The following is a 71438-nucleotide window of genomic DNA, read 5'->3' as shown; positions in this document are numbered from 1 at the left end:
TGCACTCGCCAGTGACAGAGGAGACGGTGAATTCATAAGTACGTCCACACACAGTGTTAGTGAAGAAGCACGATGTGTCACTAGTCATGCATTCCATCCTCTGATTTGCTGAGTCCACCGCCCTAGCCACGTAAAAGGCCGTGTGATTGGTCGGAGCCCAGGAGAAGATGATGACATTGCTGCTGCACTCACGGAACAGATCCAGACTAGAGGGAGGGCAGGGAACTGCCAAAGAGAGAAATAAAGAGTTTGGTCAATGTGAGAAGGAGGGAGAAAAAGTGAAGGAAGAAAAAGTTTGAAAAAGAGACAGAGAGAACAAGTAGGTGTACATAATTCACAAGGGTGTGAAAGAAGGGGGGAATGACAGGAAGAAGCAGAGAGAAAGAGACGAGAATGAGAAAGAAGAAAGACCCTGAAGTGCCTTTGAAGCTTGTGATTATATCTTTCTGGCTGTTTTTCAATGTATTGTGGGTAAAGTTCTCCCTGCTCTAGATATGACCAAAAACATGTAACATAGACCACAGAGCTCAATAGAGCTGGATATTCTCCCGGGATTGTTTCCTTACTCAGAAAGAGCAGGGTGTGGACCTTCTCACCCTCTCTCTGAGAAAAATACATTAAATGCCAGAAAACAGACGTAAAAAGGTATTCCCTGATGACAAGCGGTGACCTGGGATATTTCACGAAAATGCCTTTTACAAAGGAGTGGACACACAGTTTTTGAAGTGAACACTGTAAACAAACAAACAGAACAAAAAAGGCTCAAATACAGAACTCCAAAAACACCTTAAATATTGAGGGGGGGGTTGTTGTTGTCGTTGTGTCCTTTAAATGTCATCCCTTGCCTTAGCATTGGGAAAATGTATCTATATATATTTTTGAGTTATCATTGTTTCTGGGCACCTATTTGGAATGCCATTTTTCTTTGTTGTTTTGAGAAATATTATAAACCAAATGTTTGCCAGGTATTATTGGCTCTTTTGTGTCTCAGCCCATGTAATGTATACAGCCCTTTCCTAGAACATTTCACATGTCCACACCTAAAATCTAACCCTGATTTTTTGTTTTGCAAGACAAACCTGAACACCATCAAAATAGGTCAGCGAGAGGGTGAAAGAGAGAGAATGAAAGAATAAGACAGAGAGAGAGAGAGAGGGGGAAGATAGGTAGATAAAGATAGGGAGAGAGAGAGAGAGAGAGAGAGAGAGAGAGAGAGAGAGAGAGAGAGAGAGAAAGAGAGAAAGAGGGAGAGGGGGAGAGGTTGAGGGAGAGAGAGATAGAGGGAAAGAGTCATCACTCTTGTGGTAAATAAATTTCCAGAATCAATACTGTCCCAAGGGGTGTGCTTTTGAAAGTTGGGCAACTGTTAAGCTCAAGGTGGTAAGTGTGATATTTACAGAAACAGAGAGAGAGATTAAGAGGCCAAGAGGGGAAGTGTGCCTGTCTTTTGGTCTCTCCTGGCAACAGGTACCGCTTCCCTGAGCACTCACCTGTCTCAAAGTTTGCGGTTCCATTAGCGGTGCTCTCACAGTTTTCTGAGATGGCAGTGACATGGACAGTGTAGCTCTGGCCACAGCGCAAACCTGTGAGTTGGCACTGTGTACCAGTGGAGGTGCACGACAGCACAGTGCCGTTGTTACCACCACTGCCCACTGCCACCGCCCGATAAGAGTTGGCCCCAAAAACAATCCCCCAAGACACTATAGCAGAGCCACTGTGGCAGCTGTATTCAACTGAGACGGATGTCACAGGACTCAGAGCTGAAGAGAAAAAAAAAATGAGAGAGAGCATAAATATGTAGCTCACACAGCTGGTAACACAGTTTAGCCTCCGGTAGAAGTATTTAAGGTTGTCACTGTCTTTTTATTAGTTTGACTTTTTTCTGGTTTTGATTAGCAATATATGTGACAAGATGTTAGTCTTCTCATTTTTAAGACATTTTTCACTTAACAAATACAATGTTAATTCATCTGATAACAGAATGTAAATGACAAAATTACCACAACAACTATACTTAAAAGCTGAACATGTAAGGCATAATACTTGCATTCAGCTTCATACAAAAATGAGGCTGAAAAAAAAGCTCACTGTTTGTGGTGTAGTTCAGCTGCCTCGGTTCTCCTGGTTCCAAGAGGGAGTTGACTGAGGACACCGAGATTTGATATGAGGAACACGGCAAGATGTCTTGCACGTCCAGAGAGGTAGTTGAGACGTTTCGTGAGAATGGCGCTGCCGTAGAATTGTAGACGTCTCTGATGGTGACTACATACAGGAGAACTCTGTCCACAGGCTGCCATGTAACACGCGCAGAGCGACGACCTGTTTGCTGCGCAGATACGACCTCTGGTGGTTGTACCACTATCGAGGATAGGAAAAATGTCAATTAACGGTCTTTACAATAAACCTCTCGTATCTTACGATCATGTACACTGTTCTGTTCATGCTGTGAATTGGTTTTCTCCATCAAAATGACTGAACGTATCTCTGTGCGTAAAAGTTCACTCACATGTGGAGATGGTCCGCACTCTGCTTCTGCCTCCCAGCCCAGCAACATTGGATGCATAAACATAACAGTCGTAGGCTGTCGCCGGCTGAAGTCTCTCAACTACTCCACTTAGGCCGGTAAAAGTCAAATTGTACCGTTCCGTTGTAGAATTCACCACCAAAAAGTATCGGTCACACGCTTCCACTCTCGACCATTCTAATCTGATGGCTGTACTTGATAATGCTCTTGAATAGGTTATTTGAGATGTGCCTGGGACTAAAGATGAACAAAAGAAGCAGACGGATAGTTATTATATCTATCCAGAATTTATTGATGCCGTGTGAACGAGATACTAGCTATATCAAATGTTTTTCGCTGACAATAGGTAGCCTGTTCTCTTGCTATGGTTGGTGCCAAGGCTTTGGTTTCCATTTTTACATCTTTTAAAAACTATGAAAAGTTAGCAAAGATATTTGTTACATGCACTGACCCTCAACTTAAGAGCGTTTCGGTGGAAAAATTACCTGTGCTTGATATTTTGGTATCCAAACACATCACGTAGTAGAACTGAAAAACTTTAACTGTTACGCTGTATGCAGTCCCAGGTCTCAACCCGTGGACAACTCTTTGCGTGCTAGAAGCTGGTAGTGAGACCACCACAGGCGCAATATCTGTGGCGTTGATGACCCGCAGGTCCAAAAAATAATTTGTGGCTCCAACAAAACTGGTCCATGTCACTGACAGTGACGATGCATCCGGGGATGTTATGGACGTGATTGTGCATGCTGTAACGGAAAGTCAAGTGCAACCAACATATTACTTACAGTTAAACTGATAGGCAAAGCCACCGCAGCGGTAGCTTAATACCCTTTGAAGATAATTTTAAAATTTTATGTATCCTCAGGCTTTCTGACCATATGACCATTTGATATTGTATTTGTTTGTTTCAGCCAATCTATTTACTAGATAAAAATGTATCAAATATTAACCCATTAGCTATAAACTGAAGACACAGGATTGCAGTTTTCACACACTGAAGAAGAAAAAAATCTAACGACATTTGACACTGAAATGGGTATACAGACAGGTGTAGAGGGATTTTTTTTTTTTTTTAAAAAAAAGAATCTTCTCATCTAAAGCACAGATTCCATACTGTACCCATCTGAGGGCTTACCTTGTGCCTGAATATACTGTATCTACAAAAGACAGAAGTAACATAAAAGTGAAATATAAAAATTGAACATATGAATATAGAGCTAGGCAGATTTAAATAAGCAAATCACACACTATATGTTAAACACTCTATAATAAGAATCATATTTACCTGGGTTAGAGAGACCAATGTTAATAACCCTAATGCTCCCAACAATTCCATCTTTGACAATGACTAGAGGCTTTCAATTTGTTGTATACAAGGCAGTCAAATACAAAAGGTGTTCTGGATTCTTTTGAGCTATAGCGCAGGTACACCTGTTGTGTGGGAACCAATCAGTAGGCTAGGCCCCAAATGGGGACAACTGTCCTCCTTATTGCCTCAGGCACTGCTTATCATAGGTAGATAGAAGTGGGAGAGAGAGGCAGGGAGGGAGGGATGAGTGGAGAGAGAGAGAGAGAGAAGGGGGCAGGGGCATCGAGAATATTTTAATAGATATGTGGAAATTCATGTCTGTCAGTGAGAGTGCTTGACCTCTCTATATTTGTGTCATTTTGTGTAATCTAGCTCCTCAGCGTATTTAACCTCTTTATTTCAAGTGATGTTACTTAGATGCGTGTTGTCATGGATGAGTTTATGGCTATGGGAACTGAGATGAACAGAACTTTGGAACGGAAGATGAATTTTGCCTTTTAATAACAAATACAGTTGTGTGAATTTAAACATTTAGGAATTATCTGAATGACTTTCTTTTTTGCTCTGTGTTTATAGTGAGCGGTGGTAAAAACGTTTGAAAAGACTCTGAATTGTACCATCTTTGTGGTCACCAAGCATTGCCTCACGTCATTTGAAACTGAGTGGACCCTTGGCTGTAACAGATTAAGATTTGTTTTCCAATCTTCTCAGAATCTTTTCTCATGGAGAAAGACAAACCAGTTTCATTTGTGTGTAATGTCGATCACAAACAATAAACTAGTGATGTAAGCAACGCTACAACCTCCACACCTCAGACTGAGTTTTGATCCTCAAACTTCTTCTTGCATAGCCCAGTCCATTCAACACTACTGCAATTTCCTTAAGACTAGCACTTCAAATTCAGCTTAACATTTCATCTAAGAGAACTGGTTAGTTGATAAGAGGACTCAGTACTGCAATCATATGATCTTGCATGAAATAAATATGAAAGGTCTTTGGCATATTACCAGGTGGGGGAGGTTGGGAAACAATTCTGGGTTGGGAAGTGGGTTGGGAAACAATTCTTTTATTTTAAATATGGAGTTTTAATGGAGAGAAGAAAAGTTTTTTATGTCTTTATGTATATATATTATTGATCTTATTTAAAACATGTTCTCATTGAGAACATCTTGTCGAAACGGGGATTTACCTGTCATGTAAACAGTTGACACGTAAGATACTTTGTCCTTGCTACAAGTATTATGTGTGTTACCTACTTGACGTAAGCGGCAAGCTTCTGACAAAGTTAGATTTGTATCTGATCTTGTAGTTTCCTGTCTCTTGTTTGTTCAGAAGAAGACAGAAAGGGTAGAACCTCACACAGATTTGTCAGATAGATTGCCAATTTCCAGTTTGACCTAAAATGAAGAAACAAACACATACACACCCAAACCCTTCTTTGTACTGTGAAGTCCATTGTGTTTTTGATATTAACTGAGAGAAATTAAGGTAGTGAAAAAGAAAAAGAAACAAATAAAAAAATCCTTCCCTGACCATTAACCTTCACGTCCAGAGTTGCAACAGTTTGGTTGAAATGTGTGCTTATTAACGCATATTTGTCCTTGTTTTTCCATATTCTTTTCTTTTTTTTTCATTCACGTAACAAAGGCTGGGAACAGTAGGCTCAACCTGTGACAGAGAGATAATGATTCGGGAGGGGCCACAGAATACAGGTACCAATGAACCTAAAGGAATCTGTGCGTGTGCTGGAAATTGGGACTTGTCGCAAACAGATACATCTCACAATGTATGTCAGTCCTGGACATGAGGTTTTTCACAGGTTTTCCTAATTAAGCTGGGGGTGTTTTTTTTATTATTATTATTTTGTATGTTAGGTGTTTCTAGAGCACATCTTTTTTGTCTTTGGTTGATAATTTCAGAAATAATTGATCATTTGATAATCAGTGGACAGATTTCAGTACAGGCTGCTTCTTTCATTTCTAAAGATTTCTTTTATCCTCGAAGAATAAAAGGATATCAACTCCTCATTCCTGACTGTGCTTATTAGAGAAGGAAGAACTCTCCCTGAAAATGGATATGACTCCCGACCTACATAAGCTCCAGCTTAAACAATAGACAGTTTTTATGCATCATGAAAAAGGACAAGTGATTTTAACACACACGCACACACCACACCCTGTTCTTTTTTCCCCTCTACTTCAGAGGCAGTCATTTGCTAGTTACAGGTTTACTCCCCAAACGTCTTGCCTATCACTACACTGGTTCCCAATAGATGCAGTCTAATTGTTTGTTTTCCTGCTAATTTGTCGAAGTCAGTTTTCAGCCACAACCTTCACAAAACTGTTATGTAATGGTGTACAGGATAGGATTTGATATCAGATGAATATAAACTTTTTGGGGGAGGCGGGGCATAAATCAGTGTTATGCGATCAGACATAAAAGCATTTTACATAAAAAAGAAAGAAAAGCAACATGAAGACAAAGATTTTTTGCAAGTTGAGCGAGAGAGCAACCATTTCACACGACTTACGAGTATACATTATTTTGCAGTCTGTTCAGTGAAAAAGATAAATAGTGACTTTTCCGAACAGACTTAATTAATTTATTTTATTTTTATGGCTTGCCTGTGTAGAATTTTTTAAATCATGTTCATTTGCAAATGAATGTGAAATGAATTGTCTGAAAATATATTAAGTAGTTGCAAATTGACTATTGAGCTATATCAAAAGTTATTGCCTGTAGACATGTGTCATGAGTAATATTTGAGAGACAATTTCTGATGAAAAGTTATTTTTCAAAAAACTTTACACCTTAAAATATGTGGTACATTCCACAATGATTAGGGCTGCTAATTGTGTTTAGGTTCAAACAACAATCCCAAAACAAAAAGTGTGTATGTAATGGCTATCAGAACATGGTTACTATGACTAATTCTCCTACTAATACTGCTATTAAATAGTAATAATAATAATTGTTCTTATTGCAAAGTGCTTTACAATAAATGCCTTAAACACATGACTTCAAAGGAATAAAAAAAATCAGCTGAATGTATGAAGACCCTCATTAAATATAATTATCAAGATATAATTATCAATTAATAATAAAACAATCCAGTCATAAGTATACAATGAATAGTTATAATTAGAAACAGTCACAGTCTAATTAAAAGCCAAGGGGAAACCTATGTATTTAACTATTAGTAAATGTATTTTAACAACAATGCAACAGTGGAAGAAGAAGAAGAAGAAATAATAATAATAATAATAATAATAATAATAATAACAAAGTCAGACCATTGACAATAAGTTATAAAACCAAAAATTGATCACCTGTGTTGGGCATTTGTGTTTTGTTTTTTTTTTGGTAAAAATAATTTTAAAAAAGGGCACAGAGATGAATGAGGCTCTCACACAAGATGTTACTGTGGCTAAGGAAAATAACTTCTTGGACAAAAATATACCCAGGCTGTATGTCATAGATAACAAGCACCTTTGACCCACACCCGAGAAGAACAAGTGTTACATGTGTAGATTACCATCTGTATATGTGCGAAGGTAGATTTTATGGATGTGTAGGTACAAGGACAAATAGATATGTATGGAGATATGTGTGAGGATATGTGAATTTACGTGTGTGTGTGTGTGTGTCTCTGACTCTAATACTACCATAAACATTCTACTTGGCCCCACTCATAATTATAATCATTGAGAATCCTAAGGATTACTACTGATTAAAAATAATATGCAAGCAGCTCACTCATTGAACCTCTATACAGATAATGGGTGGCCAGTCCATTACCTGTCTACGTCCTTAGAGTGAGGAGGTCTAACAGCTTCAGTCTGCACACCATGCAAATGGTGGAAGAAAGTGTCATATTCAGAAAGGTATTGAAGACACTCTAGTAAGCCTTTAATTTGGCTGCTGTTGCGTCATACTAATAATCTGAATACCACACCAGAAAAGTCTCCAAGTGAGTCACAGGAACAGCGTAGTTCCCAAAAATCAACATTAGGACATATAACACAACAGGAGCCATAGGCCACAACCCCCCTGAGAGATTACTAAGCCAACCATTGTTGTTATCAGTCACAGGCTGGAACTTGAAACTCATAGAAGAGATGTCATACATGACTTTTGTGAGATTTCTGGCATGGTTAGCAATGTCAATGCAACATTTTTGGACCTGGAACCGAACATTTACCGCCTTGGGCAGACAGGAGATCCAAAGCCATGTGATTTTGTAAGATCATCATACAACCAAGATAGCAGAGTTACACAGATGTTCCCTAGAGCAGCAACAGTGTCATTAGCAAGCTTCTGTGTACTTCATGCAACAACATACATGCAGCATGTTACGTGATTTGTTCAATATGACCTCAAAGTAATTATCTTTTGAATTATCTGTAAGTGCTAAAGACCAACAAAAAACACTGTAATGTGCCTCATGATGAATGATGAAAGACTGATGAATGATGAATTAATCTTCTTGTCTTCCGACTGGTGTGACCAGCAGCGAAGGCTTGCCAGAGAGAGGCTACTAGCACTTCACCTGGTAGCGATGAATCTTGTCTCATCTAATTGGCAGTATATGGACCAGAAGTGAATCAAGAGAACGCCACTACAGAACAATGTCCAGCTCCAGGGTGAGTTCTGGTCCACGGGCTATGTATCTTACAGGATAGACGACCTGTTTTCAGATCTACGCCTAACCAATACATGTACTGAGTGATAAAGGTTAAGAACTGGAGCTTGGTTTACAAGAGCGCTGGTTTCCTAATAGCCACTCGTCAGATGTGGTCAGAAGATGCTGGTGAATCAAAGGTCTGGAAAACACAGGGGCAAAAACAAACATACAATAAGACAGATATATAACATGGATTAAGGATTAGGATAAAGCCTCCATAGTGGGAGCTAATCAGAGTGTAGGTGGAATCTAGAATAGCATTGCTCGCTGTCTTCACCATGGGGTGGCCCCTGAGCTTCTAAACAGCTAAGTTCTTCCCACTGGCTCCCAGACTCTGACCGTCTTAAATTAGCTTACAGTGTGAGGCATGAATCCATCGTTTCTTGCCCTGAACTTTAACTGCTGATGGTGTGACTAGCGATGTAATGATGTTATAAAAATGTAATAAAAACTCATAATGTAATAATATGCCTATAATGTATTAAAGATGTTGATCGCATAATGTAACATCTTTTTGCGCATTATGTAATATGTTGTTACGTTATATGCCAGTTACTACATTATAAAATAATAGTTGTTATAGTGAATTATGCAATAATTTGCACGCATCGCATAGTAAAATGCCCAAATCATTCTCTAAATGACCATTTCCAAATGTATTAATGACCATTTCTAAATGTATTTCAAGTGTTGATAGTAAACCTTTCACTAGCTGTTCAGATGATAAAACAAAATTATTTCTATCAAACTATAGCAATTACACTTTTACACACTCACTTAAATTGCCCCATTAAAGTCTGAAGTTTCTACAGCTAAATGTGACTTTTATGAAAAATTATGAGAAAATTCCAACTTTTCAAATACAATCTCTTTTCCGCAATAGTAGAAAAAGTGAGACTGTGAAAGACAGCAGTAGCTAGGTTATTACTATAAAGAGGAATATATTACCTGGTTACCTGTTTAAATACTGGTAATAATCAGAATTGTCAGTGCCATGTAACAACTTATAACATATTACATAATGTGCAAAAAGATGTTACATTATGCAAGCAACATTTTTATTACATTCTGGGAATATTATTACATTATGAGCTTTTATTATATTTTTTTATTACATTATGTGCTGTTATTACATTATGCGCAGTTATTACATTATGAGTTGCTACACCCCACTCTGGTGGCTCTCCCACTGCCTCCCTAACTTGAGTGTCTGCTGCAGAAACAGCTTTGGTGAGGTCGCAACAGCACTGAAGCAGGGAGTTGAAGAGGAAATCTTGTGTCCCCAGCAAATTCATAGGTCGCCCTGTCATAATTCAGTAGTGGTAGAGTCTGTCTTAATGACAGTGTGAACATCCCTTCAACTCCGTCACCCAAAGCTATATTCTGACTGCAAGGTAATGTCTAGGTGTTTGGAATGACAGTTACTTGACAGAATCCACAGTCCAGGGTCCGACTTTAACTTTCACGTAAAGGCCATCTGTCCACTGTAGACAGAGGTCACAGGGAGGGGTGACTTACAAGTTTCCCTGGAATGGAGAGTTGACACTCCCCAGGAGCAGTTGTTGAATTTCTGGAGTTAACTGCGAAAACTGGTTGACAAGGCTCACAGGTTGGTTGCTTTGTCCTCGAGTAGTGGAGGACACCTCTGCTGCTCTTTCTGTTTCCTCTGGCATTCTCTAGTCCAGTGACCTGTCTTCTCACAGTAGTTGCACTTTCCTTTTCTTTTGCCTGATTTCCTAGCTGGCATGGTCTGGTCAACCCACCCAAGTGATTTAACACTAGTGCTTGTAGCCAGAGCTTCAGTGCAGCTGCGCTCTCTAATACACCAGTATGCATCATCAGCACGTCAAACGGTGTGGGTTCAGTGCATAGCTTGGTCATGGCTGGCTAGGCGGTCAACAGCTGGACCAGCAATGGTGGGTTGGTTGACGTATGTATGCAACGGTGCCGCCATATCCAGAGTAACTGAATCCCAAAAAGAGTTGGAATGAAAGAACAGACAATAATAATAATAATAATAATAATAATAATAATAATATCCTGTTCATCCATCACAACTCTTTCCTTTGGTTAGTGGTTGTTCTTCTGGGTGGGTGTTAGTTCTTCTGTAGTTCTTACCAGTCCTCTAGGAGATCCAGGATCTTGTGAAGGATGAATCCACTTTACACTTCCACTGGAAGTTTATTATTACTATTATTGCTATCAGTTGTGAGACAGACAATCTGAGGGACCCCTGAAAGATCTTCCAAGAACCTGACACCTTTACTGTATATATGTTTGGTAATAGATAATGTGTGTGAACCATAGCCTCTGTGAAAAGAATGTATTTATAAGTGTTGTCCCACTACAGGGGCATTTCTACATCCTTGCCTGCAGGTGCTCACTTTAATAAATAACTTTTACAACACAAGAGCCTACATAACTAGGGGAGCCCATTATAGGTTTCATGTTTATCTCTTCACGAACTACTGTCCGTTCACCACAATTTGAACATTGTCAGATATAACCCTGAAGCTTTGTACGTAAACTGATTATTTAAACATCTGTGGTGAGTCAGTTCATGCAGAGTCATGCTGGCAAAATGCCTCCTCAGGACCTTCAGAAACAATGGTTATGTAACTAACTCCAGTTTCAGCAGCACACCTCTCCCAAATTGGTTATTATGTGACAATCAAACAGTACTGGGCGGAGACCCTTTGAAAGGGCAGGAAAAGAACAAGTCCGATGGGACACCTCAAGTTGCTTGTAGTCGATATGTGATGTTCTCGTCTTCCCTCACCAATGACAAACCAAGACAGCTATTGTAAACACATGGTTTTGTCACAAATGTCAAGAGTAAGAGGCACAGCTCCAAAGTGAAAGGCATTGGTGATTCAGTAAAAAACAGAGAGTAGCCATGTGAAAACTGTATGTCATATGTCATGCAACAGCACTACCTGATTTTATGTCTAGCAAGTTCTGTGCAATGAGCCATCATAGTGTTTACAACTTGTCAGCAAATTCAGAGGGTTCCAATAGGCATTTTGTATTTCACATTTTATATTTTTCTCCTCAGACTGAATAATGACACATCTCAATTTGGAAAGGTAAACGTATATAGTTTCCATTTTACAAGATATATAAGAAAAACATTTCAATTACTGTTGTGTGGGACACTAAGGCTGTTAAGCTACACCTGGAGATGAGCCAGCGATTCTCTCTCTATGTCTCTGTGTCTCTGTGTGTGTCTCTCTCTCTCTCTCTCTCTCTCTCTCTCTCTCACACACACACACACACACAAATACACACACACACACGTCAGAGAAGTACACTGCTCATAAGTATTTTTTTTTTTTACAAGTGAGTTTGAATGCGGCAAAAAAGGAAAACCTGGAGCAGGGAGTGTGATGCTGGGAGTGTCTTTTATTGAAAGGGGTGTGCAAATTCACACACATCCCAAACAACATCCAGGGGAAATAAAACACAACTTGTAATGTATGGAATTCAAACAGGTACACAAAAGATCCCCTTCTCCTTCAAATACATTTCCAAATGCACTTAATTTCCCTTAGAGGCACCAAACATGGGGAACATCTATCTGATATAACTTAATCAATTGGTTATTCTTTTAATTTTTTCTTCATTTAAAAATGGGCCACAGATAATAAGTAATTACTTTTTCTGATTTTCTGTATCTGCCGAATTGCTGTTGTAAAATTTATATATGAAAAGATGGATCATCATTGGTTCTTATTTACCTCAACAAGCCGAGTGTCTTTGTGCTAGTTTAGACACATTTTATATTCACAGGGGTAAAAGGTTATGATCTCATCTAGATTATATTTCAAAACACGACAGATTTATTAGTTCATATAATATTTTGGACCAAAGATATTCCCAGAGGTTTGATAAAATATTAATTTGGCCAACACAGTATAGACAAAAACACGATGTCTGAAATATTTGTGTGGTTTTGGAAAAATCCCTCTGGGACCATGGGTGTGAGATGGGGAGAAGGTCCTTAATACTTGAATATGGCAAAAATTAAATATTGGATTTTCAAAATATATTTAAACGTATTGAATGGTCAACAAACTTCTAATGTCATTCAAGGAAGAAATGCCAGTTTCATTAACTGTATGACTTTTACCTGAAATAAAATGCACAGCAATTTTTTTCTTTTGTTAAATTAATTTGAAAAATGAAAATAAACACTAAGAAGTGGAGACATTATCTGTCCTCACCAGAGTAAATGTAGTCATTGAGAACACTCAAAACAACACCAGGCTGTATCAGTGTACATATTAATGGAAATAATTCAGAGACAAACTCCAGGAAATTTGATGTGGGAAAATATCATCTCTCAGGTTGGCTGTGTAGATGTAATAATCATCACTGAGATAAAATTATTATGTTTAAAATTTCAGAGATTTCAGAGACGCATGATTATGACTAAATCTCAACGATCAAGAACCACATAAATGATTCAGCACTTAATAATTAAAATTTCACCTCAGATTCACTTATACTCTTCCCTGTCAGTACTATTTCTTTTTCAATACTTTTTTCTAGTTTACGCCACAAATTAGGTTGTTCAGTACTCACAAAAAGATTTTGACCAAAATCTATGGAAAGTCAAATATTTTTCTTAATGTCAATAAATTTTATAAAGCTGAAATCTTCTGGGTTTTGAGAAAAAGACAAGAAAAGGGGGAAAAAAAGAGTTAGTCCTGCCATCACACTGCTACATGAAAATACAATTATGGTTTTATAGCATTAAACAGAACTTAATAACCTTAAATCATTTAATGCATAAATCATTCAGTTGCAATAATATATTAATTATTGTTGTTTGGAATATTGGTACACTGAAATTGTTCCATAGGACAAATGAAATGATCAAAAGAGTGACCCTTACGACCTCTTAAGTCTACATGGAAGTTGCTATAAAACATCATGTGTAATTTTCTTAGGGGGGAGTGTCTTTGGAGTCGAAGGAAGGGAATGCATGACTCTGTTCCTCTGCTAGACATCAACGGAAACTGTAAGGGAATAATTCAGCGCAAATATCAGTTTATTGACATAAACAGTCCAATGCCAATTTACTAGCGTAGCCACAGAGAACTCTTTTCTGTCACTAGGGGGCATTGAAGAGCACTACAAACAACACCAGCGATCACGAGAAAACTTCATCCCAGCCCTTGAATTAGTGGCCGCGCAACCTGGAAGAAGTGCTAAGATATTCAGAAAGAGGCCTGTGCTGCTAAAAATGGCAGAGCACTTTAAGGTCACTCTCTACAAACATTTTAAAGTGTACTTTAATGTTATTGAACTGTACACTATTTTACACAGACACCACAAATGCAAACAGTGTTAACCCTCTGGCAAACTGTTCTTCCTCTTAGGCAACATCAAGCTAGCCTAAAAAAAAAAAAAAAAAAAAAAAACGTGCACAGGCTTTGACTCGGTGCTTTCGCCAGATTAAGTGTCTGTTGGCATTGCTGCGTCGGCGCCTTTTCTTTCCGAACATAGAAATATGATTCAATCACAGCCGTTGACACAAAAGGATTAACGCGATTTATGGTTTCCTTGATGCGATACGATACACTTACTCACAAAAGCTTACCAAAAAATCATTAACCTCTTACACGGTCAATGCACGAGAGGATCACACTGGGTGTATTTTGTGGTGCTTTAAACCCTCCTCTTTAATTGTGTTTTTGTATTCTTACGTTACAGAATATTCATTATCAGAAGAACGTACCATTTGTTAGTCCACACTTCTTCTCCCTCGATAGATGACTGAAAAAAGAAAAGAACATTAGACGCATGCTGCAGCCAAAAGTCAGAAAGAACTGAATATAATAGTCCTTCAGATTCAAGCACAGACTCTGATAGCTAAATTATTTCTTGGAAGACGCTGTCAGTTGTATGGGGGGTTAAGATATAATATGTTGTGACAACTGGTACATCTCATATATCTTATAAATTACTAAGTGTCAACCCATTCCATTGTTTGTACTGTTTCTTAAAATGACTAAAATCAGTCTGTGGCACACATTATTCTAAGACTTAACCTAATATAATACCTTACAACCACTGTCATGTTGTGTGATGAGGAATAATATTGAACTTCATTGGAAACATTTTTAACGTTAAATTTGCTACAACATACCCATTCCAACGTTGTTGCCTGCACAGGAAACTAAGATGGAACAAAACACGGAAACAAAAAAATAATTTTCGTTTAGTTTATTAATGGTATGTAGCAGAACATGGTGCCTATTTAATTGATCTGTCAACACCAGAACCCACATCTTCAAAATAATGATTTACTAGATGCAGGCAGCCTGTATTTAGAATGTTAGAGTTCCGTCAACTGAGACCACTAAAGTCTGAAAATTAGTTCTGGAATTCTCTAGTCAGTGTGTTTTGAAACCTGTTACAATAATCCTTTGAAGAAAAAAAAAAGGTGTGCTATAGCATGTGTTAACACTCATCATACCTGAGTACATCCTCCTTGGACAAAACTGGATCTTAGTCCCATCACGACCGATGGGTGAGACCACCACGGTGTACACGTCTCCACACACTATCTCTGACACGTCACATGTGTTAGCACCAGGAGGTGGGCTACATGTGTAGTTTGACACGCTACCATAAACGTCCGCCGTGTGGTTTAGCAGGGAGCCGGAGGACCTCCAGTGCACCCGTAATGTGTTATTGGACATCCTGTATAACCTCACACCAGAGGGACAGCACTCACCTGAGCAGAAGAGAGGAGAGGAGAGACAGATCAAACAGGAGAAAGGTGATAAGAAGACATCATTAGAAGCAGTCAATAGTTTAATAATTGACATATAAGGGTATTTTGAAATTAACTGTGAGTGTCTGTGAGACAGCTTACTGGAAGAAAAGCCGTGATAGGTGCACTCAGACTTGTGCCCTGTTCGGCTTATGGCCTCCAGTGAGACGGTGTAGTTGGTGCCACAGGTGATACATCCCATTAGGCAGTGTGTGTCTAGGGTGTGGCACCGGGCGTCTCCTCGTGGTGATGACAGAGAAGTGACGTAGGACTGGGCCCCTCGAGCTGCTGACCATGTTACATTGCTCATGGCCTGAGTCACCTGACTAACAGTTAAGCTGGCCGGACAGCAGGGGCCTGTGGAGACAATAAGAGGGAGGGGTAAGGGGGGGTGGCTATGTCAAGATCCCCCATGGGTCTATAGGCTCAGTGTTACCTCTTACTGATTACTTGAATTTTAAATGGATGTATATCTCTTACACTGGTTAACAACAGTGCTTGAAATATGTATGGATATTCATATAATTATGATAAATAATCAATTAATATATCTTGTTTCTGGCATATATGAACCATTCACTTCATACATACATTTAATAAGCATTCAGTACATCAGTACATATATATATTTTATATATATATGTGTGTGTGTGTGTGTGTGTGTATATAAAATGGTTTCAACTTAGCATAACTTTACAAATGCACAAAAATAAATAAAATTGCTAGGACAACTGTACCTGTTTCCAAGGGAACGGTGTAACTGGGCATGCTCAGGCCTGCTGCCGTGGAAGCGATGGCACTGACCTCGTACACAGAGCCACAGGGCAGGCTGTGCACCTCACAGGATGTTCCACTTGACTGACAGCTGTGGCTGGTGCCTGCACCTATGAGGTTGGCTGTGTAGTTAGCAGCTGTGTTAGCCGAACTCCAGGTGATAGTGACACTGGAGGATGAGTTGTTCTGAGTAATACTCAATATCTCAGGCATACAGGGAGCTGTGGGAGAGACAAAGTATGTCAGAGAGAGAGTGGCTCTACCAGTTTCTGCCGAATGAATGTACCTGTATGTGTGTGAGTGTGTGTGCACATGTGTGTGTGTGTGTGTTACCAGTTTCGTGGGTTTGTGGTTGGCAGGCTCGGTTGCAGCCACGCAGTTCATTACATGGAGTAACCACCACACTGTAGCGGCTATTGCAGGTGAGGCCAGAAAGCGCACACACAGGAGCCGTGTCATTACACAAGATCACCTCTGATTCGTCCACTGCCCTTGTTTCGTATACCTCTGCCCCCCGTACTGATGACCACCCAATCTCTAGCGTCTCCGTGGAAACCAATGAGATTGAAACATCGTCTGGACAGCAAGGGACTGTTCAAGAAGAAAAAACAATGAGTATTCACTGTCATGTCACAAGTTTCTAGGTCTGGCCAACAACAGCAGGTCCTCACTCAATTGGTGTTCTCATAAATTCTACGCATCACCAACAGAATGCACAAGAGGGCGCTCCAGTCACTACCTCATTGCCATCCATATGACAGATTAGTTGCTTTTCTCTCTCACTGCATTTCTCTCTCACTTCATTCTTTGAGGTTTAAAACCAAACTACTGGCTCTCAAATGTATGTAACGTACAAGGAATGTATGAAGAGTTGAACATGTGTGTGTGTGTGTGTGTGTGTGTGTGTGTGTGTGTATGCTGCTGAGTGTGTGTGCATGTTGTGTCGGTTTGTCATTTGTTTGATGCTTGTCTGACTTACGGGTGGTGTAGTTAAGCACTGTCCCCGGGGGGCTGGCCCCGGCCTGGTTGTAGGCGAACACTGTCATGAGGAAGGTGTAGCCACAGCGGCAGTGGAAACTACAGTCTGTGTCAGTGGAGTTACACATCTCCTCAGTGCCATCGTCCCTCTTCACAAAGGCGGTGTAGCGCTCGGCCCAAGGCACGGCATTCCAGGACACCGAGCAGTTCCCTGGAACTGCCTCCTCCATCCACAAAGGTGATGGAGGGCAGGGGACTGGAGGATGAAGACAGAGTGAGCGTCTACAGTTATATTTCATTTGTTTTCATCAGTTCACTGTGTTTGTCTAAATCTGGATATTTGCCTCTCCACAAAGCACTAAAGAAAAAAAAAATGCATGCATATGATTAATTAATCAGCAACATCTAACATTCATTCTAAAGGGAAAACGTGTTTGAAGAATTGACCTAGTAACCAGACAACTATGGGTTCAAACCCCAAACATCACAGTTCACACTTAATGTGTCCCTAACATGACACTTAATCCCAAGGTTTAAACCAGAGGTGCATGACCTCTAAGACAGGTAATAGTAATTGTAAGTCAGTCCAGTCGAAAGCATCAACTAAATGAACAAATATTGTAACAATGTGGTGCAGACACCGTGAAGTTGGGCAGATGGTCACTTCTGTATGCACCAGCATGGAGCACTTACAGCTGATAAAGTCCAGCGGGTCAGAGGGATAGCTGGGCCCAGCCTGGTTGACGGCGGTGACACTGACGGAGAATCTCTCCCCACACTGAAGAGTGGTCATGACACAGGGGCTGGAGGAGGAGGAGCAGTTGAGGCCCCTGGAGCTCACAGCCAGGTATTGCTCTGCCCCCTGAGCCACCGCCCATGATACGGACAGACCTGCCTCTTGACTGTATGTCACCGTCAGCTCAATGGACTGAGGAGTGGGAGGACCTGTGGAAACACACACACACACACACACACGCACACACACACACACACACACACACACACACACACGCACACACACACACAATTATACACAGATAGTGACAGGTGAAACAGACTAATCAACATCATTGACCATTTACTTTATTTTTCTTACCATTTGAATAACAGGCTCTCTCTAAATCCTCTCACTTTCAATCACTCACTCCCTGAATTTTTATTTCTCGGTCACTCTTCTCCCTGTGATGATTTCATTTTGACACCGTTTCAGCTGAGATGACTCTTTTCACTGCGTCTCTATGTTGTCATGGTTTGTATCAGATTATTATCAGTTACTGTGTTTAGAGGTTTAGTCACAGTGTCTTTGATTTTTCAGGCCAGAAAGCTGTGAAGTTCGCGTTGCGTTTTTGTTATCTCAGAACAATGGGCCATTTTGATCAAATTTGGTGTGTTTCAAATTCTCTAAGTGAAGGTGTCACTGATTACTTTTAGTCATGTGAGATGGTGTTAATTTCTGAACTCCCAGGACCTCTTTGCTGGGGGGATTTTTTAGAGCCTAAAAATAATGAACTGAGCATTTTCAAAAGTTGATGATACTTTTTTCAGTGTGTGTTAATAAAGGGAAGTTCTGGCCTGTATACATTGTATGGGGTTTTCCTCTATGTCTTAAGGATACTTTTACAGAAGTGATGCATGCAACTATGAAAGGTTCCCACACTTCACTTGCACGTACCATAATGGGTTTTTATGACTGACTAGAACACTATGAGCCAGATTTTAATAGGTAATTCAATATGAATTGATTTTAATGGCATAAAAAGCCTGTCTTGCATTCTCTCTCAGTTCATTCGTGGACAAGCTGAAATTTCCAGTGGAGCTGATTTTTAATCCAAAGTATTTCTAGTTTATCATACACTCAATTTTAGTCATTCAAAGGGTCAAACTGTATTTGGTTCCCTGACATCAAGGCCTTTTCTGAAGTATCAGTTATTTTGATGTATGAAGATTAATAGTTGGGGTCCAGGTCTGACAGAGCCAATATAACATGTACAGGGTCCGCAAGTAATTTTGGAAACTCATAGGGTGAATTTGGGTGCTGCAGACTGTTGCCATGCTGCTGATTAATCTCTCTCTCTCTCTCCCCCCTCTTACGTGTGACTTGGCAGATGGTGAAGTCATCTCCAGGGTTGCTCTCAGGGTCCCAGGCTTTGGCTGTGATGCAGTAGTTGGTCCCAGCCTCCAGGTCCTGGAAGCTGATGGAGGTGTCGGTGGTGTTGAGGCGGTGCTGGCTGTCTGATCCCTCTCTGATGATGCTGAGGGTGTAGAGGACAGCGTGGTCCACAGGAGCCCAGTCCAGCACGATAGTGTCGTTGTTGGGGGAGGTGGCGGTAAGCTGAGGGGCTGAAACCACTGTGGAAGATGACATGAGGACAACATAGAGGAGGTTTGAACTGTGTTAATATCAGAGATGGTTTCAGTTCAACTGTCTGTCAGACATTTCAGGGACTGTTGAGCATTGTTGCATCGAAGACGAGAGTGCGGGTGAAGCATCAGTGTAAATCAATGAGTGTGTGTGTTCATGTACCTTTATACAGTTTTGTGTGTGTGACTGTGCTGTACCTTGCGTAGCTGGAGTACGTGACTGCACAGTAGCTTGTGTCCACATGCTATTTAATCTGTCAGTGTGGGCACATTTGTTCCTGGCATCCAGTGCCTTTTTGATCCAGTTGACATATCAATGGTATTAATTTGAACGTCGGGTGTGATAAAATTTCATGGTGAGACAGGGTTTAGTTGATTGAAGGGATGCTCTCTATTGTGACGAATGAGATCATCTTTTTTTTTTTAGTGATTTCAAGGGAGAAACAAAACATGCAGCGACTGACAATAAGCCGAAACCGCTGAGGGCTTTGTCTAACTTGATCAGGTAATGCGACCCTCTTCCCTGTTTGTTTCACATTACCCCCTGCGGATGGCAGCCTAGTTCTCAAGCTTACCTTCTCGCATTGTGTTTACAATATGAGGTTGGCTACGGTTACCACAGATACACACTAACCCATCCCTGAAGGATGAACGTCTCCCAAAACAGATGCAAAAAAAGAGAAATCAACACTTTTAGCATTTCTGATCAGAAATCAGTATCAGTATCATTCTTATAATGGCTTAAGCCAGGAAAAGGGTTGGGAAAATTGATCCTGCCACACCAAATGGTGGCTGATTGAGAATGGAGAATTTCAAAGAAAAAACACCAGAGCCAAACTTTGCTCAGATCCAGGCCTGAGGTCAGGTATGTAGCGCTTCTTGAGCCCTCTCTCTTTTGTTAGTCAGTGAGAAGATCAAGTAACATGTGTGCCTTCGACTTTAGAGAATGGCTGACAGTGTCCCCTCATGAATGGCGCATTTCTTTAGCTTTGCTGGTTTTGGGAGGTTGGCTTTGGGTATTTTTTTTCTCTCTCTGTGGGACAGGAAGAGGAGAGGACAATACCTGTCTTTGCTTGCACTGGGAGGGAAGCTTGACTCCTGCCTCCGGCGTTGACGGACATGACGTTTAGGGTGTACTCTGTGTATGGTTGGAGACCCTCGATTGTTCCCGGAGAGCCAGGAACTGTGGTCTCGGAGAAGAAGGAGCCATCGGCAGTTACTGCACGTAAGATGTAGGAGGTGGCACCCTGGACCTCAGTGAACTCCACAGTCATGTTCTGGCTCTGTTTGGATGTGGCTGCCTCAATGATAGGCACCTCAGGTGCTGGAAAACATTTAAAAGGTTAAACTCCTAACAAAACAATTGCACAAGAAACTTAACTCAACGAGTGTTTCCAGTGTTACAGTTTCTAATAAAAAACTACCATTCTCACTCAGTTACCGAAGACTGAAGAATTAATTCAGTTGGGAAACTAGTGGAACACAATTTTCAAGAAAAATTGTGGGAGAAGCAGTCTGTACTCAAAAATACAACCTCAGGGCTAATGTCATCTCAGAGTTACAAGATACTCTCCCTGAGTTCATTTAACACTGGTATATTTGTTGTGTGGAGTTTAGCATTATATGGATTTCCTTGGCAGTGTAATAAAATCTTAGCATCATAACATCTCCATACAACACCTACATTGCTTTACCTTCAAGCCATTCAATGAAACATAAAACCTCTGATCACATCATCTTGTTTTGCATGGAAAGCACCTACATGTTTCTCCCTCCACATCCGTCTGGCTCAAGACATTCATGGAGTCATCCATAGCCTCCACTTGGATGGTGTAGGGGGTATTAGTGGACAGGGAGCCGACAGTGCCCATGATGTTGTTCCCGCTGAAGTGGGTGAAGACAGATGGCTCAAGCGAGTTTCTCGGCGTGGCTGTGACCTTGTACGAGCTGGCGCCTGCATATCTGCTCCACTGAACCGTGATGGTCTTTGATGTTACTGTGTAGATGCTCACCGTTATGGTGCTACCTGAATGGAGAGGTGGAGCGTTGTGAAGGTATTCGGAGGAAAGACTATGATCTCTTTCAGAAAGGAAAACTATAGACCCCTATGTGGTCATAATTACTGTACTCAATAGGAAGTGAACTTTTCAAAGAGTTTGTGAGAAGAAACTATATTACACTCAAAAGAAAAAGGAAATTTTTACCTTGAGCTTCGGTCTGAAAATTGAACACAGAATACAAGAATTATCAGGGAGCTGACAATATCATGTAGGATATTTTTGGCACATCAGTTAAATACAGTCAGACTGCGTAAAGCACACATTAATTACTGAGTGAATGATTAATAAAAAACTCATTCATGTTTTAATTCATCAGTTATTAATTATGTAAGGCAAATATATAAAAGCTAATACATTCTAAATTTTAAAAATCAAGAGTTTGGAATAACACAGAATTCTATAAGAATTTTGAAGGGAAAAAATACAGTTTTTAGCTCATTAATTCTTTCATCCATTCATTCATACCTGAGAGCAGATGCCAAGTAGAGCAAAATATATCAACCACTTCAAATCTTTAAGCCTCATTTTCTTGTACAGCTTCCAAATATGTGTTCTTCCAAATAAAACTTACACTATTTTTGTCTTCTGTCAGATGTGGAGCACATCCACAATATACATTTAACTTCTCTTCATCACTTTTCCACTGTGTTAACTGAAATAGCCACAGCTGGCCACACCCCTCTAAAGTCAGTTGTCCTATCAGAAGCTTAGTTTAAGATACCTGCAGGCAGGTGCTTTTGTAAATTCAGATAGAAAGGAGAAGTCCAACACAACGATGTGGGATCAAGTTAACATAGCTGTGAGGTAATACTGAGAAAATGGACAAGATTTAGAATACATATGCTGCAGATTCAAATGCTGAAAATGCTTTCAAGCTGTAAGCAAGTTTTTATTTTGGTTTTATTTCGGGATTTATTCAGTGTAGATCTGTCACGTAGTTTATCTTGAATGCTTGCATATTCATATTAGTGAATATTACAGAAAATATACAATCCACAACTGAAATGTATTTGATAACCAAACATATTTTTGTTTCAAAATGTATTACATTACTCAAAATTGTATCCCTGATACAAAAGCAAACAACAACATAAAAAGATTATGTGACACCACCTGAATAGCTTTTTGCACCACCATCGGCTGGCACAATAGATTTTAAACTGAATATTGTGTCTAGATAAATCCAGCCTTTTAATGCAACCATCTTTAGCTGTTGATCCATTTTTGTACAGTAAATATGAAAATGGGAGCGTGAAATAATTTACCACTGTAAGGACTGAAAACACTTATATAAAATATTTTATTTGACTCTATTTTAAGGGTAGTACAAAGTGAATATATAAGCACCCAAATTACCAAGCTTAGTCAGTACAGAGTCCATTCTGTGTGGAATACTGGGCAACATGCTCTGGATTTTATACAATATTGTCCTTTTTCTCTTCTTTGTTTGGTGCTGGACTCTTAAATATACGCAATTATGGATTTAGTGTTAACTGAGGAGTTGCAATGCCTGTTGGCATGTGTGTAGTAGGGAATCCTCTTGAAATATTAATCAGTAGAGAGCAAATGACTGTAATGTGTGAAATCTTGTTTTAACAGTTCTTAAATGGATTCTCTGTAGGGTTATGACATGTACACATGCACTACATTAGAAATGATGAAGTAGATGTATCTAATAGAAAAGAAAAATAACATTTCACAAAATATCTCGCATAGGTTATTCATTTTGTTGTCATTACTGAGGACACCCTCGTCAAAAAAAAGGGGGGGGGGGGCATCATCATGTTCCAGCTATAGCACATGCAATATTGAAAATCAACTAAATGAACTACAAGGATAACATTTAACCCAAAGCTCTGAGAAGCCCTTCCACGACGGCTTTAGACGTCGTTTAGTTTACTGTTAAAATGTGTGTTTGCAATATTCTGCAGTACGATCATAATCACCTCGGATAATCTGAATTACGAGATTAAATGATCTCAACTCTATTTTCAAACTTGCACTTTATAGATATGAAACGTACTAGTTACTGCAAACCAGTTGTGAAGAAAAAGTGAATATTTTTTTGGATCCAAAAGGACACATGAAAGTAAATTTTTTTTTAACTATTTCACTCGTCACATTACAGTCCACGCGACTAAACTAGAGACCTAAACAACGACAGTTCATGCACAGAGAAAGGAAGTTGCTTATGTACCCCAACGCCCATGAGTTTATGTCCTGTGACGTATTTCATGATCCGCAAGTAGCACAAAAAAAACGAACAAGATGGCAACTGGACTAGACCACGGGTTGAAAAAACTAGTTTGGCAAAGTAAGTTCATTCAAACTTAGAACGTCTTTTTTAAAAGTATGTTTATCCCGAGATGTCAACATTTAACCATGCAAATTTATGACTGAATTGTCCTACCATGAAGCCCTGTCAATAAAGAGCTTTCTCTGATATTCGTAGACACGGAAGTTTACAAATTCCGCTTGTACTGTAGGCTGACGTTATAAGCAACAGACAAGAAGAATCTTGATGTTTCAAACATGTTTAAGTACTAAACTGTTGTTAATACAGATGCAGTTGTTTATTTTGCCATGTTTAGTTAACTAACATATTCGGTTATCCTGACCTTGCGAACGTGTTTTCTGAACCACACATTTCACACAGGTTAGCCTATAAGCTAGGTAAATTCCTTTAGCTTAGTGAAGTCAGTTTAGTCACATTGATTAGATAGCACGAATGTGAATGTTCCGTCCTGAGAGCAGACGACCCTGTGTGTGTTAAGTTCATGAAACAGAAAACTGTGAGATTATATATTAGTTTGAATTTACCAGTCTTCTGAGTCCAAATGCCTTTTAATACAGTATGAAACTTTTTATGCTAGCTAGCCAATCTGTTCGGTTGAGTTAATGGAAACCAGTGAATCATAACGAGAGTGCACTGATCATCACAGTTATTGATGAGTAATCTGTTGACGTTAATAACATCAACCATAACCTTTTTGTGTCGTGCATTACGTAATTGCAATAGTTGTGAAAGTTTGGCGCTGAAAGTTTGTTAATTCATAAGGCTACACGTGATTTTTACTGTTTGGAGAACTTTAACGGGATGTTGTAAATTTACAAACTCTTACAGAATAAGTTACAGCGCGCAAACAGCATTGAAATGAGGTTTTTGGATATTGATAAGAATGAATTGTATAAAAATTTTCCCTTATTAATGTCAGGAGTCTAACGGTCTCTTATCCGATGCCACAGGAATCAAGGACACTATCATTGCAGACACCAGAAAGTCAGAAGTATGGAAGGTTGGTTTGAGTTTTTAAAGTTCATAACCACATTTGTAATGAAATGTTTTCTTGCTTTGTGTTCCCATTCACATTTTGATGTCTTGGGGAGCCATTTAGGAATGTGCGGGATCTAGCATACTTCCAAGGTCAAAGCAGTTTCATCTGTTTCAACAAGGTTTTCGACTCTGTTGTTTACCAAACGCAGCTCTTTGGTACTGATTGATATCAGTGTCAAAACTGGACAGTTTACCTCAGTTCAGTTGCTGTATCTTTCCATTATAGAGAAGCATGACCTCTTTACATGCATTTTAATAGCTCTGTATGTGACCTGACCTGTATCAATGCAATTTATTTTTTTCTGTCTTAGATAATGATGTTGGACCCATTCACTACCCGACTCCTCTCCTCCTGTTGCAAAATGTCCGACCTCATGTCAGAGGGGATCACAAGTAAGTGGCATACACAAAGCATGAGGGGAAATAAACCATTTAAACCTTACCAGAAATGTCTTACAGCTTAAAAGAAAGAAAGAAACAAACATCATTAGGCACAGTCATTAGGAAAGTGACAGGACAGACACTCTCTTTATTATATGAGCAATTTGATCTCCTCCACATCTGTGTAATGGATTGAATGCAATGTAGTGTGTGAATTACACTGCCAAGTGTCATAGCCTTATGACTGTACTGTGTTGTGGAGTTGAGAGAGTGGATGATTAGTATTGAGGAGACAGTTGTGTGAAATGCAGGTGATGAATGTTGTAAAGGACAACTGCGTAAGTGTAATTGCAGTCACTTTGCTGCTAGACTGTGTCCTCTGGCACATTTAGCCATGGATCAGTTTGTTTTCCATACAAACACCTGAAATCCTGTATCTCTCACAGTTGTGGAAGACCTTTACAAAAGCCGGGAACCGGTCCCTGAAATGAAGGCAATCTACTTCATGACCCCTACAGATAAGGTAGAAGCCCAATGTGCATACACAGAGTTTGCCCATCTGGAGTGTAATTCACAAATGTGTTAGTAATAAAACATGTATTAGGCAGGAAAGACTCAGTCCACAGCACACACATTGAAGTACTCCCATTTTGTCCTTCACAGTGTGTTGATGCCTTTATTGGTGACTTCAAGCAGAAACCCAAGTACAAATCGGCATATGTTTATTTCACTGACTGTAAGTACATGAATTTTACTCTGACAGAGTTGTTTGTGTTAAGTTGATAAAATCCATTTTGAATTTTTGTCTCCTAAACAAGAAATGAAAGCATAGATCAGTGAATCCAGTCACGAAAATAGTGAGATAAATAACCATTAAAAATTAAATGATTAATTCTAGACTTTAACTCTGTTGCGTTTTCTTTCTGCTCTCTCTCTCTCTCTCTCTTTATTTGTAGACTGTCCCGATGATTTGTTTAACAAAATGAAGATGTTTTGTGCAAAGCACATCAAAGTTTGTAAGGAAATCAACATTTCCTTCCTGCCACAAGAGGCCCAGGTGATGCAGTGTTTTTGTCCTGTTTTCTGTAATATGCTGGTACAGGCTGTTTCTCTACTACACAGACAGGAGAACTTTTCATGTCATGCCTCACTTAATGCAGTTTGAATACAGTGGATATGAAATTTAAATAGTTTTCATTCTGAGGTGACTTTCAGACCTTTGTTTTGCTGCACTGATGGAAGAAACTGGAGAGGAATAATCTTTATTGTTCACAATCATAGCTGTAGATACCAGACCTGTCATTCCACAAGATACATATGATGAATATGTATTTTAAGTCAGCGTTTTGGATTATGTTACATTATGTGGTGTTTCAGTTGATCTCAGTTTAGTCGGGGCTCTGCAACTATCTCGCAATTCGTTTGCCCTTTGCACATGTAACCTGCTGTGCGTTTTTGGGCTTCATGGTGGTTTGGTGGTCGGCACTGTTGCCTCACAGCAAGGAGGGTTCGAATCCCGGCCGCCCCAGGTCCTTTTTGTGTGGAGTTTGCATGTTCTCCCCGTGCCTGTGTGGGTTTCCTCTGGGTGCTCCAGTTTCCTCCCACCACAAAGACATATGACCTGGCAAAAAAAGAACTGGAGATGGTCCTCGGGCGCTGCCGGTGGCGGCTGCCCACTGCTCCTAGCTCATATTGTGTGCATCACTGCTCTAGTGTGTGTGTGTGTGTGCCCACTGGTGTTAGGATGGGTTAAATGTAGAGGCTGCATTTTACTGCGCATTGCTCAGTGTGTATGTGACAAATAAAGTACGTCTTCGTCTATTAAACTTAAAAGATATTGTTGATCAAGAACTCCGGATGCCACTAGTTCTCTGCCCATGAAACTTTGAGGAGCAGTGCATTTCGTCAAAATCTCTAAATGCTTGATCGAAGAGTCTTAGAGGAGGGAAAGGCCAAGCAGAGGAGTGGTCCCCAAACTTTAACATTGTCCCTGATGAAATGCTGTCTTGTTTTGTCTCAAATCCAGTGATTTACACAGAAAACCCAGGATAATATAACACCCTCAGGTTTTTGTTGTAAAACAAGAGGCTATTCCCACTGAAGAAAAGAGTGTCTATTTGCTGACCTAGGGGGTTTCTGGCCTGAAAAGAAAAGCAGGACAAAGATGCTTATCTGTGGTCACAGGATGTTAGTACAAGTGGATGAGGGCTCAGTGGGATGTAGCCTGTTTCTCAGCCTCTCAGTCCTCTTGGGGTCAAGAAACCTCTTTTCCCAAGAGCAGCTGGTCAAGTGGACAGCTGCATTGAAATGCCATACAATACACAAGAAAGCGTATTGTCAAAAGTTATGAGAAAACGCTGTTAGAGGAGTTATGACATAAACCTGTTGTACAGTTCATTTAGCATATGCGTAACTTGAAAATCCGCTAAACGGATAAAACCATTTAGATTTAGGATACTCACAATATTTCAGGACCAAGGGGCAAGAATGTTAAAAGCTTCAGTTTTAACCCTCAATGTCTTAAATGAGATCAGGGTCTGAACACAACATTGACAATTCAGTGACTGGATTGTTAACTTGCTGGTTTGTGACTGGACCCCACCAAGGTTCTGATAGGGTATACAGCGATGTCTGAGGGGTTTACAAGCAGTGATGAATCTTACAACTTTGAGCAGCTGTGTCAGTGAGTCATTTCTAGTAAGTTCAGGACTGCTAACTCTCTGACTACAGTGTACGAACATCTAAAGGCCGTGTGTTCTGCCAGTATCTGCTCTTGTGTGGCCACCTGGGTGTGTTTTAGCAAGTTTAGCTTTGATATTGTACAAGGCCTAGTAGTGTTGGTAAAGCATGAATGTATTAGGCATGTTTTTCTTTCTCTTCACAGTCAGCCAGATATCTGCACTTCAAACGGCTATGATAGGATGGAATTATGTCACATTTAGTGAGGTCTTTCGTGTAGGATGATGTTGCTGTCTGCACTGTACATTTTGTTTCTGGCTGTTAAGTTATCTACCTGTGCTGTATGGTAATCAGACAGGAGTTATCTACCTGTGCTGTATGGTAATCAGACAGGAGTTATCTACCTGTGCTGTATGGTAATCAGACAGGAGTTATCTACCTGTGCTGTATGGTAATCCCAAATGCATGACAGCGTTATTAACTATAGCACACACCTATCAGCATTGTCTCCTGTCTCATCTTAGCATAGCTGTGCATGTGTTAAATGTGTTCATTATGTAAGTTACTTTGGGTGAAAACATCTGCCAAATGAATAAATGTAATGTAATATAGCTAAATGTGCCTGCCATCTGTCAAAGTGGAGTAGATACTGTGTGACAATTGTTGGACTGATGGAGATGAACAAATGGAGGACAACTGCAACAAGTCACAACAAATTAAAATGAATCCTATAGTGAAGCCGTTATATTGTTCTTTGAATGTACTGTGTTGTTTTGTAAAATGGTACATATAGCCACGATTGTGAATGTCATTACATTACTGTGGGTCCAACTACTGATACACAGATGGAGGTTTATCCTTACGTTCATCCACTTTTTTTTCTGTACTTTATCCCTTTTCTGTTAGATAGTGATGATTCTCTGTCTGAAAATGTGTCTTAATGCTCCAGTGTTTGCCCTGTTCAGGTGTTCACCTGTGACTGTCCAAGGGCTTTCTGGAACATCTATAGCCCTCAGAGTCAGGAGAAAGGCAAAACTCTGGAAACACTGGCAGATCAGATTGTCACTTTATGCGCCACACTAGACGAATACCCTGGAGTCAGATACAAGAAGTAAGTGAGAACTTGTGCTTAGTTTACACACACACACACACGCACGCACACATACACAAGCACAAACACAAACACATTTAATTTGTGTTCTTACACATATGTATACAAATTCAGTAGGCATAGTCATCAACTGAAGTACTCACTCACAGAGGGACACATGCATTATATTGTGCCATGGTTCTGTTGTCAGTCTTCAGTTCAAAACTTGATGTAGCTATAGCGTAAAACTTGGATCATAAAATGTGAACACTTCCAGTGAGATTTCAGAAACTGATGTATGAATTAATGTGTTATTGGTTTGCTCTTCTGTACCCTCACTTATGTGTATTTTGTGGTCAGAGATTCAGGGCTGGATAATGCAAAGGTACTGGCTGAATTAGTGGACAAAAAATTGGAAAACCACTACTCGCTGGATGAAAACTGCAAGAAAAAAGTGAGATTTCTTTTTCTCTCTCTCTCTCTCTCTCTTTCTCCCCCCCCACCTCTCTCTCTCTCTCTCTCTCACCCTCTCCCTCACCCTCATCCTGTGGCTGAGCTTTGATTGTGTACCCAAAGCGAGCAGAGTCCATGTCACTCTCTGCAGTATACCTGGTCTTGTGAAATCAGACTGAGTCTGTGAGTTTGAGACTCACTTGATTCACTTTAAAGAGTAATCGTGTACTCAGTATATTTGCATAAAGAAATTGGTGAATATTTACATTGATTATGTCAGATTTTATAGTTTGCATTGATTTAAATGTGAAGTTTTGACATAAAAGCTCTTCCAGCACATATCCAAATACTAATTTTGCACCCAAGCAGAGGTAATAAGAATGATATATCCACTTATATCTGTCAGAATCCAAAACTGAACAGCATATGGGATTTTAGGCCAAAATGTGAGTTTGACATTTGGACTGAGGGGACAGATATTTGATGGAAGTAGACATTCTGCTCTGATCAAGATGTTTGTGATTTCTTTGCTTGTTGGGTCACTCTTCAACTAATTGACTGTTCATTCATACCATTCCTATCACTTATTAAGCTGTGGAATATTAGGTATATCTGTTCATGTCTGTTACAAATTTAATGATATCTAATGGGTACCCTCAGTCTCTCTGACTTTGCCATGACCTTGCTGTGAATTCTCCAGTCAAAGACACAGGCTCAGTTACTTATTGTGGACAGAGGCTTCGACCCCGTGACACCCATCCTGCATGAGCTGACCTACCAGGCCATGGCCTATGACCTTATACCCATCAAGAACGACACATACAAGTAAACACTTTATTTATTTATTTATTTATTTATACTTTCAGTTTGGAATGTCAGTCGTATTTAGCCGATGTAATACTCAAAAAACTTTTTTTTTTCCTGGACAATGGTTTAATACAGTTATTGCACTTAAAAAGCTAATACGGAAAGTCCAATTTTTGATTGCGATATCGCTCTTATGGCAAAGAAAATCCTCTGATATTTTTGGTCATAATTTATTTTTCACAATTTATTGGCATGAATGGTGTTAAAATGCAGAAATGCGCTTGAACTGTCTGTTGCAGGTACAAGTCGAAGGATGGCTCAGAGAAAGAGGCTCTGCTGAATGAGGATGATGAGCTGTGGGTCAAATTACGCCACATGCACATCGCTGAGGTTTCTGAGTGAGTATTCAAACACACTTCCCTCTGGTCTTCTCCTCATCCTCATCTCCCCGACAACCTGCAGCCACATGTGGTGGAGCATTGTCATGTTTGATTTGTAACATGCTCATTCAGGGAATATTTGAGTAATTGTAGACATGCTGACTAAACAAATCTTTCAATTGCAGGCAAATCCCTAAACTGGTGAAGGAGATTTCTGCCAGGAAACAGGCGGACTCAAAGGTGTCGGGCGATTTTTCCTGGTGTTCCCTTTCAATTTTATAGTATAACCTGCCTGCCTCCTCCCTTGCTGATAATGTCCGTGATCTGTTTTCTCCCATTGACAGATTACAATAAGTGGCTTAGCCCAGCTCATGAAGAAGATGCCTTCCATCCGTAAGCAGGTCGCCCAGGTACTTAACATCTGACACCAGCTTACAGTCAGGCATGCCTGGGAGGCACAGTGTCTTAACACAGCCTTGCCGTGCTAAACCCAAGCAAACTATGGAGTTATCTGCTTACTGTGCCATGATAGCCTTACATATTAAACACTTTCTAACCTATATATGCTCCCACTTGGAGAAATCTTGCGGAGATACAACATCTCATTTCACAGCTATGCAGATGACACACAAATATAGGTGGCTTTTTCACCTGACGTCTACAGCCCAGTAGACACACTCTGTAATTGCTTGGAACAAAGAAATAACTGGATGTGCCAGAATTTTCTCCAACTAAATAAAGAAAAAAACAGAAGTAATTATATTTGGCAGTAAAGAGAAACACTCGGAAGGGGCCACTCAGCGTGAAGCTAGGGCCCTAAGTACTAAGAACCTGGTAAAAAACCTGTGTCTTTTAATAGATTCGGATCTTACTTTCACAAGCCATATTAGAGTAATCAACAAAAAAGCTTTTTATCACCTCAAGAATATCGCCAGAATCAATAACCTACTGTCCCAGCAAGACCTGGAAAAACTAGTTCATGCTTTTATCTCTAGCAGACTAGACTACTGTAATGGTCTCCTAACCGGACTTCCTAAAAAGACCATTAAACAATTACAACTCGTACAAGATGTGGCAGCAAGAGTTTTAACCCAAACTAAAAAGTCACAACACATAGCCCCTGTTCTAAAATCTCTACACTGGCTTCCTGTCCAATACAACACTGACTAAAATTGACTATCTAGACTGAAAACATTTTTATTCTCCTGTGCCTATGGGTGATTTGATGCTTGCATTTTATCACTGGAGTTTATCCTAACATCGAAACTCCAACTATTGTCGATTTTAAATTTGATCAGTTTTGACTTGCTATGCCAATATTTATTTATTTATTTATTTATTTATTAATTAATTAATTATCACTTTCACTTTTATGTGTTTTTTTTTTATTATTATTATAATATCATATAATCTTTATTGCATCACTCACTGTTTGAACATAAGTATCATTCCTACATTTAGCTGTCCCAGCTTTATATCTGTCTGTTTCTTTTGCATTAATTATTGCTTGTTGTTTCTACCTCTATCTTTTAATATAATGCTATATTTGTTTTTTACTTTGCTCCTGATGTGAAGCACTTTGAATGGCCTCTGGGTTTGAATTGTGCTATATAAATAAATTTGCCTTGCCTTTGCCTTGATGAGCTTATGCTTAGTCTTTGTCTTATTGAGTCTGGTTTGCTAAACAAAGTTTGTTTCTTGTTGGAATGTGGATCATAGGTTCCTTCTTTAACAGGGATAAAAATCAGAAGAGCATAACTGTAATGTAGCGATGTAATTTACTTAACCAATGTCTTTTTCATGCACAGAAAACGGTTCATCTGACCTTAGCTGAAGACTGCATGAACCAGTTCCAAAAGAACGTGGAGAGGCTGTGCAAAGTAGAGCAGGTAGGTTTGAACACCCACTAAAGTGACATCCATCTGAGTCCTAACTAACAGTGTTAGTAACAGTTTGTTGTGATTATATAAGATGGCGTGAGATTATATCAGCTGGAAGTGAAACTACAGAAAAGATGTAGGTAACGTTGCTAAATTGTGAGGGTCAGCTTGGTCAGGTCAGTTGGTTTAGGGTTACCCCCGTCATTGGTACGATTGCAACTAAAACAGCTTATCTGCAGAGGGTCAGTTCATTATCTTTATTGTCTTGCTGAATGGCTGTCTTTGTCACCAACTCCTAAATATCTAGACATAAGCATATATTTTTATTCATGAGTGTCTCCTCATTTTGTCAAAGGTTTTGGTCAGAGCTCTCACCCATCTCGTGATTTGGAAAGTATTGAGGTGTCTAAAAACTTAAATATATTGAAGTATGTAACCATACAGAGTGATTCTCTGAACCAAAGTGGCTGTAAAATATTGTCTCTTTGTGTTTGTTTTTAACTGTCGTGTGGGAAAGTCTGCCTCCATGTGGTAAAGCAGAAACATTCAAGCAACCTGATCCTCAGTTACCATAACTCCTACACTCTTGTTACAGTGTGCAGTTTCTCTTCATAGCTCAGCCTCTCTTGCTGTGAAATGAAATAGTTTTGGTCTGTGTGTTTGTGATATCTGTGTAGGACTTGGCTGTGGGTGCTGACGCTGAGGGTCAGAAAGTGAAGGACCCCATGCGGACGCTACTTCCCGTCCTGCTCCACCCGCACAGCACACACGATAAGATCCGTGCTGTTCTGCTCTACATCTTCAGCCTCAATGGTGAGAGTGTTCTCTGACCCCCCTCCCACACTGAGCACGGCATTGGTGCAGCTCAGATACCTCGCCACTCAGGAGTTTCACAGGCGGAACCAGGAATGTCTGCAACACAGTATATGGCATATATGGAACTGCAGACCTGGTTTTTGTTTGAAAAATTAAACAATCACTGTAATTAAATAAAAAAAAAAAAAACATGCTGTATACATAATGTCAGAAAACATATATTAATATAGTAGGTGACTGGCTAGACTTAATGTTCAGTAACTGCATGAAACACACAAATGCCATCCTGTTATAAGTAAAGAACCCAAGGGAATGACAGAAGTGTAATCAAAGTAGAAAGAAGTAAATGAAAATCATAATGGGCAGCCTGTATGTTTTGTCATGATTTTGGCCATTCCATCAATCTTTCCATTGTTTCTTCATTTTTACTCTTACTTCTTAATAAGATTTTATCAGTTTATGAACACATTTATTTATCTTTGATAATGTATCTTATTTAGGCATTGATATTCCAGACAGCCATCTTGGCACATGCAGTTGATTAACTGGAGCCTAGCAGACAGAATCCAAAAATTGTTACCCAACAAACCAGTCAACTGTTACCCGTCAAACACGTACCAGCTACTTCCAGAAGGCAGATGACTCTCTCAACCAAGACACAAAGCAGTGTGTAGTGAATAGTGGTTCACTTTGATTGAATGTTTGATGGGTTTTGCAGGGACAACTGAAGAGAACCTTAATAAGCTGATCCAGCATGTGAAGATAGAGGGGAACAGTGAGTATATCCTCAGCTGGAAGGAGCTTGGAGTGCCCATCATCTCCTCAGTAAGTCAGCCAGGCCTGAGGGACTGGTCATGGCCCAGTAGACTGTTCTTAAACGTGCCTCTTTCCTGGCCTGTTTAAAGCAATTACTACTCATTTTTGAACTCCCTTGCCATTTTTTTTCATATCCATTTCCATTTGTTAGTCACGAAGTGAAACCTTTAGTATTATCACTGCTTTTCAGAAGCTCAGGAACATTAAAAAAAGGATTGGGATAATTTAGGGCCTCAAGTAATGAGTAGCTAGTGCAAAAGTCCACTAGAACAAAAGTGATCTGTTGAAAATTTTTTTTTTTTTGTCGTTTTCATCTTCAACAGCAAAGCCTCTTCCCGTTCCGTAAGCCGACCCGGCGAGACCGATCGCAGGAAGAGACGTACAGCCTCTCCCGATGGACGCCAGTCATCAAAGACGTCATGGAGGTGAGTGTGAGACCTTTAAAGAGGTCGGGGCCCATTCCCCTCTATTGATACATGTTCCTGATGTTGCTTGGGAGAGGGTGACTGTTCCCTGAGTGGGTCCAGGATGTCCTGTGTTACCTAAGTCAAAGGCACACATTTTCTGGGTCACTGATGCTATTGAACCCCTTTCTGAATGGCATCCCATTGGAAAAGCTAGGAATGACATGTTCAATGGAAGACAAAGGGGTGGGATATCAGATTTAAGGTATCTGATGGGAGGTCTCAGTGAAGCGCCATATTTAGCAGTGAGTGTGTGTGTTTGTGTTTGTGTGAAAATATATGTATGTGTGTGTATGTATTCATGCTACTGTGTACACTAGGGCAAACCCATTAACATTCTGACCCAGATTTTGATGGACAGATCAGATGTCATTAACCTGTTTTTTGTGTGGAAAAGCTTTCTCTGCTCTCCCTCTCTTGTGCTGTTTGACACCCTAGAAGTAGGTACAAATATTGAAACAGAAGGTTAAGTGTCTGACATTCTGATATCTTTTTAGCTCATTGTTAGAGTGAAAAGAACATTCAAAATAGATCCCATGTAGTTTTCTTAACCCAACTGCTCCAGGCTGTTCAGACAGCTGTAACCACTCCAAGGTAATAGAAAGTAATTTCAGTTGAATATTATGTAAATTAAATTATATGAACATATATTTGCTTCAGTATAATTTATTAGATATTTGTTATTTTAGCCTTATTTTGTTATTTTGATGTAAATGTAAGCTCAGTAAAAATACAAACAACAATACAGTCAAACTCTAAAATATACAATTCTTTTTGAATATTGTTTTGAAAAATGTTTGAGGAATATTCAGTGTACTCAGTGTAAGTAAAGTGTGACATTCCTTCAAATAACATGCAGTTTAACAATGTCAGTGATATGGACAAGTTAAGCATTCATATTCATATTAAAATCAACAGATACAATCACAAATCCATGATAATCATAAAATGCTGAACAGGTGTATAGATGTGTGAGACAAGGTTGTGATAGTCTGCTATAAACAAGCTTCATGAATGCACTCCATCTAACCTGATCACTAAAAGTGTTAACATAAGGAGAATTGTGTTAATAAAGAGGGTCCATACTGTTAAAGAAGCTTCATGACCTTAGTGTTCTTCATATTCATATTGAGACAGTGTTTTGGTCATTGCTAACCTGGTGTCAGGAGGACTTGGGTTTGTGATTTTTATTTTAAATAAATACATGCTTTTCACTTTGTTTTCATGGAATATTTTGTCTTTGAATGGCAGGATGCTGTGGAAAACAAGCTGGACACCAGAGAGTGGCCACACCAGTCAGAATGCCCGTCTGCCTGGAATGGTTCACGAGCAGTGAGGTAGGCCTGATCAGTGAGGTAGATCTGAACTGTGAGGTAGGCCTGATCAGTGAGGCAGGCCTGAGCTGTGAGGTCAGTGAAGTAGACCTGACCAGTGAGACAGGCCTGAGATGTGAGGCAGGCCTGATCAGTGAGACAGGCCTGAGATGTGAGGCAGGCCTGATCAGTGAGACAGGCCTGATCAGTGAGGTAGACCTGAACAGTGAGGTAGGTCTGAACTGTGAGGTAGGCCTGAGCTGTGAGGTCAGTGAAGTAGACCTGATCAGTGAGGCAGGCCTGAGCTGTGAGGTAGGCCTGATCAGTGAGGCAGGCCTGATCAGTGAGGTAGGCCTGATCAGTGAGGCAGGCCTGAGCTGTGAGGTCAGTGAAGTAGACCTGACCAGTGAGACAGGCCTGAGCTGTGAGGTAGACCTGAACAGTGAGGCAGGCCTAAGCAGATCACATGTACTCAGTCTGACTCAGGAAATAGGCAGGTTCACTCAGTCAGTCTGTCCATAGGAGTCCGTACATCTAGGGCTCTTAAGGGTTTACCTAAGCTGTCAGTCACTATGGAAACTACAGTCTCACACTGTGTTCCAGTATCACGCTTAGTTTTAATTTACTATTTTTAATGGTGTATAAGAACAGTACAATGTAATAATGTATGTGATAATTATCATGTAATTGTAATAGATCCACTCTTTATCACAAACGGTTATGCTTATGGGTAAGGATGAGGGGAAAAGCAGTGCATGTGAATGGCTTGCAAATGGGAATGAGTTATTAGTATGATTATTACAATGTAATTACACAAGGGTAAATCAGAAGGAGCGCTTTCTGTCCTGACTCTCTCTCTCTCTCTCAGTGCACGTCAGAAGCACAAGGCAAGTGCTCAGGACGATCACCGGAGTGGCTCACGGCTCATTATCTTCATCTTGGGTGGAATGAGTTACTCAGAGATGCGGTGTGCCTATGAGGTTACACAGACCATCAAATCTTGTGAGGTCATCATTGGTGGGTACCTCCTGTCAATCTAGTCGTGGGGGGCGTGGTTCCTGTGGCAAGCTGACTCCATAATTAGAAACTTGAAGGGGAAATCCCCCCTCTCCACAAATGGGCTGCTTCTAACCTAATCTCAGTGTTTTTTAAGACATAAGAGAATTTTTAAACAAATAACTTCTGTAAAGTCTGCTGTACCAGTGAAACACATATTTTATCTATGCTGATCTCATAAAAGACAGCTTTTCTACTGAGGTGCATTGATATTTTAATGTAAAATGGCTTAATGGCTTTTGTCATAGGATCCTCTCACGTATTGACTCCGACGGGACTTCTGGAAGATATCCAGGCCTTGAGTAAGAAACCGATGGAAACCTTCACAATAATAGATGAGAAGTCCAGTGCCTGAATGTCCCCTCCCCCCACACTCAACCTTCCAGCCATCCTCCTCCTATCTAAGCAAAGAGCACTGTCAATAACCGAAGGGAAGTCACCTGACCAGGAGTTCACACTGAACCCAAACCCACACAGAACGACTCACCTCTGTAGGATTGTGACAGCAGGTGTATTCAGCAGTTGCTACTGTTCACATCAGTTTACAGTCATCTGTAATGATATCCATGAAACCGGCCAGCATGCCGTGCAAACATTTAAATGCGATGCCACCGCTTCATAGCGCCGACACTAGCAAAATTATATACTCATAATTCAGATGATGGCCACTCTGTATACTATACGTATTTGTGTGTGTTGACATAAACTGTAATGGCTTGCTGTGACATCTTACATGATACATGAACATCAGCAGTGTGAGGGTTTGAGAAGAGTGTTCCTGGTCTTTATAATCATTAATATAGCTATTGATTACACTAGAGCTGGTACCAGCCTCAGAACTAGTACTGGTATATTTCTGTCATACTTGCTGCTTATTGAGATACCCCTGTCTGTCAGCCCTGTTTGCACAGCTGTCCATTTTTCTCTTTCACACCACATTACTCAGTTTAGGAACACTTTTGAGGATCTTTTAACCTCTTAGTCTCCATCTCAAATGTACAGAAATGTTACAAGGCGGGAAGGAATGACCCATAATGTTTAGCCAAGTGTGAAATGAGGGAAAAAAAAACAACAACTTTTGATGATACTTTCTTTTCTAAGCGCCGATTTGAGATTGACGCATCTCAGATTTTGTTGAGTGTTGATCAGTATTTGATGCCTGTTTATGTGCTTATCGCTGCAGGGCCATGAAACATTTGTCTCCTTCTCAAGTCCATTCAGAATAACGTTTAACAAGTAACAAACTGTCCTGTTTATTTGAATGGACATTTCAATAGTGGCTCCACTGTTAACATTAGAAGGATTTTGTTGTTGTTTTTTTTGAGCAAATGTATATAAGTACCCACTGCCTGCTAACAACAGCTTTTTCTTTTACCTTTTTTCTTTTAATATTATCAACAAACATATTTTTAACAAAGATTAAACTATTAACTTAACATGTTTTTTTGAACAACTGACAAATAAATGAATGACGTAGTTCAGATTTCAGAGTGATTTCCTTGTTTGTGTATACAGTTTCCCTTTTTTTTCAGGTACATTACATGTCCAGAATTGCATAACAAAGTGAATGTTTTAAAAACAAACAAACAGATCCATGAGGAAAACAGTTGTTTACATAGAACGTAGGATATCAGGAATGCACCTGACTAAAAGAAAAGAACAATCACAATACTTGATCAGTACAGTCGTAACAAGATAGTTCGGCAACACAACGTGTTCATAAAGAACTCTTGCAACATAGGTGTTTAACAGTAAAACAGACACCAGGGAGGTACTCTCAGTAGAGAACCAATAAAAAGGTGATGTTTTGTTTGCTGTTTCTGGCACTCGGGAATTGCGAGGTATCAAATAAGCGTGGAATTCTGGTCGCAGTGGATCGCACAAAAGGCTACCACCTCTCTCCGAGGACATGATAAGGTCTGGGTAATATAATCTATGAAATCTGCACCTCTTCCATTCATCATAAATAATAACAAGTTCAAACTTATCTTGATTGTGCTGTCCTGTCGATGAATATAGCTTCTTTGCATATACGTTTGCACATTTCTGAGTAATAAAGGAATGTGATATGATTCCAGGGAGATTATCTGCTTGTCATCTGAAGAGGTTGACATAGGTAAAGGACCCTTATAGGATTGATTCCTTCTGATGAGTAGCCTGTGAGCACCACCTAGTGCCACTAAGTCACAAAACTCAAGCCTATTTTAAATTACTCACAATCATTCATTTTTGTTTAAATACGTTTTATCATAGCTGCCTTAAAGTTTTCACTGTTGGACATGTGCGTGTTAAATCAGTATATCCATGGTAAATATGTAATCAGATTTTTGAATAACTGTCTTAACAATGAAATATCTTTTTCTGTTTTCCACTTGAACACCACAAGATGACAAAAAAAAAAATCAATGCGGCCTTGTTACGTTTTTATTGCTGCTTTTTTACCTTCACACTGAAAAACATCAGAGAATGAATCTACTTTAGAGATGAGTCTACTGATTACGAACACGATCTACAGTAGTATAGCTATAGCAAGGCAATCACAGTATTCAGATATGAAATCATAAAAACTGTGGTTCAATCTTTGCAGATGATCCATTTCTAATTTCCAAAACACAGGATACCTCACTGTCTTAACTGTATCCATGTTTTGTACTCACCCTCAAAAGGTTCGGTTAATGTGCTTTTACTGACCCATGAAGAACTCCTCTGACTCAGTGATCCTCTGAGATAAAAAAGTGAAAACACGTCTTCCCTGAAGTCCTTAACACATGAACAGGTGGAAGACAGAAAGGTTTATTTACAGCTACTGGACAAGAGCTTATGAAGTGCTTGAACTGCGTGGAGAAATTGCAGTAAAATACAGCACTTAAATTTAATGGAAAGAAACACCAAACCCAGTGAGAAACTAACCCAAAACAAAATGAGAGTTTAAACAGATTTACAGGAGACTCACAGTATCAGCCTCCAACTTTCTGTTCAATCTGGTCAGTCTTTACAGAGTTTACTTGGATGCTGACTTTTAAAAATACATATTTGAGGTCATTCAGGAATGCCTGCAAACATGTACTTCTCTGGTTCCTCAGTATGAAAATCCAGAGAAAGTGATAATGTCTGAAAAAGTGTCTCCTTACTCCTCCAAAACATTCAGCCCCACAGAAAAAAAAGAGCAGACATCTTTTTGCCATTGGTGGAGCCTTAAGCTATGTTTTATGATGCAGGTCTATTGCCCCATTATATAACATTATATACCATACGTTCTCAAAATCACCGTTTATATCTGTTTTAATTTGATACACAGACACACACACATACACACACACATACAAATATTATTTGGAGTGCAGATTTAAAGTATCCTAGTGTTAATGGAGTGACTTGCAAGCAGATTGCAGACTTGAAGGCTTCTGAGCTGTGGAAAGATCACAGTATGCAGTGTAACTGGAGTAGGAGTAAAGACTATATACAGTTAGAAGTGCCACATACTTCCTGCTATTAGGTGACTGAAGAGAACAGACAACATTAATAAAATACACTTGCCAACCCAAATGACAAATAGCATTACATTAACACTGGGTGTGTGAAGAAGTGTAAACAGATATTTGGGTGTGAAAATGTTCTTGAATGCAGCAGTGCGGTCATGAGTGCATTACTGACTCAGACCATGTCAGTGTTTGTGATTAGACCGAATGGAGATTTAATGTTTAAAAATGTTTCCCATTCATTTTTACTCTAAGAAATTCCAAAATAAGAATCAACTAAATACATAACTGGAAAGCTTTCCCCCCTCATATGTATGTATTCTGGTTTATGTTCAGATATTTCACCTCGGCATATTCAGACATGAAATCTTAAAACTGTGTTTCACAACTTTAAGACATCACATCGACAGGAATCCTTTCAGCCAAGTGACCATTTTCAGTGTTTCTTAAGGCTATAAGTAGAGGTCCTCGCGTCTTCGGGTCAGACCACATGAACTGTAGATATAAAGGTGACATTGTTCACTAGTGTTCCTTGTGGAGGTCTTTTTTTTTTTTTACGTTGGTCCATATGGTTCTATGTCCCTTGTGGAATTTATCATCTTTTTGATTTGATTGGCGGTAAATTAAAAGATTGCAACCTGCGGAGACATTAGTTTTACAGAGGAAAGATAATTTTCAACAAAGCAGAGATCAGAAAATGTCTGGGGTTAAGGTGCCTTTTTAAATCGTTATTATATAGTTCTGTGACAAAAGCAGATTCCCAAAACTTGATTTATGTATTTAATAAAAGTTACATTAAACTTGCTACATTAAACAAACCTGACTCACAAACACGCCGTTCAATAGAGTGGGGTTTCGAGAGTCCCAACTCGTTTCTTGAAGTTTGCTGTGTATTGTGGCGTTCCTCTTTGAGGCGTGGTTCGTAACAAACTCCTTTCACACGATTGGATAGTTGCTTGGGCGAGCAAGGAACATTTCTCTCAGTTCGGCTAAAATATTGGGCAAGTTCTTCTGAGGAAAACATGGCGGTGTGCTAGTGAAACAAGTTTACTAGTCAGTTTGAGACTCAGTGAATACCACTTTGAGAAAAAAAAGAGATGTTTTCCGTCTTACGAAGCTCAGCCATAATCATTCCTTAGCCAGCGGAACTGGAGGTAAGGGGTAAATCGCTCATGTATTTTCTTACAAATTTAAGTGCTCGCCGCGATCCATTGTGCATATCGACTTTTGTGTATACCAAGACTCAAAAAACTATTTATTAATGTGTTGTGCTCGATAATTTGAATTAATCCTGTTTTGTCCCCTTCTTTCTGTTTCATTCCAGATGCTCGTGTAATACATGCCATAAACGTTAATTGTCGGTCGATGCCATATAGGCTAAATGTTTGCCAATTAGAAAACCAGTGCTGATCTTTTTTATATCTTTCCATTCGTGGCAGTTCTTGGATTTAGAGTTGCAAGAGTTTTATGTTGATTTTTATTATTTAAATGGACAATGTCAGTCAACTTTCGGTTTCTGAAATCTGTGCGTGACTAGTACAGAGTATGACAAGTTTTAAACATTAATTCTAGGTCTAATGATGTTATTATTATGATGTACTTTGGCAGTCTTTGGGCAGCTTGCTAAAAAATCAGCGCTATTTCTTAATATTGGTCACTCCAAAATATGCTCCTGCGTCGCCCCCACCCTCTGTGACTTTCCAAATAACTACCCAATGAAAAAGGGAATTTAACTGGATCTTGATTGAAAAATTGGACAGTCCAGCCTCTGTGTTAGCGTAAGCCGTGGAATTAGCCTTGCACTATTAAAGAGGGTCTTATACAGTATGGTTTTAATTACACTGAACCTATTCCCGGATATTGAGGGAAGTTCAGTTTCTGCCAAGGCTGGAATCTGGAGGCTTGTAAGCACACTATGAAAGAGCTTTTAGAAACTGTGAAAATGGAAGAACCACCCAACCATAGTGCCAGGGATATTTTAACACCAGAGTTAAAATATCCTTGGTGTGCATTCAAACTGCATTAGGTGGAGCTTTACTCTCCTTAAAAGTTTTGGTTTTTATCATTTTATTTGCATACACGTAATTAGGAAGTGAAATTAGAACAGTAGTAGTGGGGTTTGACTTTAAAGTCTACTTAACTGAAATATACCTGGTTATAATCAGTTCCTCCTCAGCATTGCCAGGCAGTGTCCAAGCTGTTAGTATGATGCAGTCTTTGACACGACTGTATGTTGAAAACATTACCTTGAAATTCATCAGAGGATCTCACAAACTAGTTTGTCTACTTATCCAGAAGTGTCTCCTGTTGCATAACACTACTCTTGACTTCCTGTATCTGATGTTTTAAAACTTTTAACTTTTTGGCATAATTTAATGACATCAGTAACTTCATCAGAGATTAACCTGAAAAAGGGGAGCTAGACCACAGTTAGCACCTTTGCAGATCTGTTGTATATTAGAGTGATTCTCTGTGTAAATGTACATCTCATTACAGTTGAGAACAGCAGGGCTGAATCATATGTTAAGAGAGCTGTCACATAGTGTTTTTGCGCATGACTGTGAGTAACTTGTGATGTCAGATAAAAGAATGCTGATATGTCAGTGATTTGTTACTCATTGCAAGTGTTAGCCCAAAACCTAAACATCAGTGTTGGCAATGGAAAACAGTACGCTGCAGTGGATTAACAGATTGGACAGACTGCTCCCTAGTAAAGTCTGTCTTTTCTATTTGAGCATTTTCTGAAATCGGTGCTTTTAGCTTAAATGTGGCTGTGTTGAATTGGGTCTATGACCTACTCAAATATTCAGACATACCACAGCTGATGAGGTCGTGAGTAGGACATTGAGTTTGTGCACTTTTCGGTTGGTGCTTGGCTATTGGATCCTACCTGTAGATACAGGAGTGTGTGTTACCATGGTTACATGGGGGGGGGGTCAGCTACCACCATCTCAAGTTCTGCAGAAAGAGAAGGAGATAAAGAGAGGTTTTCATCCTCCCATGCTTCTGTAACAGTTAGTCAGGCTTTGGAGGAGACGGAGCAGACACCTTTTCCTTTATATTTTCTATAATAGCTTACAGTTGTTGTCCTTTTGTGTTACGAGTTAGTCTTTATTAAAATGTAGAAAATGTAGCGTAGCATCCATCATACCTCCTTACAAAGTCCTTGCTGTGTTTTTTTTTTTTTTTTTCTTCCTAACTGGATTTCTTTACTATGTCACTCAAATGGAAGAGAATGTACCAGAGATAAGCATGCGAGAAGAGACACAGTCGTTTCATGTCCGTTACAGGTAAGAATAGCTCCTGTAAGAACATCACTCTGTTGCTTGGGGAAAGTAGAGGAAGTAGAATGACAATTTTCAAAGCAAAGTAGGGACATTTTTTTTTTTAAAGAGTTTTCAGTGATGCTGGAATGTGTTGGTACAACTTTCTCTTTCAAATTATCGATGCATTCTCTTTAGCTGAATAAATGTCATTTTACTAGATCTTGAACAATAGTAACAATAGACGGGATAGGTAGGGGAAAAATGGTGTTTTAAAGAAGTGCTTAGTTGGAGTAGATCAGAGCAGTGAAGTCTTTAATCTCATAAAAAGCATTGCTAAGCCTGAAGAGGCTCCCTGCTCTTTGGGCTTATAAGGAGAGACGGCTCAGAGACAGGTACACCTTTACTATTTCATAAAACAAGAACGATAAAAAAGGTTCACTTGCACATTTAAAAAGTATAACAGAGACAGTCTCTCTCTCTCCAGTAGTCATCACATTGGTCGTTTGCCGTTTGGGACTAACCTTTCTGACTGGCTTAGACAAAAAGTAGTGTATTTGTGTGATGAGTTTATTTGGCTTCCTCTTCCACAGTGATGTGAAGTCATTGAGGGGTACTTGTTTGAATGTGGAGGCTCACTGTTTGAAATATGATACACCTTTACAGTGGGAAGCTGTTGAAATAGCAGAGCCAGCTTGGTTAGCTGGGTCAATATTTAATGAGAATGCTTTAAACATTAATGTTTAGGATCTCCTGGTACTGGCCTTGTTTTGTCTCTCAAGCTTCACTTGCATCTGAGACATCTGTTGATTTTATGTTTTATGTGTTTATGAAATGATCTACTCAGATGATATAGTCAGATGCTTACATTTATATTGTTGGTTGCTTTTCGTTCTTTTCTTCAATTCTCTTTCTTTAAGACAGGTTGCGAGGAACTTTCGTTTTTAATATTAGTCCGTTGAGTTCTTTTCTCTGTCTCTCTCTCTCTCTCACTTAAATACACAAATACACCACATGGCTGAAAATATAGAGATAACTGCTTATCAAACATCTCTTTACTAAATCATGGGCATTAGTATGGAGTTGATCCTCCCTTTGCAGGTGTAGCAGCCTCCACACTTCTGTGAAGGCTTTTCACTAGATGCTGCAAACTTGATGCAGGGACTTGCTTCTGTTAAGTTGCAAGAGCATTAGTGAAACTGGGCATTGATGTTGATCAGTTAGGCCTGGCTTGTGGCTGGTGATCCATTTCATCCCAAAGATTTTTGATGGGGTTTAGATCAGAGTTCTGCGGCTGTCTCCATAAATCATTTCTGTACGGACCTTGCCTTGTGCATAGGAACGCTGTCACACTGAAACAGCAAAGGGTCTTTCCCAAACAGTTGCCATAAAGTTGGAAATACATAATCATCCAGAATGTCATTGTATGCCCTGGCATTAAGGTTTCCCCATCACTGGAACTAAGTGGCATAGCCCGAAACCTGAAGAACTGCCCCAGACCAGTATTCCTCCCCCACCAAACTTTATAGCTGGCCTCATGCGTTTGGGCAGGAAGTGTTCTTCTGGCATGCGCCAAACCCAGGTCCATCAGTCAGACTGGCGAAGCGTGATTCATCAGTCCAGACAATGTGCTTCCACTGCTCCAGTGCTGGCAAGCTTTACACCTGTCCTGCCAAAGCTTGGCATTAGGCTTGGTGATGTTAGTTAGGTTTGTGTGCAGCTGTTCTGCCATGGAAAGCCATTTCATGAAGCTCCTCACAAACAGTTCATGTACTGGCATTGCTCCCAGAGGCAGACTGGCACTCAGTCGTTAGTATTGCAACCAGGGGCAGATGGTTTTTATGCACTGCTTGCTACAGCACTGCAGTCCTGTTCTGTGAGCTTTTGTGGTGTGCCACTGTGCGGCTAAGCTTTTGTTGCTCCTAAATGTTTCCACTTCACAATAACAGCACTTAGAGTTGACTGGGGCAGCTCTGGCAAGGCAAAAATTTGACCAACAGACTTTTTGGAAAGGTGGAATCCTGTGATGGTACTGTGTTGAAAGTCACTGAGTTCTTCAGCACTGCCCATTCTACTGATAATGTTTGTCTGTGGAGATTATATGCCTGTATCCTTGATTTCGTACTCCAGACAGCAATTGGGGCCACTGGGAGGGCTGAATCCACTAATTAGAAGTGGTGTCCACGTACTTCCCATGTAGTGTATATAGGTCCATACTACAAATGTGGCAGTTTTTGGATAGACCTCTATACTGCCATGGGTGAATCCATGTAAATTTGTTTTTACAAACTTGGCTTTCCCATGGCTTTTGTCACTGGCGTGCCTCGCTGCACACATGCCTGTGCAACTGTCCTCACAGTGTCTGCGGCTTACGTATTTTTGAAGCATACTGTTTCCCTGCAGCTAAAGAATAAGCGTATGTTTGAATGAAAAAGGTTTTGTAATCTGTGCAATCTTCAATGTTTTGCATTTGCATTTGTTTTCAGGGAGGGTGTGTGTGTGTGTGTGTGTGTGTGTGAGAGTGAGTGTGGGAGTGTGTGTGTGTGTGTGTGTGTGTGCGAGTGTGTGTGTGTGTGTGTGTACGCGCGTGCGCACATGTGCTTATCAAAGTATGTTGTTGTGGATTAGTTGCACATGACCTCAGCCATTTGAGACACACAAAAAATCTGGTACATTGGGTGACCTCTTCTCTCGGGGTACTTTGGGTAAAGCGTATTATTTAGCTCAGTCAAGTGGATTTTCCCATGCTTGTCCTTGACTACCTGCCTACTTCTGTCGCTACAGCAAAACAATCTTCCCCCATTCTGTCCTGTTCCTTTGTTCTTTCATCAGAACCTTATCCTGCATGCAGAATCCAGAAAGGATCATTTAGACTCTTGAGTCCTTGGAGAAGTAAAATGATTTGGCTCTACCGACATCACCAAGAACTGTCAACAAAATAGTCCACAGTTGGCCTTTGCCACTAATTAATCTGTTCATAGTGTAATTTGCTGGCCACAGTTCAGTGGCACTTCATAGTTCAAAAAGTGCTTCTCTAGGCTCCTTATGTGTGATAATCACTGGATAGGTATCACTGGTAATTAGGAATGACATTTACCATAAGGTGTGTGGAGCAAACGAGAGAAGATGAGACCACGTTGTTAAGCCCAGCTTACTGATGGCCGTCCAATTATGTCGGCTGAACCTAACATTAGCTCCACACGAGTCAGAACAAAAGATTTTATGGCTTAAGGTTGCTCCTCGGTCGGATGCAACGCAGTATGGGGAGGTGGCCAACTGTTTTGACAGTCTGCAGAGACTCACGGAGGGGAGTCTTTGTGAAGTTATTTGCGGGATTGGTGTCAGTTAACGGCTCATGTAATGTTTGCGAGAGGGCTTCGGTACGATTCTGTGTGGAACTCATGTCGCGTTCCGCACATGTCGTTGCGCTTTCTGCGTTGCGACAGAAGACAGAGAGTGATCAAAAAACTTGCAATGCCCTTACCTTCGGATTGTTCTACATGTATGACGCTGAAAAAGGGCAAGAGGTACATGCTAGTTTCGTAGCGTATTGCTTCATTTTAATAGCTGCTAGTGTGCCAAAGTTGTTTTTTTTTAAGTACAGATACGGTTTTTTGAAAGGGCCCCCCCTCCCCGAAAGGAATTGTTCTTATTTTATTTATTTATTTGTGGGGACAAATGTCCTAATGCTTTGATGACACATTCCTAGACTTATTGAAAATATGATTCGTGTTTGAGAGCGACAAATCTTGTGTTTTATGTGGTAGATGAGATTTGTCTACGTTTTTATTGTGAGTCTTAATTTCTGTCCCTATATCGAAGCACAATTTGTCTTGACGTACTTTACTATGCTATCAACATTTAAACTCGGCGTATAAACATGAATGATCTGATCATGTTCTTTTTTTGATGTCATTTTTCGGGCTCCAGAATTCTAAAAAGCGCTAATCTTAGTTTTTCTCTTCTCTTTCTTAAATCTTCTAATCTTCGTGTTTTTGAGGAAATGCACAAGAAAAAGCTGTGCATTTTGTAAAAGTCCCAGACGGCCGTTAGTAAATAAACACATATTGTTAGTGTTTTTTGTCACAATAGCAGGATATGGAGTGGAATATACAAATACTGAATGTTGGCAGTCTCTACAAAGCAGATTTGGAATGTTTCCATACATTATTCATTGTGCTGTTTTGTGGTCCATGTATTTAAAGTGGATTTTATTTGGTTTGAACAGAAGGGTCCTCCCGCATTTGCCACCTTATGTCCTCACAGAAGGATGATCATCATAGTCGGTGTTAGCGTGACCTAAATACAGCATAGACTTCTGTTAGAAAATGTGGTTTCTTAGGAAACAAGCTCTGCATTGAGAATCAGTATGGTCTTGCAGCAGACAACGTTTCCAATATTTCTGCTGCATAGAGGTGTAATGGTTCACCCTATTCATAGTCCACGGTTCGGTTTGTATCACAGTTTGGCTTGAAAGAAAAGTGAACCTGCTCAGATTTTAACTTTTTCATCTCTTTAATCTAAAAATATACAAATTTAATGTAAAAAAAAAAAGCCACATTAGCAAACAGCCACAAAGCTCTTAAAAATGAAAATGAAAGGAAAGGTTCTGCTTTTTTAAAAAAAAAAAAAAAATGTAAGGAAACTGAAACTTGAGCGACGGTGATTTTAAGGTTTTTCTCCATGACGTTGAGTGAAATACTGTAAATCCAGACATCACTTCAAAATGATAACCGACTGCTCTGACCTGTCTCAGATCAGTGTGTGGAAGATCCTTTTTTTTATTTAGATGTTGCTGTTTGTTGTCCGAGAAATTTCCATCCAGAATGTACCCCAGTGGTGGTCCTTTAGATTTGCATTCAAGTGCACTAAGGCTGGTGAGGTTTTACTTTCAGTTTTGCACTGTGCAAACTTCAGGCGTAGCCTGTTAATGTCATACACTTAGCATTACGCATGGTTTGTACAGCTAACCCCTGTTTCAACTTAGTGAAAATTCCACTGCCTTACATGATCCTGCATCAGCCTTCTTGCTAAATGCACTCATTTTCTCAATTTTCTCTCCCTCTGTTTCTCTCTTTGTGCCCCCTCTCCAAAAACCTTTGCAGAATGGAGGCCTCCTGTCTGGAGCTGGCTCTAGAGGGGGAACGATTGTGTAAAGTTGGTGACTATCGTGCCGGAGTTTCCTTTTTCGAGTCGGCCATCCAGGTGGGCACAGAGGACCTCCAGATCCTCAGTGCCATCTACAGCCAGCTGGGCAATGCCTATTTTCATCTCCATGACTACACCAAGGCACTGGAGTACCACCACCATGACCTCACACTCACCAGGTGAGATCATTTTCGGCCAAGAATCCTCTCTTTGGCCTCTCGCATATTAGTCACCCAGGTTAACATAGGCAGGAATTTATTTTATTTTGGCTTCATTGGTAACAAACCGATACAAAGTTTTCTTTGCTAGTGAAACATGGTTTGAACTTAGATTTGTCAAATCAGATGTTACCATAAATTGTACCTTTGCTTCCATGTTTAAGGATATTTCTTGTTTTTCCCTGTAAAGAACAATTGGAGATCAACTTGGAGAGGCAAAAGCGAGTGGTAACCTTGGAAACACACTGAAAGTTTTGGGTCGATATGATGAAGCAGCAGCTTGCTGCCAAAGGCACCTGGACATTTCTAGAATTCTCCATGACAAGGCGAGTAGTCTTTAGCAACTTTGTAGCACATTTAAAACTAAAAACTGCTAAGACTGTAATTCGAAATGGAACTCTGCTCTATTTTGAAGCCTCTAAATTTGGCTTGAACACTTATTTCTGATGTGTTTTGGTCAGGTAATTACAGCGATGGTTTTGTGGTTTTTGGCAGGTGGGGCAGGCTAGGGCTCTGTATAATTATGGAAATGTGTACCACGCCAAAGGGAAAAGCATCTGTTGGAACGGCACAGATCCGGGAGACTTCCCAGAGGAGGCGCGCACTGCTCTAAAGAAAGCAGCAGAATACTATGAGTGAGTGATTGTGTGAGTGTGCTTGGCCCATGTTTTGTGTCTTTGTCTTTTATTGTTTTGTCTTGTTGTTTAATTGTAGTTTCCATTTGATATATGAGGCAAGACACACAAAGTTCTGTAATTCTGTCTGCGGTTCTGTCTGAGTGCAGTGAACATGAGTGACATCAGTCCGTCGTGTTGATGATGATGAGTGTGCACTAATTATATTTCTGAAATGCACTAAGTAGTAATAATTGTAATTAGTTAAGTTTTATTCTGATTATGTCCTCTCTTCCTTTCATGCCAAGAGCAAACCTGGCACTGGTGAAAGAGCTGGGGGACAGGGCGGCACAGGGGCGAACTTATGGTAACCTCGGCAACACACACTACCTGCTTGGAAACTTTGAGAGTTCTGTAGCAGCCCATGAACAGGTATCTATGTGTGAGCTCCTGTTGTTTTTGCCTATGTCACAACAAAATTACACTTGAAGAGAGGCACGATTGCAAACATAAAAAAGAATTAATTGTTGTTAATATTTAGTTGAAAACAAGTCAGTGTTTTTTTGTGTTTTTTTTTTACATTTTTATATGAGCATATAAACTCGGGTTGGAACCAAATCCGAACACAGTATTCGGCAAAGCACGAATAGTGGGTTTTTTACGAATATTCATTTTGTACAAATATTTTAAAAATGATTTGTTTTTTTGCTCCGCCTGCTTGTGCTGAAGTGACAGGAAGACAGTAGGAGCATGGAGGAGAGAGAGAGAGAGCGCACAGACTGAAAAGAATGCAGCTTGATTAAAATATAGGCCAAATATAGTACATTGCTACGCCACTATTTTGTTTTGAATAGTTTTTTTTTTTTTTTTTAAAAGCTTAACTGGTTTGCTGAGGTAGTGTATTATAATGTTGCTTGTCTTTTGTTTTCCTGTTGGACCTGCTATATGTGAATTGGAGTTTGTTTGACCGGGAAGAGGAGATTAAGCTACGTTAGCTCTGGCAGTGTAGTGACTAGCTAGTTCACCTACACACTGTGCTCACTGCTCAGTCAGCCTGCGTGTCACACTGTTACAAATATCACACTGGAGAAACAGAGCACTATTTATACTTCACATAGGCATTTATTTAGTTCAGAGTTTAGTTTATTGGTTTGAGTGTGGATTAGGAACTAAATGTTAGTTTTAAAGTGATTTTCTTTTCAATGATCTTTATGGTTGTACATGTTTATTGCTGGGTTTGTGACAACTGTAAACCAATATTACATTCAATTGTTCATCATTATTATAATAGTTTATTGAAGAACACATATATTAACACTTCAGTATCCTAAAATTAGAATTGTAATGAAAACAAAAACAGGATTGTTATGACTATTTCCAGTTTTATTTAAATGCAAATACAAATACAAATAATTTTGCTGCCTCAACAAATCCAGATAGAAATACAAATACTGGGCTTTCTGCACATCCCTAATATCAACTGAGATTTGACTTTTGTTGTTATTGTTGTTGTTGTTGTTGTTCAGCGTCTCCTCATTGCTAAGGAGTTTGGTGACCGTGCTGCAGAGAGGAGAGCCTACTGTAACCTTGGCAATGCCTTTATCTTTCTGGGCCAGTTTGAAGAGGCAGCTGATCATTACAAGTAAATAATCATATATTTTGTTTTTCCCCCACTTAGTGTCTTTCAGATCATTTCAGACTCTCATAGGAAATTGCCACTAACAGATGGGTTTGAGGAGGAAATTACCCTTTGTTGACATGCAGAGATGTTTTATTCACTGGCGTGTGTGTGTGTGCTCAGATGTAAATGTGGCTATACTGTACACGCCCATACCCTCTCTATATATCCATCAGCAAACTATAATAAATGTATGTGTGTGTGTGTGTGTGTGTGTGTGTGTTTAGGAAGACGCTACAGCTGGCCAGGCAGTTGAAGGACAGGGCAGTGGAGGCCCAAGCCTGTTACAGCCTGGGGAACACATACACACTCCTACAGGACTATGAGAGAGCCATTGACTACCACCTCAAACACCTCCTCATCGCTCAGGAACTCCATGATAGGTACATACACACACCTCTTTGCTGTACATACACACACAGGCGCCAGCATCACTCAAGAACACACATACATACCTCCATAACTTATTAACTCGATACACACCTACGCACATGCATAAGTGTACACATATGCGCACGCGCATGCACACACTCATACATACACACGCACATGCACATGTGTACACACACATACACATATCAGCATGACTCAGGAACTATGAGTACGCACACTCAACTGTGGGTACACAATGTCAACATTGTTCAGGAACACGCTGATGGGTACAAACGCACACACATACATGCATGTGTACAAGTCCCATGCTACTGACACCAAAAACACTTCAACGTCACCCAGTAACTCGACAAGCATGTTCCTTTGCGCGTGTACACACACACTCACACACACACGCCTCAGTACTACCACTTTAGACCTCTATTAATCATGCCTTTAACACCAGCAAACAGCAGTGTCATATTAGTCCAGTGCTCATGACCTGTTTTGCATGCGTTCACACCTTTACATTATTCTTAAATGCCAACAATCCTGGATTGAATTATGTTTGTAGATTTGAATCAGGTTTCTAGAAACATTTGTGCGTAGTTGGCTTGAGTTTAGAAAACTGCTTGTTTGCATTCTTTACATCAGCTAGCTTTTTAATTTGGTTGTTTGTGTTTAAATTAGCTACTCTGTAATCTTCTTTGTACACCCCACCCATCCCTCGTCTGTCGCGTGTGTTTGTCGTGTGTCAGGATCGGGGAGGGCCGAGCGTGTTGGAGTCTGGGGAACGCACACACAGCCTTGGGCAATCACGAGCAGGCCCTGACCTTTGCAGAGAAACATCTGGAGATCTCTAAGGAGGTGTGTGTATATGTGTTTGGAACAATCCCCTGTAAACTGGACTTAGTGTGGTTACTTTTGCTCCCCCTAGTGGTCAGAAGAAGGACAGTACAGAGATGTGTAAAAATGCCATCAGATACCATCCTTCCTGTGCAGGAAATGTTTGCCATGCCTTTCATCTGTAACACAAGCGTACATTTAGTGTGTCCTGTTTTCCTCTGTGTTTATGATTTATCTTATCTGTTATTTGACTGCATTTGTGCAGAAAACTTGTGTGTTTGTGTGTAAATGTCTACATAAAAACTGTAGTAGCTATTGGTTAATTACTACTGTTGATTAATTTGATTAATTAATCTATAAGTACTACTAATACTGCTACTGCTTATCTAAACAGACAACTTACACTGATGGAAATGAAAGTTAAGTTTAGTGATGATTAACTTGTGTCTTTGAGATAAATGTAAGTTCATTGGGACACAAGAGAAATAGGCACACATGAGTAAAATACAGTGAGCTTTAGTAATAAGGATCAAAGTAAGAAAGTAAGACTTTGATTAAAATGTATACTTAAGGACAAACACAAGGTAAAGGAGGAAATGAAAGGAGAGTTCTACTAAAGGAACCACAAAACTGAAAATGATTGATTTATGAAAGAGAAGGAAATCTCTTATTGTGAACTAAGTCTCTTAATCATAATAGCACATACTGTCAGCCTGTGTTGACCTCATTCAAATTTACAGTTACCTGAAGAGAAATGATAAGCTGCAGCATGCGAGTGCAGATTTAGGAAATATTTACGCATCTGACACAATTTTTTGCCCTTCAAAGGCATGGTTCAGTTGTGGATTCTAAATCCAGAGGTAATGCCGGAATATTTTGGAAGGTTGAAAAAACTGTTTTAGCCCTGCCGACTGGCTGTCAAAAGTGTCAAAGTATGACGGGAGCTCCCGGCTTTGCTGTTGTCCGCTTAACATCATAACTGTACATGACTTTTCCTTAAAAGTTTTGTAACATAAATCAATTGGTTGTGTAATATTTTACAAGGCCTATTTCAGGGTCTCAGGAAAATCTGTGTGTACGTTTGAGCATTCAACTTTGCTGCTTGAGTGAAATATCCATGATATGTAATATATATGTGGCTTTATATGAATATGTTCTCAGTGAATCTCTCCATTTATGCCCGTTTTTGTGTGTGTGTGTGTGTGTGTGTGTGTGTGTGTGTGTGTATGTGTGCACATGGCTCAGATGGGTGACCGAAGCGGTGAGCTGACAGCCAGAATGAACGTGTCGGACTTGCGGCTGGTGCTTGGCCTCCGTCACAACTCTAACACTAACACCAACAGCTCAGCGCGCTCTGAGGACCAGCCCGACGACAACAACAGCCAACCGGGTAACACAGCCTGGCTTTCAAACATTCAGACACAGTTTACACAGTCTTACACCCACAGACACGGGGATTTGTACAGTATAGGACTAAAAAAGAACTTCTTTAATGGAAATTCTCAGGGCTCAGTGCTGGTGCTTTGTATTTGGTTCAAAGCATAGCTTAACTGACAATGCCAAGAAATACCCGCTGTATTGTTTGTGGTAGGATTGGTCGTTTAAGAAATGTTTATGGAGTTAGGGTTTGTTGCGGTGACTGTATGCTCTGTGGTTTTGAGTTTGAAGTTGATATGATGGGGCTAGCGTGACTGAAGCACACTGTGTGTGATGATTTTGAATGTAGGAGCAAGAGCCAGAGCAGGAAGGAGACACAGCATGGAGAACATGCAGCTAATGAAAATGACCTCCAATCAAATCGTTGGGGTGAGTCAATAAGAAATAAAAATAATAAAATACATATGTGTTTTTTTTTTTTATCTTCCTCCCTGTCATTCATTCACTCAGAGACACTTGGTCAGGAAACATCTGACTACACATTCAGATTTGCTCCAAGTTGCTTTGTAGTGGACCACACTACACATACCTACACACATCTCTCTATAGACAAACACACAACCACTGCTGAACGTATGAGAAGCTTAATTAAATTTTCCCTCATCACGAGTGATAGCTGAGATTGGCAGTACTGTATTTCTCTCACACCAATGTCTTCTGTCTGCCTTTACTGTGAAGGGCCAGGCCTGGGAAGGAGATTCCCCTGCCAAGCCATCCAGAGCTTCCTTAGCCAAGACCTCCTCTAAGCTTTTCTTCATTAATCGATTCAGAGGAAAAAAACACAAGTCGAACAGCTCCAGCCCAAAAGACCGCCACAACGACAGCTGTAACTCTCCCAGTGCTCCTCCTGCAGACTTCCATGATCCTAAGGCAAGTCTTAATTCTACAGAAAGTACAGACCAACAGTAACCATTGTGTTGGTTCTTGAGAGATGAAAAACGATGATTAACCAAGACCAGCTTTACCTACTGTGGGAATAGTCATTATGATCTACTTCTAAAACTCTGCACTCGACTCTTTGACCTTTTGTCCCTTGTAATTCAGTTAATGCTATTCTAATTGGACTGAGAGTGATGAAGCAATGCCTAATAAAGATCATGTGAATGTCTTATAGAGTTTTCTTGTAAACTGCCATGTGTCCTGTTCATTAAGAGATCAAACTCACATGGAGAGGGAGCACTGAGTAGAATTAGGACATGGCACAGTTATTCAAAGGCCTCAGCGGCTTGTTTGAATCTGTATTAACCCTTTGTTCTCATTTAAAAATTAAGCGTTAGGGGAACATATATTTTTGTTACATGATGTGAATACCTGCTTGAAATGCCATGGATGTTTATGAAAACAGGAAGTTTTTCATAGCTTACCTCTTTAAATGTCGCTGCTACATTCCAGAATGCAGGGGCAGACACCTTGGGTGACGAAGGCTTTTTTGATCTTCTGAGCCGTTTCCAAGGCAACCGCATGGATGACCAAAGGTGCTCCCTGGAGGACGGCCTAAGCCGTGTCTCTACTCCCTCCTCCCCTTGTGCCACCCCACCTGTAGCCTTACGGAAATGTGAGTTAGCTTTGTAGCCAGCCTTGTCATGCGCTTCCTCTGTGTGTGTGTGTGTGTGTGTGTGTTGTCTTGTGTTGCTTCCTCATTCGCTTGCTTGAGTGTTTGGTGGCAGATGATGCGTATAAAAGCTTCATGCTAGATTGATAGCACCTACCTTGTGTTTCAGGTTGGGGAACTTTTTTTTCTTTTCCCTTTTTATTTGTATGTTGATGTCAGTGTTTCTGTTTTGTTTGTTGTTGTTGTTGTTGTAGGTCAAACTGCCAGTCATACCATTTTGATCTGAGTCACGGTCAAGTTCAGAGTCTTTAAAAGCATAAGTCTGGCTAAACTAATTCCTTAATCACAAAAGAGCAAATGACCAGAGTGAATGAATCCTTGGTGAACAGACATTGCTCTCTTGTGCACTGCAATGACAGCACATAATACTTGACCATTTATAATGGTGGTGTGAAGCTGTTAGTTCAGTTTACCCCAATTTCAACCATTTTATTTTCATCCAGTCTTCACGACGCAGAGTGCTGTAGTCGTTTACAACAGGACACCTGGACTTGACTCCCAGAACTGAAGAGTCCCGACATGGGTTTTTATCACCTTCTCTCTTCTCCCATTCAGCTATTTCCGAAGCGGAGGCCTCAGCGCAGCCTGGGCATTTCCTGGACCTGCTGGCCAGCTCCCAGAGCCGTCGGCTGGACGAGCAGCGGGCCAGTGTGGGCAGCCTCCCAGGCTTCCGGCTGGACCAGCACCACAACCAGTCTGTCCTCAGCCAGCTCATATCTAACGCCGACCGCACCGAGTCCGATGACGACTTCTTCGACATCCTTATCAAGTGCCAGGTTAGCTCTCACAGAAAACACAGTAGACTGGACTCTTACAATGGTGATTTCACTCGTCTAGAGTTTGGGTATTTAAAGCATTTTGTCGTTTTCTTCAGCAACCATCTAACAGTACAGTTTATACTAGCGCAAGCTATGACTTAAAATTAGAACTTAGAACCAATATCTAGTTATTATAGTCTCGTCTGATTTCTGAAAAATGAAGTAATCATTTCTGTGTGATACTCAGAAAAAGCTTCTTAAGGCTAGGCTCAGCAGCACTTCATTCTAAACAATTTCCAAATGTCAGGTGTTGTCTTCACAATTCTCAGTAATTCTCATTTCTGTTCATGAGGAGCATTGGTCAAAAGACCAAATATTAGTCACACTACATTCCAGTGATTTAGTTCCAGTCATTGATGGTGCTGTTCTTACTCGTTAAGAAAACCATAAATGGACCATAAACTCAGGTCTAATGTCAGTAATGTAAAAAGTGTTTAAAGGGACAAACCTGAGTGCACAGGAGGAAATAATGGACTTCAGATAATCTGATCATCTGAGAATCAGGTTTAGTCCTGTCACTTGGCTGTCTTCACTCTAGGGCTCCAGGCTTGACGACCAGAGGTGCGCGCCCCCTCCTCCCCCCACCAGAGGTCCCACTGTCCCAGACGAGGACTTCTTCAGTCTGATCCTGCGTTCGCAGGCCAACCGGATGGATGAGCAGCGTGTTGACTTACCCGGTGACAACGGACCGACTGGACAAAACCCTGGACTGAACCCGCCCTGACCTCTGAGAGCCACGCCAGGCATGAGTGGTTAATGAGCACACAGGCAAAGACTCCAGCAAGAAGCTTAGTGTCAATACTGCAGGGACACGACCCAGCCCTCAGCTACCCTCCCAAATACTGTACTTCACATCTACCCACACAAGATTACTCTGTGGATTGAGTGTGTGTGTGTGTGTGTGTGTGTGAGAGAGAGAGAGAGAGGGTGAGAGAGAGAATGTTTTAGAGTGTCGTTGCATGGGGACTTACCTCCTCAGGGACTGGACAGCTTGTGCGTGGACAATTGATTGACTCTGTGACTCTATGAACCGAATACTATTCCCCAGCACAATGTAGACGTGTTTGAGCAATGAAGACTATTACTGTTATCATCATCCTTATATTTTATGAACTTAATTACTTTTTAGCTGGTTGTTATCAGGGCTTCTCCCAAATGCTGTATGTAATGTTTTAATGGCCTCTTCAATTTTATATGGTGGATATTTACTATAACATTTTTTATCTCAATGGATAATTTATCATGTATTTTTGATGAACATTGTTAACTTACAGACATAAAGGGAAAAATAGAAATTTTAGAAAAAATGATTGGAAAAGAAAGCTTGAAAAATACAGCATTTGAAATTGTTTCAAAACATTGTACAGCTGGCTTGTTTTGTACTTACATATTTAATTGACTCTGAGGAATAAATCCTTCTTTTAATACAAAAGAGACTGACTTTTTTTATTATCAACTTCATGAACATTGTAAATGTATTTGTTTGTGCTTCATATTGTATTTTACATTGTTGCTTATTTGTGGCAGGGTGGTCAGGTAATGTCTCCATGTTTTATTCTAATAAGGAATTATTAACAGATTTCATTACAAGTTCAATTACAGTCACATGATATAAAGAAACATTTCATAAGCCCATATAAGTAAAGACACTGTGTCGTATTGTAAAAGCTTATATACGTTTTGCATTTAAATGATTCACTCAATGCGGCAAGCCCATTCTGAAAATTTTGGCGTGTGAGATTTCAACATCTTTAGGGTGCAGTGTCCTTTACTAAACACAAATGTGTTGATTCTACCATTATGGTTATCAGGATATTGCCCAGGATAATGACAATGATAACAAATCCAGGTGCCCATATAGTGCTCAACCTTCACACCCTGACCAGATTCTTTTACCCCTTAACATGACCGAACCGACATCCATGTCATCCATTAGCCTCTGTCAAAGGGCACTGACTCTACAGGTAACAGGACAGAAATTCAAGGGTTGGCTGCACTGATCGGCGTAACCTTTCGCAGTTATTTTACTGTCAAACTTCTATTTGGAAGCAGCTTCTTTCATCACTTGCATCAGATTGCCTCTGTCCGGTGCTGGGTTTATGCGTAGTGTATGGAGAAGGAATCGCTGCTGTGAATTTTTTCTGGCTCCTTGGTCATCCATTTGTTTTCCTTACTTGTTGCCTTTCTAAACTGTCTGATCTGAATGTCAGGGACTACTTTGGGAAGGGATTTAAGTTGCAAGAAATCTGACAAAAAAAATCTCATAAATCAGAGCAGACCTCTGATGCCCTTGAGTTAATGGATACTTGCTTTTCTTCTCTCAATCCCACCACCATAACAGATTAAGAGAAATCTGCCCTCAGTGGTGCTCCAATCTCTAAGGAGGAAGTGCTGGATGCTGTTAAAGGGGTCCAGTTTGGAAAAGTGCCCAGGCCAGATGGGCTTAGAAGCGAATTCTATGAAGAGTTTCATAACCTTTTGGTTGACCCTTTGCCAAGTAAGTTTAATGATTCTTCTGACACTGGACCTCTCCCTAATGCTTTGCGGGAGTTAATACCTCCTAGATTCTTAAGAAGGGTAAACAGAGAACTGCACTTCTTATAGGCCATCTGCACTTTTGAATGTGGAGTCTTAGATTGCTCTGTCCTATTCAGATGGTTCCAACCTTGTCATACAACACTGTTACAAACTTAGATGGCTGGTTTAGTTCCATTATATGGGCTAAGAAGAGACCTCACTCCAAAATGACTGCATTGTGCCTTAGAATTGTGAAGGGTGGCCTAGATCTTCCTGATATTAAAAAATATGAGCTAAGGGCCCATTTATGCTTCACAGATGACTGGATGCATAAAGACACTTCCTCCCTAACAAGTCAAAGCTTCACAGACCAAATATCCTCTTCAAAACCTATTGTTCCTCAAAAATCTGAATTTGTGTTAGAGGCTCCTGAAACAATCAAGTTTCAAGTTTCAAGTTTATTTAGAGCCCAATATCACTGTTTACAGTCTCAAAAGGGCTTTACAGGACACAACAATCAAAATCAAAACAGGACAGCACCCCCTGACTTAATCCTCATGGCGGGCAAGAAAAAAAAATCCCATTACCATCAACACTGTCAAAGCGTGGCATGTCACAAGGCACTTGGAAGATAGATCTGGGTCAAGCTGGGGTGTGTCTTCACTCCAACAGGTGACAACTCTGACTTTCTACCAGTTGTTACAGGCCCAGACCTGGGCATCTAACAGGCTTTCTAATCTAAAATGGTCTATTTGATGGTGCCATCCTCATGTTCCTCGGTCAGATATCACAGAAATATCACATTCGTAAATAAGATTTTTTTTTCTTAATTCCACATCACTGAATTTTGATTGAGATGTATTTATTTAGGGTGGTATGAAGGAACAACTTCTGTGGACTCTTGGTTCTGGCAGGTGGTAAAGAGAAGTCAGAGCTGTTCCTCAGTCTTCCAGCTCTGTCATGTCCAGTTGGAGGTATCAGATCATGTAGTGGATGCTCTGGATAAATGATCTCTTTCAGAGGGGAAATGGCAGCTTCTTCTCTCCGTTCTTTTAATGATGGGACAGGAGAGTGGACATATGCTTTGTCTTTAGAATCTTTTAAAGGCTATGTTCTGCACCCTGTCTAACTGCTCTCCTAGACCTTTAAAGGTATCAAACAGGAGGACATGACCATACTCCAATACTGATCTAATAAGAGCAAAGTAGACCGTAAGGGACTTTGTTAGGAAAAACAGACACACAGTTTCTCACAGAGGCACAGCTCCTTCTGTTAAAACAGGACAGATCTATTAGTTCCTTCTATACTACACTGAGAGAATCCAGTAATACTGATATTGACGCTGAAAACATTGTATGCGTTTGACAAAATCTGGGTACCCTTTTTTAGCATATGTTGGCCTAGATATTCTGACAAGAGGATTTGTATATTCTAGTGTCTCATATCATCTTTGTTTCTTTAATGAGTCATTCGTAATGTAGTCCTCTGTATAGATATATGTATTTATGGGCTGAGATGTTCCCTGATTTTCTTTTTCTTTTTTCTTTTTTTTGCTTGTTTTGTTATGCTTTTTGCTTTTGCTTTCCTTTCATTGGTTGCATGCTGATTATTTTTTATTTGTTTGTTTTCATGATGTGATACAGTGTGTAATGTGTATTATTATTGTATTGGTGTACGTCTTGATGTATTTGGTGTGCCCTTGTTTAGTTGTGTTCCTGGTGGCGCAGGGTGGCACAGATCAGCTGGGACTGGGGTGACAGGGTGATGCCAAAGCGGAAGCCCATCATGGGCCTCTCCCCCGCTGGCATGGTGAAGGTGAACTTCTGCATGAGTGAGGTAAAGAAAAGGAAGAGCTCCATCCTGGCTAGGCTTTCTCCAAGACAAACTCGTTTACCTAAAAGAGAGTTAGAGAAATGATTGGGTTTTTTTTTTTTTTTAAAAAGTCAGCAGGTGTTCTGGAGAAAGCTGCAACGAAGTAAATGAAGGATTATCAAATTCAGGATATCCAAGCTGGGTTTTGACCAAAATTAGTTTTCTAATGCTTCACTAGTGGAGTGTAGAACCAACAGTGTCCTTCTACAAACAAGTAAAGTTTCTTCCTTGACAAAGTTAAACTGACATGAGAAAATTCAGACAACTATTCTTTTCCTGAAATATAATGAAATGTCAATCATTATCCTGAATATTTCTGTAATAGGACCAGTACCCAAAAACTGTTCAGTCACCTACCAGCTGAGAAGGGCATAAAAGCAGGATGCTTTACAAACTTCCCCTCCTTATTCAGAAAGTGTTCTGGATTAAATGAATGTGGAGTTGCCCATTCGTTCTTGTCAAACATCACTGACGTCAGGTTGGGAATGACCTCTGTACCCTGGAAGAGCATTGGACAGTTTGGATATTTTCAGTTTTCTGTGCTGATAATATTTTAACTCCAGTAAACAATCATGTTAATGTGTTACCACATTAAGGTGTTGCACCTTTGGAATAACATGTTCACCAATTCGCACATCCTTGGTTGTCATCCTTGCCAAGCTCAGTGGTACGATATTACCAATCCTCTGAATCTCATGGAGAACCGCATCTGTGTAGGGTAAATTGGCCCTGTCTGCCATAGATGGCTGTCGTGATTGGCCAATCACTCTGTCAATCTCAGCTTGGACCTTCTCTGTTGGACAGAAGTTTTGATTGTTATATTCTACACATTTGAAAACGCTGCCTCATTAAAAATGCAGCTGGTGGTTTCATTTCACAAGCTATTTCAGATATTCTGTGACTGTGCCCCAGTTATCTCAGACGCACACCTTCACTGCAGATCATAACGCACTTACACACTCAGACTCTTATATGGGCTGTACCTTGGATCTCTGGGTATTTGATCATATAGAGCAGGGCCCAGCGTAGTGTGGTGGATGTGGTTTCAGATCCAGCCACAAAAAGATCCAGGGTGCACATGACCAGGTTCTCCTCAGAAAATCCCGCTGCATAATCCTCTCTGTTCTGGGATACATACAAATATGCACATAGCACTTTGCTGCATATGATAAAATATTTAAATATTTACAAAATATTTGTACAAAGCCATTCACCTCTAATAAATGTAAAAAAGGTATAATGGATATTTTTATAAGTCAGTCGCTATGTTCAACTGAATTTCAATCAGTGTCTTCAGCTCAGATAATTATTCCGTCTGTCATCTACCCTGCGTTCTCACCTTTGCAATCTCATTCAGATAACAGTCAATGTAATCCCTGGGTTCCTCTGGATCTCTGTCTTTTTTGTGCTGTTCAATTTCCACCCTCAGAAAGTCTTTCACCGTCTCCCAGATTTTCTTCAGTGTCTGGTGAGGTCCTGGCAGGAGACTCATCAAACCTGGCATGGAATTATACACCTACACCAGTCCCACACAATAGAAAAGGAGGAGAATTTATGTCAAAAATGTCTCCACATTTGCAAATACCATCTATTTATTTTCATCCTTCTGAAAAACATTTCATTATTTTATCAAGTGGTGAACAGAAGTATTAATATAGCACAGAAATCTATATATTAAAAAATGCTGGAATTACAACACATTATTGACTGGTTTAATTAATTAATAAAGTCATAAATTCATAAAGTCAAACCAACTTTCTGAAATGAGGAATATTGCCTACCCTTGCCCAAATGCTAGTCTCTAAGAGTAGGGCTTGGTCAAAGAGTTGCATCATCATCTGAAAATCCTTGTCACTGTATTGAAAACGATGTCCAAAGACCAGAGAACAGATGATGTTGGAGACGGCATTGTTCATCATGAGATGAGGATTAAAAGGCTTTCCTGGAGAAAGAAGAGGATAAGAGGATGAGAGTGTAATTCACCTCTAGTAACCAGTGTTAACAGATTATAAGTGTCCTAAATATAAAATAAAATGGTTTCAAATGTGATTACTGTAGTTCTGCCAAGAAAACGGTGACAATAATATGATGCATAAGACAGTTTATTGGAGATTTTACTTGATGAACTCAACACTAAGACCTGATTTGGTGCAGGCCCTGTCTTAGTATGCTACCTGAATCTACTGTAGGGAAACTGGTCTGTTAGGGGTGGGCTATGTAAACACGTGTTTGATAGCTATTGGTTGGACTTCATTATTGACATGGCCTCAGCCTCCCTCTGTTATAATTTCCACCAAAGCTATTTGTTTACGAAAGGAAAAAAGAGAGATATTCAAATGTGTCTATCTTACCATTCAAGTTGGTTATTTCTTTGCTTAAATGGGAAAACTCCTCCAAGATGATGAACTCTAATGACCTCTTGCCGACCCCAAAGTTCTTTAAAGTAAGGAGGGCAAAACGTCTCTGTTGCCTCCACAGGTAACCATTGGTGCTTATGACACCTGCAAATACACGAAGGCATACACTCTAGAGCACAATGATACAGAACAAAGTCCTGAAATCAACAGAAATCAACTTTAGATTCTGGAGTCTTGTCAACCAGCTTATTCTGTGAAATAAACTCCTCTCTCTTACTTAATTCAGGTTGAATCTATCACTTACCAAAATTGCCACTTATCTCAGTAGTAAGTGGGTCTTGGGGTCTGTCCTCGAGGCTGTCGCCTTGATTCACCAAAGCCTCTTTTACTGTCTTGAAACCATTTAGAACCACAATCCATCCGCCCAGGCGGACACTGTACACATCTCCATACGCCTCTGCAAGCTGAGCAAAGTTCAGTGTCAGTGTGGTGCATGCTGCAATGTCGGTGATTATGTCACCTCAGAAACAAAATACCAGAGCAAGAAGGTTATTCTGATCATGTCACTAACACAAGGGTGCACCACCAGGAGAGGCAAACCAGGCAAAACGTTTGGGGAAAGGGGGCCCCTGATGTCCACTCATATTGGTACATTTTGCAGTGACAGCTATAGACCCCCTTAAACATAAACCTCCCATAAAGGCACTATACAGTGCACAACCACTGCCCCAACCCCCCCCCTTAAGTGGGGCCCATTCTAGCTACCATAAGACAACTGGATGCCGTTAGTTAGGACAGCCAGCTAGCTACCTGTAACTGTCATACATACAATGTTGGGCAAAACCGTCAGCACAACGAAATGAGCAAATCTTTCTGGTCACCAGAAATGAAAGAAAAAACAAGAAGAGGAGGAAAAACGACACCAGGACAGTGGTAAGTGGATATAATTACGATAAATAAATACACCATGATTAGATTGATTTTACTTTATACTGTCTGTCCAGGCAAATGTACTAACGTGATGTGCTAACGTTAGCTAGGCAGGTAACGTGTCAGTTCATCTCATTAAGCAATACTGTTCTGATGAGTCACAGCTTGTGGCAACATCTCTTAAAACACCTCTTTTCTAATCAGTTGACAAGGATTATTTGTTATTTGTAAAATAACACATATATTGTATGAATAAGCAAGTTACAACTTAATTCAGGTTATAAAGGCATCTGAGTGATACGCAACTTACTAGCAAACTTTTACATATGGTATTGATAGCTGGCTAGCTATCATTAGCTAATTGACCGAATCCATTTTGTGGGGGGAGGGGTTGGGGTGCCTCGATGGGCTTCTTTGCCTGGGGCAAAGAGTCTAATGTTGTGTTCGAAATCACTCCCCACTCACTACTCCCTACTTACTATATAGTGTTTGGTACACAGAGCGCTCACTGGGGGATATGGGCAGAGTCCTGGCTTTTAACATGTGGGTGAATGGCAGTAAGGGAGGATAAACCTCGGCAGGTCTAGTCAGAGGCTTTGGACTTAGCGCCTAACATCAATGAATCAGTCAGCGGAGCTATCACCCCCAACGCACAGATATCCAGATACCCACACACATAGTACCTGAAGTGGTCCATTACAGAAACAGTCAAAAAGTGAAAATTAAAATCAAACATACCATTTTATGGCCATACAGCATTACACTACTACTGGAATTTGTAGTCTGCCCAATATGGTGAAACTGTCTGTCTCATGGTTTTCTACTGTCTGTCTTTCCTGTCTTGAAAGTAAAATGCCTCCCCTGTGTCTTGTTGCACCCTGCCTAGCCAAGGGAAAATATTACTGAGATTATTTACTGTAATTGACACTAAACTTCACTGCACATTGCACATATCTGGAGAGGCTTGCCTTAAAAATATATTACAGGAAAACATTCCGCACTCAATACACAATTTTAGTGGTAATCTTCAAAATGCTTACCATTTGATGTGGGACTCTATTTTTTCCTTTCTGCACATATTAGCTGTGTTCAGTCTGGTAAAAAGGCGATTAAAATTGTCTAGTGGATGAAAGTCTCTACCAACGGACCGTTTCAATCGTTCCACGGCCCAATGTTGCAGGACACAAACACACAACTGATCTCAGAGCAGGGCAAGCAACTTTATTATTTAACCGCTCACTTTAAGGAGACTGTCATGATTCATCTTTGTTCTTCTGGCATTGCCTTCTTTTTGCAAGAAGTCCACTAATAAAATATTCTGTTTGGAATATTCTATTGTAATTGTCCTTAAAATAGATGCCTCAGTGTTACGCAGTGTCTTGTTTCTCCCAGGTAAGATGCGCTTTATAAAAATTAGAGTGGCTAAATTTTTATCGACTCAACTTTTTCACGGAAGACAATGCGGCTACATGGCTGGAAAACAGAGGAGGTTCGTCCACTGAGGAAAGGGAGGACCATCCTCCCTAAAATTTCAGGGAAAAATAAACTTAAAAGAGAAAAATAAATACATGTAGATTGAACAGACTACTCTGTTAAAATACTGATATTGTTACTATTTTAACACTTCGAAGTCACAAAAATTGTCTCCCTGTGTCAAAATACCTATAGCAACCCTTATGACAATTGAAAATTATTGTACAGAGGTCTGACTGCGCTGGAGAATACCCAGTCAGAATTTTGGGGGAGAGGGTTATCAATGATATCATGCAAGAATCTTGTCTTGTGTCATTAGGCATACAGCTAGGATAAGAACCGTCGTGTTTAGTCGAGAGGTTTTTTCTGTTGGAAGCTAGCTTTGTTGATTGCTAATAAAGCTGCAATGGTAACAGAGAACATTATCCATGTTTTATTAAACACACCATTTCACTCGTTGAACGACAGTGGAAGGTCAGGATCAAAGCAGCAGGGAGACCAGTTCTAAAAATTGAGATTACCAAACCAAATGGTAAGGTCAGTGTGTTCAATCAGTATAGCGATCTGTTTTTAAATTCTAGCAATTTGGCTTTAAAACAACAGCATGCAGCAGTTTATCACATTTTAGGTATATTTTCAGTGGCAACAAGTTTTGGTGTCATCTTCAAATTGATTTTTATAGTTTATGGTCATGTAAAGGACCGAACACAACCGTCATTCCCAGTAGCTGCCCAGGCAATGCACTATGTAGTTCTGTGGTCAGACCACCCCTTAAACATGTAAGAACAGCTTTTACAGCAAAACATTGCCAACTATATTTCAAAAAGATGCCAGTTAGAACGCCAGCAAACTTTTAGCACTGCTTACTGTGCTGCTGTTGTTTTTCTGCATGCCTTTTGGGTAGTTAGCTCACTAGTTTTAGACCAAAACTCCTTACTGCTGCTTTAAATGTGTCTGGGTTTTACATGCCCGCATGTGCCCTCACCAACACCCTGCCACCACCACCACCAAACTTCACCAAGCGCACCCTCCTCCCTCCCCTACTTTTACAACCACCAACTGACACTGCTGGAGAACAACTTCGATCAAAATAACGCGAATACTTTGTAAAACATTTTGGATTTGTGTGTGTGCGTGTGTGTGCGCGCGCACGTGTGTGTGAGTGCAGGCTTTTGTTTAGTTTTATTCTAAGCAGAAAGATGGCCTAATGTACGAGCTGCGGTATTAATACACCTACACACCTACATTCAGTGATAAGTTTGCCTAACCCCAACAGATGTCAGCTCTGCTGGGGAAGAAGTCGCATGGGCGGCTGTGTCATACAGAGTCATGTCCGTCTCACTGCTCACCTGCGGTTTATGTATGTATAATATTTCTACCAGTCTTCTACACTGAACAAACATTATTACACAGGATAAACACACTCTCCCTCTCTCTCTCTCTCTCTCTCAGCCTAGATGTGTTGGGGCTGTGGCCTGCTGTGATAGGGACAGTGAGACTTCGCTGGTCAGGGTTACAAAGGAGATGGAGGAGGTTGTGCAACCACACTGTCCATCAGTGATCTTCAGTTCCTGCAGGGATACAATACGATGGGGTGTGTGTGTGTGTAAGTGTTCCTGCAGTCTGTCAAACTTGGGCCAGAGATGCATCTATGTTTGTAATGTGCATCTGTGTTCATTATGTGTGTGTGTGTGTGTGTGTGCTAAATATTGCTGTGTATGTGGCGTCTTTGAGCTTGTTCTCACCTTAGTGAAATCAAGATGTGCCTTCTTGAAGTCAATGTTGAGCATATTTCCAAAGAAAGGCAGAGCAAGCGGTCCTGGAGGAAAGTTCTTTGGTCTGCGGTTTTTCGCGAAGTCTACAAGTACCAAGAAGACGATAATGAAGACCAGAAATGATGGAATATCTAACCACCTGCCAAAAGAAGACCCCAACATTGAAGATGAGGGAGCCATGTTCACTGAAATTGGCTGAATTCTATAACTACATCTGTGTTCAAGAACGTTTTGCTGTTCTTGCTCATACTCTGGACCTCCTGCCAGAAATAAATACAAACTCGCTGTAAATCAGTAACCCGGATAACTGTAAACTTTGTCCTCGAGTCAGGTATCAGAAATGTGACCATGACAAAGCATTGCAATGGTTCTGTGTCAGTGTTGATTGGGCAGGCACAGAAGTTTATGACAGATGTTGACTGACTCAAAGGAACTGATTGGTGTTCATTCAGATTTTCAAAAGAACTCACCTTGATTCATTTTCTAAATGTTACTTGGCAAAGGCTTTATAATTCTCTTTATTGTCATTCAACCATATACACAGTGGATGATGGTGAGTAGCAGCTGTACTTCATGCACACCACAGAGCAGTCCTGCTCAAGGGCACTAGCCATGGATGTTTCCCGCCAGTCCAGGGAATCAAACTGGCAACCTTTCGGGCACAAACCAACTTCTCTAACCTTAAGGCTACATGCTGCCCTTTCTTTGAATTTGTCAGATGAAAAAGGAACACTTTCAGAATAAAACCCACGTAAAGTTTGTAGAAAGAAAGGTGTGAAACCCACCAAAATAAAACCCACTTAAAGTTTGTCGAATAAAAGGTGTGAAACCCAGCAAAAAGAAGGCAAAGATATTCAGGTTTGGCTAATGTCAGACCTTCCACCTCAATTAAATCTTTAAGTGTTTTTGTTTGGTCACCACTTCAACATTATTTATAGCTAGTAAACAGGGCAGTTAAAAACGTCAAACAATTTCTGTGTAACAACTTTAAAAACATGTTGTTTGTTTTCTCCTGCATTTGACATCATTTTTGTAAAACAAAACAAAATTTAAAAAAAACAAACAAAAAAGAACTCTAATTTGTTCTTCATTTTCACATTAGTTGTAGCCTCCAAATACTCCTGTTGTCATCTACATTTCACTTGCATGACACACATCAAGATTTTCTGAGAATAATTTTCAAAGCTTGAGTCATAATAGCTGATAAACAAGAGTACTATTGCAACTGACAATCTGAGATAAGACACTGGGGCACAGTTTGACTGTTTATTTCTTGACTAGAGAGATTACTGAATGACTTAATGTGCCATATAATGATGTCAGAGTCATGTATATGAGCTAACAAGGCTTATTGCATATTAGTTGATTTGCTGAAATCAATAAATGACCTCACTCTAAAATGACTAAGACTAAAATTAAAATAAGAATTGTTTTTCAGTCCTACAATCATAAAAGTTTCTGCCCTGCATGGATATCAGATGAGTGGGGAAGTGCAGAAAATTTTCTGCTGGATCATTTTTCAGGCCTCATACACGGGATACGGAAATAATTGTACTGTGACTCACAAACTGTCGTTTACATGAGGTTCTACTGACATCGTGAATAGCGATTTTTCTGACGTGTCTTATAATGATCCAATTACATATTCCTTTGCATCTACATTAAACAAGAAATTCCAGTGGATTTTAACATTTTTGCATGATAGTACATTTATGGGCTTCATTCCCCACAACAGTAGCCATGTTCCATTACCTCATTTCGCAAAGCATTCTGGGAATTTTCTTCTACCACTCTGTTTGGAGTCTGCATCTGAAATAACTCCGTTTGAACGGCCATTTAGAGAGCTAGAAGACCACTACCCTTCAATCCCCAAAAGAAACGGGATACCATACCCTACGTGGGAGCATGCAAAACGGAGGGATAGGGCCAAGGGAAGGAAATTGGGATTGGGCCTTTTTATCCTCATACATGTCTCTCAACACAGCGTTGGTTAAGTGTGAGCGACAGGGTACCATAGACTCCAGTTTAATTTCCTCCAGCAGGTTTAGGAAAAAGGACTTGATATCATAGGCAAAAATATTAAATTTATTTCTCTTATCAAAAAAGTGTGCGGCTATTTCCTGTTATTCTTGCCCCCATGGGACGTTGCATGCACAGCAGAGAAAGACGCACTGGCGTGCAGACAAGGAAATGATACCTCGGGTTATTGTATTCGGTTTCGAAGACTACACTGTCGTAAACAGCAAATGGATGGGAATATGTAAAACATGCGGGACCAAAATGGCAGATGGTGAAGCAACAATGTCCAGCTTTTGATAAGACCAGTAAATTAAGTATACTTTAATATTGTATACTTTAATAACAGGTGCTCCTCAACTTACGATAGGGTTAAGTCCAGATAAACCCATCGTAAGTTTAAAATACCGTAAGGCGGAAATGCATTTAATACAGTGCATCTAACCTGCCGAACATCATAGCTTAGCTTGGCCTACCTTAAACGTGCTCAGAAACGCGGGCAATAGAGTACACAATAGGGTATCGGCTCTTTACCCACGTGATCGCATGGCTGACTGGGAGCTGTGGCTCACTGCCGCTGCCCAGCATCACAAGAGAGTATCGTTCCACATACAAAATTCGAAGTACGGTTTCTACTGAATGTGTATTGCTTTCGCACCATCGTAAAAAGTAAGAAAATCAAACAAAAACAATGAGCTCTCGACACACTCGGAGTGGTAGCACAATCTTTTCTTACTCATTCATTCACTCAGTCAGTTTTTGTTTGGTCACCACTTCAACATTATTTATATCTAATAAACAGGGCAAACATCAAACATCAAACAATTTCTGTGTATCAACTTTAAAAACATGTTATTTGTTTTCTCCTGCATTTGACATTATTTTTGGAAAAAAAAATTAACATGTTCTTCATTTTCACATTAGTTGTAGCCTCCAAATACTCCTGTTGTCATTAGTGATGGAAAGTTGACTCAGATCTTTGAATCTCGTTCAGTAAAATGAATAAATCTTTTTTCAAATCATTTGTTCATGGGAACCAATGTGGCGCTGTAGCTCTCATCTGAGCGATGACAGAAAGAACATGGTTCTCAATCACTAAGAGCAACTTGGTTTGCTTCACTTGGTAAAGTATAATACACAAGTTCACCTTTGATAAGCTCTTAAGCAACCCTTTGGACCACAGTCTATTGAATTATTCGGCTGAAATGACTGATTACCTCAACTCAAAAGTCAAAGTCAAATTGTTTACTGTCATATGCACAGTTAAAATAAGTTTCCCCGTACAGTGAAGTTCTTACTTTGCCTTCTACTTTGATCGCCATTTATCAAATAAACACAAGGTATAAGAAAGTAGAGATAAAGGAAAACAATAAAAATATCCAAAGAACACTATGTGCAATGTGTTCAATTGAGCCCGCGCAGCGGTCATGTGACAAGTGAATGAGAGACTCAGACCTGAAGACTTGTAGTTATGAGTCGTGAACGAACCAGTCATTCCTACACTGAGAATATGCAGTCATGGCTGAAGTGCCCTTGAGCAAGGCACTTGATGTGTGTGTGCTCATTGCTCCTAGTGTACGTGTGGGATGGGTTAAATGCAGAGGTTGAATTTCACTGCTCACTGTTCCTAATGTGTGTGTGCCCAATAAAGAACTTATCTTAAACAGACAAAACACTGTGCTAAGTTAAGTCATAAGCTTAAGACTCATAAACTCAAGATAAGACACAGCAGCACAGTGTTTTGTCTGTTTACGTCACACAATAATCTCTCTAGTCAGCAAATAATGTGACAAATAACTGTGTCAGAGTCATGTATGATGTATAAAGGCCTATTGCATATTACTTGATGGGGCTGAGATAGATCTGAGGATCGATATTACCTCAGTCTAAAATGATCTGGTTAAAACATCAAAAAGGCCTGAAACAATGGCTATAGGTGACACCATCAGGAACGGAAGACTGACTATTCCCACCCACTTCATTTTAAGTCACAATATTACATGTTTTATATTCGTCTTCTCAGTTTTAGCAAGCCTCCTCCTCCTTCCTTGACTCATTCACAGATTCCCG

The 71438-nt window shown here is 40.1% G+C and overlaps 4 protein-coding genes across 4 annotated transcripts; 2 read left to right on the top strand and 2 right to left on the bottom strand.

Annotated features, from left to right (window-relative positions):
- Positions 1-14266: 14266 nt before the first annotated feature.
- On the bottom strand, positions 14267-23710 carry fndc7b (fibronectin type III domain containing 7b). The gene is made up of 13 exons (XM_030787356.1): positions 23672-23710; positions 21619-21631; positions 21177-21440; positions 20478-20738; positions 19145-19402; positions 17747-17998; positions 17055-17309; positions 16409-16666; positions 16039-16296; positions 15404-15658; positions 15002-15262; positions 14672-14701; positions 14267-14298 (listed from the first exon to the last, which is right to left on the bottom strand). The coding sequence occupies exons 1-13, from the start codon at positions 23708-23710 to the stop codon at positions 14267-14269; spliced, it is 2436 nt and encodes an 811-aa protein (XP_030643216.1).
- Positions 23711-23733: 23 nt separating this feature from the next.
- On the top strand, positions 23734-38407 carry stxbp3 (syntaxin binding protein 3). Its single transcript, XM_030786313.1, has 19 exons — positions 23734-23788; positions 24721-24770; positions 25120-25201; positions 25636-25712; positions 25853-25925; positions 26146-26246; positions 28834-28979; positions 29319-29412; positions 30112-30236; positions 30518-30616; positions 30784-30838; positions 30943-31008; positions 32407-32487; positions 33156-33291; positions 34013-34119; positions 34434-34535; positions 35826-35911; positions 36756-36904; positions 37192-38407. Exons 1-19 carry the CDS (start codon positions 23743-23745, stop codon positions 37296-37298), a joined length of 1782 nt encoding a protein of 593 aa, XP_030642173.1. The 5' UTR covers positions 23734-23742; the 3' UTR covers positions 37299-38407.
- Positions 38408-43674: 5267 nt separating this feature from the next.
- Positions 43675-57152, top strand: gpsm2l (G protein signaling modulator 2, like). Its single transcript, XM_030787355.1, has 14 exons — positions 43675-43712; positions 48791-49012; positions 49242-49377; positions 49547-49686; positions 49974-50097; positions 51192-51307; positions 51571-51726; positions 52474-52582; positions 53807-53951; positions 54291-54367; positions 54677-54868; positions 55391-55553; positions 56166-56386; positions 56967-57152. Exons 1-14 carry the CDS (start codon positions 43675-43677, stop codon positions 57150-57152), a joined length of 2025 nt encoding a protein of 674 aa, XP_030643215.1.
- A 648-nt stretch (positions 57153-57800) lies between these two features.
- Positions 57801-67618, bottom strand: LOC115822866 (cytochrome P450 2J6). The gene is made up of 9 exons (XM_030786818.1): positions 67323-67618; positions 63479-63638; positions 63169-63318; positions 62599-62759; positions 62157-62333; positions 61801-61942; positions 61423-61610; positions 61175-61316; positions 57801-60839 (listed from the first exon to the last, which is right to left on the bottom strand). Exons 1-9 carry the CDS (start codon positions 67530-67532, stop codon positions 60649-60651), a joined length of 1521 nt encoding a protein of 506 aa, XP_030642678.1. The 5' UTR covers positions 67533-67618; the 3' UTR covers positions 57801-60648.
- Between the last annotated feature and the right edge of the window lie 3820 nt (positions 67619-71438).

Source organism: Chanos chanos, chromosome 10, assembly GCF_902362185.1.
Source record: "Chanos chanos chromosome 10, fChaCha1.1, whole genome shotgun sequence".
Taxonomy (NCBI): Eukaryota; Metazoa; Chordata; class Actinopteri; order Gonorynchiformes; family Chanidae; genus Chanos; species Chanos chanos.
This window is presented reverse-complemented; position numbering and strand designations above follow the sequence as displayed.

What these genes read in the sequence shown, in the direction of transcription:
- fndc7b (XM_030787356.1), bottom strand. Translation starts at nt 23,710, where the DNA reads ATGAAATACGTCACAGGACATAAACTCATGGGCGTTGGG. An exon ending in CCCAGTGCAAGCAAAGACAG is followed by an intron (nt 19,403 to 20,477) that starts GTATTGTCCTCT and finishes CATCTTCCACAG; the next exon opens with TGGTTTCAGCCCCTCAGCTT. An exon ending in ACCACAAACCCACGAAACTG is followed by an intron (nt 16,297 to 16,408) that starts GTAACACACACA and finishes TCTCTCCCACAG; the next exon opens with CTCCCTGTATGCCTGAGATA.
- stxbp3 (XM_030786313.1), top strand. Translation starts at nt 23,743, where the DNA reads ATGGCAACTGGACTAGACCACGGGTTGAAAAAACTAGTTTGGCAAA. An exon ending in CCTGGAGTCAGATACAAGAA is followed by an intron (nt 28,980 to 29,318) that starts GTAAGTGAGAAC and finishes TTTTGTGGTCAG; the next exon opens with AGATTCAGGGCTGGATAATG. An exon ending in TCCGTAAGCAGGTCGCCCAG is followed by an intron (nt 31,009 to 32,406) that starts GTACTTAACATC and finishes TTTCATGCACAG; the next exon opens with AAAACGGTTCATCTGACCTT.
- gpsm2l (XM_030787355.1), top strand. Translation starts at nt 43,675, where the DNA reads ATGCGAGAAGAGACACAGTCGTTTCATGTCCGTTACAG. An exon ending in TCGTTTCATGTCCGTTACAG is followed by an intron (nt 43,713 to 48,790) that starts GTAAGAATAGCT and finishes AAACCTTTGCAG; the next exon opens with AATGGAGGCCTCCTGTCTGG. An exon ending in CTGTAGCAGCCCATGAACAG is followed by an intron (nt 50,098 to 51,191) that starts GTATCTATGTGT and finishes GTTGTTGTTCAG; the next exon opens with CGTCTCCTCATTGCTAAGGA.
- LOC115822866 (XM_030786818.1), bottom strand. Translation starts at nt 67,532, where the DNA reads ATGGCTCCCTCATCTTCAATGTTGGGGTCTTCTTTTGGCAGGTGGTTA. An exon ending in TGAGATAAGTGGCAATTTTG is followed by an intron (nt 63,319 to 63,478) that starts GTAAGTGATAGA and finishes GTGTATTTGCAG; the next exon opens with GTGTCATAAGCACCAATGGT. An exon ending in AGACTAGCATTTGGGCAAGG is followed by an intron (nt 62,334 to 62,598) that starts GTAGGCAATATT and finishes GGACTGGTGTAG; the next exon opens with GTGTATAATTCCATGCCAGG.